This window comes from Ascaphus truei, chromosome 9 (genome assembly GCF_040206685.1).
Source record: "Ascaphus truei isolate aAscTru1 chromosome 9, aAscTru1.hap1, whole genome shotgun sequence".
Lineage (NCBI taxonomy): Eukaryota > Metazoa > Chordata > Amphibia > Anura > Ascaphidae > Ascaphus > Ascaphus truei.
Genome location: NC_134491.1, coordinates 63187554 through 63259642, shown reverse-complemented (window position 1 = coordinate 63259642; position 72089 = coordinate 63187554). Strand labels below are relative to the sequence as shown.

The following is a 72089-nucleotide window of genomic DNA, read 5'->3' as shown; positions in this document are numbered from 1 at the left end:
CACATTGCGCATGCGTGGGGACTTTGAAATATTACGCGGTTGTTAGCCGTTCCGACTGCGCATGCGTGGGGACTTAGAAATTATTACATACAAGTCCAAACGTGTAGCGCATGCGTGAAGACTTAGAAATTCTGCGCGATTCCTAGCCATAGGTATAGCGCATGCGCGGGGACTTAAAAATTCTTTGCGGTTATTAGCCGTTCGGACTGCGCATGCGTGGGGACTTTGAAATTCTGCGCGATTTCTAGCAGATGGTATGGCGCATGCGCGGGGACTTAGGGAATATTATAGTGTCTGCCCAACCATAGTGCGCATGCATGAGGACTCAGAAATTCTACAATATAGCAACAAGGTAGAGACATAGAATCCGCAGAGGTGGGCTAATGAAACCAAACAGCCACACTCCTGCTGATGGCACCTGGATAGGAGTGTTATGAAGCAAATATATCGGGTACTAGCTATAGGAAGAGGATAGGGGTATGTAGGACCTATGTTACACATTTTATATAAGATATTTATACAAATAAAATTGTTAGCAAACCCCCATGAGTATATTGTTCTACACAATGTGTCAACTTACAATGCAGTGATAGATAAGTCAATTAAACAATTCGAAACGCGTAAATGTATACATGCAAAGAATTTATTATCTACGCTCGTTATATACAGCACATATACACATACACAAACACTAAACCCACTGCTGGGTTTAGAACTTTAGTATTATAGTCACTAATCTAAATAATAATAATTCTATAGTCTATTTAATATTTCAATACCAGATGCTGGAAACTGTCATAGTGGACAATGAAAACGACATAGCTGGTTGTCAGGGAGACCAGTGAAGTATATATTCACAATGTACAGGGACACAAAGATACATATGTCCGTCCCAATGAACCCTTAATCAAATAAAGGGCGTAAAGGTAAACCCCTCATTAAGACCATTGGGGCTCCTGGTTTTTAACTTGTAAATCCATTCTGCTTCGATACGAAGCAAGGATTGGTCAGTGTTGCCGCCTCTCATGGGACATTTCAGCTGGTAGATGTCCATGAATTTAATTACGCTGGTATCGCCGTTATGACAACTTACAATGCAGTGGATATTGAATCTGTCGGCCACTCACTTGTGAATATTTATATATACTTTTCACCATCTGGTCTCACCTGTTGCTCCAGAGGGGTTAAAACCCTGACTCACAGCATCCTCTGTCCTCTATATCCCAATAATATTGAGTGGTCAACTGGGATAGTATGACTCTATAATTGAGGCAACGGATACTTGATAACGTTGATTTAATACATTTTTAAATTCACATTACACATTACTTTGGTAATATATGTTTTATGTAAATTTATTAAAAGTTAATTTTTACACTTTGTTGGTGTGCATTTAAGTGAATTCTTTTAGGGGGCATATCCATTTTGTGTTTCCCCTTCTCCCTTTTTTTGAATCACTTTTCAGTTCACAGTTTGCACCCACCATTTGATTACCTATTTATATACCCAATCACTTCATTCAATTAGTATGGTCCTGTGATCACTCCCTATCTCCCTTGTTATTCATGGACTGATTCAAAAGGACTGGTTGGACTTTTTACTTCTTTTTTCACATTTTTTTGCACATATACACATTTCATTTATTTTTGTGAGATTTATTGTGTTATGTATTTTTGTTAATACAGTATTGATTGTGTATCGTAGATATAGATATATTTCCCATATTTAACAGAGTTTAGTTCACCATTAGAGTTTAGTCACCATAAGGGTTTATTATAATCAATACTTTGTCACTACTATATTTGTTCTCTTTCATATATTCATATATATATGTAAAAGTAGAGCAATTCTGCGGCAAAATAACGGCACCTTTATATATCAAACAAAAAAGTCCCTTTTAGAAATCTTGTGCAGTTTTTTAGTCCCAGAATTTCTCTACTTGTGCCTTGAAACATAGACCTTTTATTATCAAGGCAATTTTGGTGCAGAAAAAGGGGCATTGTCCTTTTGACTCCATAGGGCACATGTAACTATGTAAAACTGGAGCAATCCTGGGGCAAAAAAAAATCTGTATAATATGTATCAAAGAAAAAAAAATTCATTTAAATCAATTGAATTTTTTAGATACATATGTTGCAACATTTTTGCCCCATTTTTGCACTACTTTTGCCTTGATAAAAAAAGAAAAACATGTATCAAAGCATTTTTGTCCAGTTTTTCCCTATGTGCTCTGTTTGCAACTTCTGGAATATCAGGAGGAGTTAGGGAGGAGTTACAGATTAAAATGAGATATATCACATTCTGCACCTCTGTGCCCATTCATTCCCCCTTTTATCTGCCCCCAAAAGCCTCCATATCTGACGTGGCATAAGTCTAACATTCTGCATCCAATTTAAGAAACTGTTCTTACATACTTTATACGGCAGTTCTGCTCTCTATATTGATACATACTGTACTGTAGACCCCCAAAAGTTATATTGTAACAATTCTAACCCAGAATTTACAATGGTTGAAAACATATCAAATGACTGACAGCATTCACTTTATTGCAATTATAATATACTTGGTAACTGTTTTTCACTTAAATACTATTTTTTTTCCTGCAAAACAAATGTTTTTGTAAAGCAGATTCACATTAAAATAAGGTATTTGAATTTGTACAAATTCAAATCTGTTCCATAAAAGTTTCCTCTTGGAAATAGGTTTCCTCTTCTCTGGGGCAAAATAATGGGATCCAGAACAATGTAAATCAGAACACGTGATTCATTTGTTATCAGAGTTTGTGAGGATTATCAGGCAGCACTTATACTGTTAGGTTTGCGGATATTTCCTGAAACCCTAATTATAAAAGTGTTTTTTACCATTACTGTACAGTACATAGACAATATTCAGACAGACAAAGCAATTAACAGAATCAATAAGTGCAGACATGACAAGAGGGTTAGCCTAATCGTAAGAACACAGTGTATGAAACGGGTGACCTTGGCCAAGTCTTCTTGGACCCTAAAATTAGAAAGAAAACTCTTAGGGGTATTCATTCATTTGTAAAATACAGAGATGTAAAAACTGAACAATCCGTTGGATGTATGTTACTCACCAGCACTGAAAACAAGTTCCTGAGGTCCTGTACTTTTCATAGGGTCCTGGGAAGACAGTAATATGAATATGATCCTGTGCTTTTATATGCATTTAGCACCGCCCCTCGCTAACTATGATCCAATTAGGCTGCTGCACAATGTTAAAGCCTAACATAACATCCAGCTGGGTCTGTGTCTATGACTGAATAAGAATGGTTATCTGCACACTCCTCTCTTGAGATCACTTTTGTTGCATAGAAAACATTGCACATATAATCTTGATGGATTGCTTGGTGCATATATCTGTGTGTGTGTATGTATGTATATATATATATATATATATTTTTTTTATATATATATAGTTACATAGTAGATGAGGTTGAAAAAGACATAGGTCCATCAAGTTCAACCTATGCTAAATTTAGACAACAGATACTTTATCCTATATCTATACTTACTTATTACAAAAATATAAATGTTCCCAGCACACAAAAGACAGTAAGAGGAATAGTGAGCAAAATGTAATTTAATGAAAAACACAAGGTGAGTAAGAAACCACAGTGTACAATAAATGGGAAGGGAGAGGAAAGGGATGGGGTGAGGTAAACATAAAAGTACAGAGGAAAGGGGGGCAGCAACATTTCGGGGTGTGGAAAACCTTCTTCAGGCCCATTCCCAATAGATACTAGGTACTGGTACTTCCCTATTCCCTGTACAAATCTCCCAATAAAGCACCAACACTTGTGCAATGATCTATGTACGTATTCACCCAAGGGGTTAACTAGCTCAGTCCAGAGGAAACACCAAAGCAATAGGCAATGGTAAATGGATGTAACCTCCCAAGGGATTAGCAGGGACAGTCCAGGGGGAATCCATGGGCACACAAAAAATCCAGCAACAGTCCAGCAGGCTACAGTGATTTATTTATTTTGCCAGAAACTGCTATTCACTAAGCATATCATACTATAAAAACTTGGAATAGTTTGGCGCCAGCTAAAAGCTGGTGTTAAAGATATTGTAAGATGCATACAAGCATTTTCATTTAGTTTTACTGCACTGGATTGTTACCGGAGGCCGGCGTGGAACCTCCGGGGGTTCCTGCAGGTCCCCAAATCTCCAGAGGCACCCTGCGGCTCCCCGAGGATCACCACATCTTCGGGGGGCCCTGCAGGTCTCCGTGGGTCCCACATCTCCGTTGGTCCCCGCAGGTTTCCGGGGAGTCCCTGTTGGCCTCCGGTATCAATCCAGATAAATAAAAAGAAAATTGCAGCAAGTTTCATTACCTTAATGGCTAACCGCTAAGGTAAAGAAGGGTTATATAGCAGGCACTGCATAGTTATTCAACCATCCCCCTCAGCTCCAACACATACAGTACAGTAATGGGGAAAATTACCATTATCCGTTATTGATAAAAGGGCATTTGCCTATTAAAAATAAAACCAGCCAACATAAAGTAAATAGAAGTTGCCCTAACACCTGCTAGGATGAAGGCCATCCTCATCCCTGTCCTCATCTTCCACCCCATCCTTGTCCTCCATTGGCAGGAACATACAATAGAAAACAAACTAATGGCCACTAACCCCTTAATAAACTTAGCGGTTAGTAACTGCTATAGTAAATTAAGTGGTTAACCTCCTCCCTTATTACCACCCTGGAGGCCTAACCATCCTCCCCGGGGCAACTACCACCACCCCCACTACCCATTGATTGGAACAGTGTTAAACCATTGCCATAATATGGCCATGGTTTGCCACTGTGGCAATAAATGGGCAAGCTAAATAAAAAAACAGCCACTAAATAAAACACATTACATTTTTTTTTTTTTTTTACAAATGCCAATAAACCAATTGATTGGCACAGTGGTACCCCATGCCCCTTTAATATGGACATGCTTTGCCACTATGGCAGGCAAAAAAATCAACAAAAATCCAAAAAAAAAAAAAATTAAAACCAAGAACCACAATACATGCTTAACCCTTAAAGGGGCATAGATAAACACATTAGCAGTCAATGGGCAACCTAAGGAAAAAAAAGTCAATAAAAATACCAACAATGAGAGAGAGATTATATTGGCTAGATGTTACATGTCTACACTAGCTATTGGCGTGGCTTAGATTAGAGCCTCAATGCTCAGCATATCACAAACATTGGTTTGTGTAGTGAGTTGGCTGCAGGTTTATTTGATAGAAATGCAGTGAAAAGAATACTGATTTTGTATCTAGGTCTTGCTAATATGTATCTATATGGGAGGCAAAAGGAAGTGCACCCGCTCGACCTAATATGACCAAGAGGGCTATCTTTCTCTCCAACAGCCAGCTTCAATAGATTTTATTGGGTCAAGGACACACACCTTTTCGCCCGTAAACTCCTCTTGCACAAGTTTTTCATCAACAGACTTAGGATGGACATGAGAGATACCGTCATGTCACCTACTGACTGTGAAGAACTGATGCATTTACAAGACACCATTGACCTCCTGGAGGAAAATGAACGTGACCCAGGTACAGCAACTTTTACTGATCTTAGGCCCCTCTCCACCTTTTCTCCTTCCAAGTCTTTGTCAATCGGGTTACACAGGACTTTGAGCTCTTTTCACAAACCGTAACACAGTCCAACTTGTCTAATATTGAATTGAAAGCCCTTTCAGACCTACAAAGCAATCAGGACATTGTGATTAAACCCTCTGACAAAGGGGGGAATGTCGTCACCCTTAACCGGGATGACTACGTCACTGAAAATCTGAGATTGCTGTCAGATAATTCATGCTATAGGGTTCTCTCCTCAGACCCTACGTCCATATGCCGTGCTAAACGCCTCAATATTCTATGGAACGGTCTACAGTCAAAGGTTATAACTAAGCGGGAATTTGACTTTATCTTGGGGAAGACACCATGAATAGCTACATTTTATAGCCTCCCCAAGGTTCATAAAACACAAATACCCCCTCCATGTCGACCAATTGTGTTAGGCCTGGGGAATTTGATGGAGAACGCAAGTAAGTACGTTGATAAGATTTTAAGGCCATTTGTAGAGTCTCCCCTCGTATCTCAGAGATACCACAGACATGCTAAGGAGGTTGGAGGATCACTCAATTGATCACGACACATTTTTGGTAGGTCTAGATGTAGAGGCCCTCTATACTTGTATTCCACATGATAGAGGGCTCTCTGCCACTGCACACTTTCTACGAGGATGAGGGACTGACCTGTTTGTTCACAATGATTTTGTAATACAACTGCTGGACTACGTCCTGATACATAATTACTTCCTATTTGACGGCCGTCAATGCCCCCAGATCCAAGGTACAGCGATGCATATGCTAACCTGTACCTTAGCTGGTGGGAAGAGACGGTCGTCTTCAGTGAAGATCTGCAGGACTATACTCAATGGATTGATCTCTGGTGCCGCTATATAGATGACATATTTATTCTGTGGTGCAGCACCAGAGAGTCACTCATCCAGTTCATCAGTATCCTTAACAATAATGGACTTAATCTACCGTTCACGACTGACATCCAGACTGATAGATTAACCTTTTGGGACATCGCCATCATTAAGGGTAACAATGGCAACATTACTACCACATTACATCACAAAGAAACTGCCACTAATAGCCTCCTATTGGCAGACACAAAAATCCTCCACACTTGGTTAGGAATATCCCTGTGGGACAATTTCTACGCATTCGGCGAAATTGTTCGTCTAATTTTGATTTTGAGGAACAGGCTAAAATAATGACGAGCCGCTTTCTCCAACGGGGATATACTAAAGGATGCATTAGAAAAGCCTATCTAAGAGCCAAGCGATCCACACATGCAGCTCTTCTACATGGGACCAACCGGAAAACCCCAGCCAACAAATTGGTTCGATTCGTGGGCACATTCAATAACAAATGGAATAGTGCCAATATGATTCTTAAACGTCATTGGCATCTAATCCTTGAAGACTCTGATCTCAAGCCAGTTTTGAAATCCTATCCGACACTGGTTAGTCGTAGGGCTCAGAATATAAAGGATCGGCTGGTACACAGCCATCTGAGCAGTGTGGCCAACAAAACCTGGTTGCCACAACGCCCTATGGGTATCTATAAGTGTGGTACATGCAAGGCATGTGAGTTCATAACCCCTACAAAAACATTCTCTAACTGGAACATCTCCCGCCAATATACAATCATACATTTACTGAATTGTAAGACCTTTGGAGTTGTATATCTGGCCACGTGCGGATGCGGCAAAAAGTATGTGGGTAAAACTAGACGCGAGTTCAGGCTACGTGTCCTTGAACATATTGGTTCTATACGTAACCATTTAGAGACCCCACTTGCACGTCACTTCAATAAAGCACATAATGGTAACATCAGCAATCTCCGCTTATGTTATTTATTTATTTATTTATAAAATATTTTACCAGGAAGTAATACATTGAGAGTTACCTCTCGTTTTCAAGTATGTCCTGGGCACAGAGTAAAACAAATAATACATAGTTACAAATACAGTTACATAAATGAACAAGGTATACATTTATATACAAGACATTGCATGCACAGTTAAAGAAAATATATATTATGAGCGTATGAAACAGTTACAGACCAGATTAAAGTGTGAGACAGCCTTAGATTTGAAAGAACTTAAGCTGGTGGTGGATATGAGAGTCTCTGGTAGGTTGTTCCAGTTTTGGGGTGCACGGAAGGAGAAGGAGTAACGTCCGGTTACTTTGTTGAGTCTTGGGACCATGAATAGTCTTTTGGAGTCTGATCTCAGGTGATAGGTACTGCATGTGGTAGGGGTGAGGAGCTTGTTCAGGTAGCTGGGTATGTGGCATCGATCATGTGATCATTGGGTCCAGAAGAGGAGACTGGGATCACATTTGACTCCAAAAGGAGAGCCGTTGGATCTATGATCTCCACAGTTCAACTCCAAACGGCTTGAACTAAGGTTTTCTATTTACCCCCTTTTTGTGAGATTTCTCACAAGTGGTAGTACTGTGTCAGGCTTTGTTTTTTTTAATGCATTGGTTAATGATGTCTTGCACTTGGTTTAGTGGCAATATATACCTATTAGTAACCATTCTATTTTAATCACATCACAGGCTAATGGGGGCTGTGCTCCCCACCTTTTACTACAACATTGGTATCTCTACTGACTTCATTCACTTTGAACATTCCCTTTCTTACCTTATGGGGCTTTAATTCCTCTTTTGTTCCTCCCAGCAGAGCTCTATAAATACTGGCCACTGGGGGGAGTGAAGATCTATCCCTTTCTGGATGAAGCTAATGCGAAACGTACGTCAGAGGGCGTCATGATGTCACGCACTGAGACTTTCACCACGGATGCCAGCAGCTCTCAGCAGACCTGATCGCAATACCGACAGAGCCTCCTCAAGCTGCGCACTCACTATGCCTGCCATACCAGGATCGTGTCCCCATAAGGCATGCTCAGATATGTTTTCTGAGGGTCTTCTCTCCCTCTTTTCTGTCCTCTCCCCACCCCTCTCCCCCGTGTGCCGTAGGGGTATGTTATTGAGGGCCAGATTGGGGGAGTACACGATCCTGCTGCACTGTTCCCCCCACAGGGTCAGTATATATTGGTGTGTAGGGATTTCCCATTTTTATCTCCTGTCCCTGTGTGTAGCTACTGACGCTCAGAGTCAGTTTATGTGGGGTTCTCCTAATTGGCTTATTTAGCTACACATCCAAGGGTTTTGACCACTTACCTGAGTGGCAAATACTGCAAGCATGCACTTGTGTGTTATTTAGTCAGTGTATGGGCTTACAATTACCTTACACTGTTGTTCATCACACCACATTGTTGCCCGCATTTGTTATTACTTTTACAGTATGGCAACAGGGAAAAATGGGGAGGGGAGAAGGGACCCTCGCTACTGCCTAGACACAGGTGCTACAATCAGGGGAAATAAATGAACTAATAAACTGAAGAAAAGAACCCCTATTCTGAGAGCACACAACTGGCTGGTGGAACTGATACTGTTATCCCAGGAACAGGATATTAAGGTAAGTACGTAAAACTAATTGTAATGGTGAGTCTATTAATACCAACTTTATTTACGTCATTTACCAGCCATGTTACATTAGGCATTAGGCATTGGGAATCTATGCTTCTAGCTTCTCAATGTGCTGACGTTATAGTCTCATTTTGAACTACATTTGGCAATCAACCAATCAGAGGCCCCCTACGGGGCATCAGCACTTATACATTTTCACTTCACTTCACTCACCACATTTACTGGTACCATTTTATTTTAATAGTATTTCCTTAATAAAGTATTTTAATAAACACTATTTACATTTCTACTTGGTCCAGACCCTCTCCTTTGTACTGCAAATTTAGTAGGGTACTCTCTCTCCCTCAGATCTTGAGTGCATTATATACTGTAGGGCCTTATCTGTATGTTTAGTGTCTTTGCTTCATACAGTGATTACTATATATCTAATAATTACACCATGTTCTTGTATAGCGCTGCTAGTTTTATGTAGCGCTTTATAGAGACATTTTTCAGGCACAGATCCCTGCCCTGTGGAGCTTATATTTTATTTTTTTGGTTCCTGAGGCACAGGGAGATAAGGTGACTTTGCCAAGGTCACAAGGAGCCGACGCCAGGAATTGAACCAGGTTCAAACTCAATGCTAGTTAGTGTCTTTACTCACTGAGCCACTCATTCTTCACTCATATCTGTGGACAGAATAGCAATATTATTGGAGTTTGTTAGTGCTGTATAGTTACCTCATTATAGGTAGTCCTCAGTGCAGAGATAGTATGGCATTTAAATAGTCCTTTTTAGATATGGGAAAGATAGAATTGATTTGTCACTACTTAAAGTGCTGTTTAACACAGGGTTCTTTAAATTTTCAGAATGTTCTCAGATTGGGTTAGGTAGAATACGTACAGTGTCCTTTATTCATTAAGGTGGACATAATTGTTTTGTCCAGATATGATTTGTAGGATATGGTACTTTTATGCCAAATTGTGTCAGGTAGCAGTATACTGGTTATAGTGAACCAGGTTTCAGTTTAGTCTACTGACCTGCCTGTAGGAACTAGATAACAGCAGGATGGCAGGTCCCAGCTCTTCCCCCATCGGCTGCCCCATGTGGCAGGTTCGTAGTGTTTTAACCCTTGTGTAATAGTCGTGTTGTTGGATGAATTCCCCCCAATGTTAGGTAGGTACTGGTGTCGAGTACAGGGGAAGAGCTAAGTCATTGATTGCTGCGGCTATAACAGGATGAGAATTGGGTATGGTGAGCAGAACTTCTGATGCTATTAGCATGTGGAAGCCATCACGCATGGTGAAACGTAAGTTGGGTCCGCACCGGCTGATCTCAATCTGATGGTGTTCACTCCAACGGGTCTCTGCACTACGCGTTTACAGCGGCAGTTCTCTCTTAGTATATCTAGTACTGAACTGGGTTTAGACGCAGCAATTAGTCTCCTCTAGCTACTCTCTCCTGCTATTGATACACACATTGAGCTACCTATTTGCACTGTGACTGACAGTCAGGTCCGCACTGGCTACTCCATAAGTAACAGAGACAGCCCATGGATCTTCACAGGCTGTCCTCTTCAACATACCCGGTTCTGATCCAGCTATAACCGCAGTAACCAGTAATGTAGCCTCCTCCTGCATTAGATAAATTGCACCTACCAGCCCATCTATGCGAATAATTAATCCACCCACACTATTGCTACACAGGGGGAGAAAATGCTAGGAACCCAACACCATCCTACTATTATTCAGTTCCTACAGGCAGGTCGGTACACTGACCTCACCTACTCTAGATACTCACGCTGAGCTACTCATCTGCTATTGACTGAACAGTCGGGTCTGCATTGGCTACTCTCTAAAACAATGGGGACAGCCCCACAGATATTTACAGCATGTATGCCCATCAATTAGCAGCTTCCTCACTTAACTGCCAATATCATCAGCAGATCTACTCACCATACCTGATTCATATCTGGTTATAGCCGCAGCAATCAATAACTTAGGCTGTGGCCAGGCAGGGAGCGGGCAAGTTGGCTCTCGTGCGCTGCACCCTGCTCGGCCGGGCGATTCATGACCTGCTAGGTGCGCGCGCACGGGGGGGGGGGAGGAGGGGTGTGTCAGGGGGCACACACCAATTATGTCCATCTTAATGAATAAGGGACACTGTACGTATTCTACCTAACACAATCAACTTTTTTAGGGCAGTTGAACCTTTTGATGTTGTGGGATATTATTCTAAGGGTCATTACATATTAATTTGTTTTTGAATCTTGCAAAGTGGTCTTTGTGTCCAATTGGTCAGGTTCTGGGACTTTATCTGTTAGGTAGAGTGGTACCATTAAGGGTAGGGTGGTGTTGATGCAACACGGGTGGGGGTGAGCTGACATGGGATGTACACCCCATGACGCTCAGTTGCCCTTAACTGGGGGGGAGGGAATTTAAAAAACAGAAAGGGATGTAAGGGCATCAGTGCCATTTCTGGTGTTTGGTAGGTGGGGCAAAGCACTGCATAAACCAAACCTTGCAGCACCACGTCTCCCTTCCTGGGCCATACAAATTTCCGTATATCAATCATACTAGTTTAGAGGAGTATGCTTCCTCATATTTTACAACAACTCAATCACAAAGTGTTGAATAATACAACAGACATTATTATATCAAACTTTTTCTAGATCTTGAATAGGCAATGAGATAGAAAACAACCATGATCCCATGCGATGATCCCTGGGGGAGAACGCAAGCCTCATCTTACTTAGCGGCACCATGTCTCGGGGGTGGGGCAGATCTCTCGTCACCTTTAGGCTGCATCCACGCTGCCCCTGACCATGCTTGGCGTGGTCAGCACGATCAATGTAAGTCTGTCCGGCCACGCTCACGTGTCGCACCCCCGTGAGCATGCACATACGCTTGCTTGTGCTGGGAGCTTGCCGAGACAAATTAAATTGACTTTAAGATGCGCTGAGGGGTCACATGACCTCCTCAGACAATCAGCAGTGGTTTGCATTGAAGTGGTTTGGGGCCCAAAACTGTAAAATCCTGAACGGAGCTCAGGAGCTCTGCAACCGCTCAGTTTGGCTGCTACCTCCCCCCACCGCCGCCATAACCAGGCCCCGTCAACTGTCTATTAAGAGAGAAGTAGTACAGTGGCAATGTTGCTGCCTTTCACATGGGTGGAGCTGATTTGCAATCCAGGTATCAGCTCTCCTTGGGCAAGTCACTTTATCTCCCTGTCACGGAGGCAGTTGATAATAACGTGGGTGCTGTATGGGGCAGGAACTCACTGTGCCTGCAAAATTCAGTTTACAGTCTCTATGCTATAAACTGTAAGAAGAATTTATAATTGTTTACTACATTCATAAAATGAAAACAAATATATGATGTAATTGTTTAACATGTTCTATTAAGACCATGTACAGTAGATTGTTTATCTGTCCTCATTTTTTCTTAGCCTCGTCAGTTCCAGAGGAGCCGTATAATGAGTTACTGACCCCTGTTGGGCTCAATGGGTTAAAGTTATTGTCTCACAACTTAAGGTTGCTCAGTAAAAGCTATAGTATCAGAGGTAAAGCCCTATTTTTATCTGGCCATTGTATCTCTACTCATGCTGTTACAGTATGTTAGAATTCTACAAGATATATAGAACAAAAATGTTATTTTGTAAGAAATCCTTTTATTTGACCTTTTTAATTATGTTGTCAGTTACACTTTTACTGAGTAATTGCAGTACAAATGTCAGCAGGATAGCAAACTATTTAATGTAGTAGATATAGTTGGCATGTTAGAAAAAGAATAAGCTGTAAGTAAGAAATGTTGAAATGTAAGTTGAAATGATTTAATTAGGCTTAATTAACACTTCCCACTTCCGTTATTACAGGTGTAAGAGCAACCAGACTCTTGGGTATTTAATCTAAGCAGTCACTGCCCTTGTGTCAGCAATTACACTTACAAATTACAAATTAATAGTTACTAAAACATGTGCCTAGCTTGGGCCCTTATACCTAACTAAGAGCATTTATCACTTCATCACCTACAGAGGTCGCCCGTCTAATGTTCCCTGGAGCCGCAGGTTAAAAGAAGCATTTTGTCGCAGCTCTGGGGAATGTTAAAGCTGTGGGAAGCGGAAGCAGCTCAACAATAGTGAACCGGGCCGGTAGCGACTTTCTTCCCCGCACCTGGGGCATGCCGTGGTCCATTTCTTGCGTTTATTTAATATTCTTCCATAATCCAAACCATAGGGGAAATAGGGTGCTCCACCCCAGTAAAACTTCATCCAGATATCAAAGCATCTTAGAAACTCCCCATAGTGAAGTGAACGGGAGTGGGTATCAGTGAAAATGACCTGTGAGTCACTCAAACGGACATAAGCAATATAGCATCCACTGAGAACAATCCAAATAAGAATACTCAACTATAATAGTCATGAGGAATAATTGTAAGTCTCTTACCCACTCCAACAATCACTGGGGATCCGTAGTGGCGTGCCAGCCATGAAGAGGAAATCCAATGTAACTAGAACATGAAGCAAATAGCGCACAGCCAGGGAGTCAGGTGGTAGATACAAAATAAATTCCATTTATTTCAGTGCATGACTGATAAAATCATCACTCCAAAGGGGAAGAAACACACAGCCTCCTACGCGTTTCGGACAAGTAGGTCCTTTATCAAGGAGTATGGGATGTCGAGCAGGTGGGTGCCTTATATACGGTAGAACAAGGTAAGAATCAATAATCCAGCCGCTCCATGTTACAAAAATAGGCACTCACCAGCACTCACCAGCAAAAAGAGGTTAAAAAGTATCCTTTAATAAACTACTTAAAAAAACAAAAAAACAGACAGTACCAACTACTCTCCCACGCGTTTCATGCCTACTATGGCGCTTTTTCAAGCCAAATGCTTGAAATACTTTATTACATGCCAGTAGTTGTCATGACAAAAATTTGTTTAAAGGTATACCTCGGGGTCAATTTCTGCGTATTCGCAGAAATTGCTCAAACATTGAGGATTTTGAAGCTAGCTCAGATGAGATGATCAAGAGATTTGAGGCTAGAGGATATGATCCTAATATTCTACAAGAGGCCTATCAAATTGCCAAACAAGAACCAAGAGATAACTTGATCCAGTCATGTGGTGCTTTTTCTAAAAAGAATAAAAACTGCAAAACAGAGCAAAGTAAATAACCAATCGGCACCTTTCTTTATTACCAGGTTTTGCAACCAGGCATATGATATCAAAAAGATCATTAAGAAAAACTGGCACATATTGGCAACTGACCCCCTCTTAAAAGATATAGTGATTGATGATCCAAGAATTGTTTTTCAAAGATCAGAAACTATGGGAAATTTGTTATCACCCAGTGTGCCTAAACAAACTTTGAAATCGAGTAAGGGATTTTTCCCTGATCTCACAGGTTGCTATCCCTGCCATCACTGTAAAGTGTGCAAATATCTTCTAAAGACCAAGACCTTTTCAGGGACAGATGGTAGTAGGGTGTTTCACATTTTATCGTGCATAACGTGTGTAGCCCTCTTACCCCCACCCTAAGTGAGATTGGGGTGTGTAGGTGTATCTGACTACTTCTCAGTGTGGTGCTATACCTGTTGGCTCACAGGAGGGCTGAGCTTCCGCCATGGGGAAACCTGGGACATAACTACAGTACGGACAACCACTTACAATAGGTGCAGCGCCTCCACCTGCGATGGCTCCCACCATAGGGGGAGTGTTCCCTCGCAGGACAATCCCAATAATCAATACTCACACAGATATATATAACTTGGGACTTTACTGAACATGCATGAAAATAGATCACGGCAACATCAACATCATAACAACCTGTGTCCCTCTCTAGAGGAGACATCTACTGCGTCGCGCAGGACGCTTCCCAACACTAGGTGATCCCACCCAGTGTCCCGAGAATCCCCACCCAATGTCCCGCACTCTAATAGAGAACGTGGGTGACTGCGCAGTCACTAATTAATGTGTTAGGCCTGTTGGTGCACATATATATTGAATACCTTCCGAGCACTCCGATGCTCGGGCCTGCAACACTCTTCTAAAAGGGTCAGACGTGCGATGCCTTCGTCTGATCCTATCCAGGTACTTCTCCAGGAACCCCAACGAGGGTCCCACCGCTTCACGGGAACACAACAGTCTCTCGGTAACACACCGTCTCACGGGAACAGCAACCGCCGCTATCCCTATCTATCCCTAACGTGACAGGAACCCTAACCTAGGGCCTGTCCCTGATGAACCGCAACCTGGGGTGGCTTGGGGAAAACTCCTAGGGCCTGTGGAATAATAACCTGCCCCCCTCCCCTCGCTCGTCCCAGTCCTATCTGTCTCTCACTGAACACTAACACTAACACTAGCAGCTACGCACTGCAACCTTCGGAACGCGTACAGCAACTTGCTGCACACTAGCACTATGCCTTCTTGTCAGGCCTCACAGCACTGCCAGCCGTGATCCTGACAAGACAGCACACAGACACGCACTAAGGGCAGCGTCCCTATCTGGGCCGTCCCTCAGCACTTACCCACTAACCTGGTGGGGAGTTGGGGCCTTACTTGGGATGTGGGGACCTTACTCGATGCAGGAGCTGCATATGCTCTCTGCACCCTTCCTTCCCTCACAGCTCCCCAGCTCCAACTGACAAACGTGCTGCAGTCCAAACAATGTATCCACTTTCCTTGCCTGGCCTTCCTAAGCCCGATTGGCTCCCTGGTGTCACATGGGGCATACAGAGGCTCATGGGACTCGTAGCCCCTGCTCAGAGTCTTCCCTGATAGGCTAGGGGTTCGCGGGCTTTTGTTGCACTTTCCTGCACAGGCTATCTGGGGCTGCCTCACTATTCCCTGGCCTCTCCCTACACTCGCGCGACTTCTCCCTAACTCTCGCAGCCTCCCTGCGCATGCGCGAGCTATCTGGGGCTCTCCTGAGTCTGGGCCATCCCTGCGCATGCGCAAGCTAATGCGCAATGGCGGCGTCCTCAATGGCGGCGCCCTGCTCTGCAGCCGCCGGGACCTTAGAGACGCGATCGCGGCCTTAGCAACGGCCCGATCGCGTCCCCGGCAACCGGCCGCAGGCAGGGGAAGCCGCGCTGCTCCCTGCTCCAGCCCCCACCCTTGGAAGCAGCCGTCGGGTCCTTCGGCACCCGCGATCGAGCTGCCCAAGGGGAGGGGGGTCTCAAGGAGCTGCGGGAGCTCCAGGCTACACGTGTAATGCAGATCATGTACTCTATATGCTCATGTGTGGTTGCAACAAACGTTATGTGGGTTTGACCATCAGACCCTTGAAGCAACGCATACTTGAGCATATGAGATTGATCACTAAAAAATATCAATTACACCCAGTATCTAAACATTTCGAAATTTGTCAGAATGGAAGTCTGACCAACTTCAAATGTGTCGCACTGGAATCTGTGAAACCACATTTTAGGGGGGGGAGATAGAAGCAATTTGCTTCACAGACGTGAGGCTTTTTGGATTTTTACACTAAATACTCTCATACCTAATGGGTTAAACATTGATTGGAATTTAAAAATTTTCTTATAAACTTATAAGATTTATTTAGCATTATTTATTCATTAGTGTTTATTAGAATATATTATTAATATTACCATTATCATTTACATTACCTATTGATTTTTGAGGATTCATCCTTCTTTAATATTATGATACTAGTTTTCCATCAATGTTTATCCATTGCATTATGTTCCAATTAGTTCACTCTCTGTAATTCCCACCCAGTGTGTTTTTCACAGTTTCCAGTTTTAGCTAATAATTTATCATTTATTGTTGTCTTTCTCCTTTCCATTTCTTTTCTTTTTCTTCTTCTTGTTTCTTTTCTTTTCTTTTTTTTCAATCATCTTGCTGTATTCACAACAGCATTATGTGTTTATGTTTTGCCTCAAATGATTCTTTCTTTAAATGACACCTTTGCATGTATTTCTGTGCATCTCTAGTACATCATTAATGATCTTTATTTATCACTTTATGTATATCGGTTTGTGATAAAAGATGTATTTTTGGTTCGATTTTCATGTCACAGGAGGAATTTGGTATGTTTAGCTTGCTTTTATTTGCAAGCTTAGCCCCTCATTGTGTTATTTGCTCTATTATTCAATGAGGACACCATTTATGCAAAACATAAGTTTATTTTATCAGTTTTAGCAATTGTTGCTCCTTTTGTGAGGGTTATCTCCTGCAGGATATCTGTGTCTGTTGTGGGATGTTCTGTTTCTTCTTTTTTCTTTTTCTTTCTTCTTTTCTATTTTTCTTTCTGCGTCTTCTCTGTTCTTTCTGCAAGACAAATTTAATTAATTATTTACATCAGCTGTCTTGCATGACGGGAGGGTTATAAATACCCAGGACCTCCCCCACTTTGTTACTCCTTGAAAAAGCGCCATAGTAGGTGTGAAACGCGTGGGAGAGTAGTTAGTACTGTCTGTTATTTTGTTTTTTTTAATGTAGTTTATTAAAGGATACTTTTTAACCTCTTTTTGCTGGTGAGTGCCTATTTTTGTAACATGGAGCGGCTGGATTATTGATTCCTACCTTGCTCTACTGTTGCTTGCGAGAATCTGCATTCACCACCGGGCGCCTGGAGGAGACGCTTTTGGCCGCGTCAGGGCAGCTGCTGCAAGAAAGAAGGGTGACTAAGGTGGCGTATTATCGTGAGTAGTTGGTACTCCTACGCTGGGCATAGCCAGGGCTAGTGAGACTAGTGATACATTACAATTGGCTGTCCCCACTGTTTTCCCTCCTTGTCACACGCATCAATCTGTTCTTCAAAAAAATGCAGCCCCTTTATCCCTATATCCCGGTGTCAACTCCTATCATCATTTTATTACTGGGCATCATCACAGACCTCCTGGAGCTTTAACACGTTTTTTTCTATATTGGGTGCCTTATATACCCCTAACTAAATCTAGATAATTCGTAACACTTGTGAAAAATAAAACTGACCCCTCGGTGCGCATGCGCGTGACGTCACGCGAGGCGCCACCATATCCGGCGCAATGCCGGTAGGTAGAAACTCACCTCCACGCATGCTCACTACGGAGACAGAATCAGACAACTAAAATCACAAGCCTGGGACCATGCAATAAGTTCCGTCCCACGTGACATGCCTTCAGGTCACCGATTGGCCCGTACATGCCGCCATTCCGCCAATAGAAAATAAGGCTGAAATAGTAACACGCCCACCCCTCAGCACCCTCCGGAATAGCCAAGAATGGGCGCAAATCAAGCCACAATAAACAATAGAGTCACCCCGTAGGTAAATATAATTACTGGAATCTAGGAGTGAATATTCCTATCCTACTTGATGAGCAAACAGGGTGACTCATAAAGGGTATCTGACCCCAATTGCTCCATATCCCATAGATAGAAAATAGGACAATAACAACAAAAACATCCCCTGTCAATGCATTAACACCTAAATGACAACGGAGTTAATACAAGCAGTACAACAACCACAATCATTACAAAAACATAACAATGCAATTCAACATAAAAATTAAAATATAACAAATCGTTCTGCTATATATTTATAAGTGTTCATCCTCCTGGAGTGATGAAACAATGAATCAACAGTATTGCCTTACAATGATTCTAACAGTAGTTATAATATCAGACATTTCAAATGATTAATCTTAATGTACCCAAAGCAAGTGGTATGCATGGTAAATATTGATTCAAGTCGTCAACTTATACTAACAGTATACAGTATAAAAAGTCAGGGAATAACCCCTATTGGTCAAAGATAACATTCAAATTAATAACCCATAGGATGTATATGATTTCTCAAATCAAAAAAATCAAAAAAATATACCCATTCAACGATTCAAAAAATGGCTCAGATAACACTCTATGTTGAGACCGCAGGGGGCTCTAGTTTGTAGCATAAAAATCCAATATGCCTCCCTGCGGTCCAACATATTGAGTAAGTCCCCCTTTCTCTCGCTAGCAAAAACTTTTCCAATTCCTCTCCCAGTTAATCCTTTAATCCCCCCTTTCTCACATTGTGAGAAGTGCTTAGAGACTGGATGTGAACAGTCTTGTTTTTTAATCAGTCTAACATGTTCTAATATCCTGATTTTTAAAGATCTAGTAGTCCTCCCTACATAATTAATTCCACATCTGCAAGTCAAAAGATAAATGACATACTGTGTGTCACAATTTATAAACGATTTAATTGGAAAAGAATGACTAGAGGAAGGGCTCATAAAATGAGTTGATGGTAACAGAAACTGGCATATTTTACATCCTCCACACCTAAACGAACCTTTTGTGATACATTTCTTAGTAATGGAGGATGAAGTTACATAACTCGGGGATACATAAGTGGCGATAGTATTCGCCTTACGATACACAAATCGCGGGCCTTTGCTTACATAATCCTTTAGACTCGTGTCCAATGACAGAATATCCCAATACCTTCGAATAATCTTTTGGACTTGCTGACTGCATTTATTATATTGTGTGGTCATAAGAGTACATCCTCTCCAAAGTGGCCCAGATTTCCTTTTTTACCTGTATTGTCATATTTTTTTCTTGATGACCTAATTGATTGAGGAATTCTTTTGTCTGTCATCCCATCTGTCCTAGGGTCACCCTCTTTGGGATTCAATAAGGTATCCCTATCTATAGTTAATACCTCATGAAAGGTACGAGTTAAGTTTTCAATGTTATAACCTCTCTGTTGGAATCGATGGCTCAATTCCTCAGACTGTCGGACGAAACTCTCATCAGTGGAGCAGTTCCTCCTCAGTCTGAGGAATTGGCCTTTGGGGATTCCCTTAATGACGGTGCGGGGGTGGCAGCTGCCTGCTCTCAATAGCATATTTCTAGAATTTGGCTTTCTAAATACATCCGTTTGGATATTCCTCTCAATGTCTATAAATAACCGAAGGTCCAGATAGTCAATGTGGTGCAAATTATAATTATAAGTGAATAGACGTCTATTGGATCTTTGGGAGATGGTTTATCCAAATACATAGAACAATATCTGCAGCCATTTGTGAAGGGTTTACCCTCTTTTTTGTTGGACTCGGGGGAGCTCATTAATAAATTGAGTGTTGTTAAATGGGGACCACACTCTATGTGGGTGACTTTGGACGTAATGTCATTATACTCAGTCATTAAACATGACCAGGGGGTGGCGGCTGTGAATCATTTCATTGGGGGTCCAGATAGCAATCAATTTCACACAGCTTTTATTTTAGATTCTATTAATTTTTTACTCACACACAATTATTTTTTATTTGATCACAAATTTTACTTACAGAAACAGGGCACAGCAATGGGCACGAGTTTTGCACTGGTGTATGCGAATTTATTTATGGGGTGGTGGGAGTCACAGTTTATTTTCACTAGCACAAATCCTTTCAGGCAATATATCACTTTTTATAAGAGATTTATTGACGATCTCATTAGGATTTGGGAACGGGATTTAGTCACATTACAAGCTTTCTTTGATTATATCAATCATATACTAACAATTTGAAATTCACTTATAATTATAATTTGCACCACATTGACTATCTGGACCTTCGGTTATTAATAGACATTGAGAGGAATATCCAAACGGATGTATTTAGAAAGCCAAATTCTAGAAATATACTTTTGAGAGCAGACAGCTGCCACCCCTGCATCGTCATTAAGGGTATCCCCAAAGGCCAATTCCTCAGACTGAGGAGGAACTGCTCCACTGATGAGAGTTTCATCCGGATTATGTAAGCAAAGGCCCGCGATTTTTGTATCGTAAGGCGAAGACTATCGCCACTTATGTATCCCCGAGTTATGTAACTTCATCCTCCATTACTAAGAAATGTATCACAAAAGGTTCGTTTAGGTGTGGAGGATGTAAAATATGCCAGTTTCTGTTACCATCAACTCATTTTATGAGCCCTTCCTCTAGTCATTCTTTTCCAATTAAATCGTTTATAAATTGTGACACACAGTATGTCATTTATCTTTTGACTTGCAGATGTGGAATTAATTATGTAGGGAGGACTACTAGATCTTTAAAAATCAGGATATTAGAACATGTTAGACTGATTAAAAAACAAGACTGTTCACATCCAGTCTCTAAGCACTTCTCACAATGTGAGAAAGGGGGGATTAAAGGATTAACTGGGAGAGGAATTGGAAAAGTTTTTGCTAGCGAGAGAAAGGGGGACTTACTCAATATGTTGGACCGCAGGGAGGCATATTGGATTTTTATGCTACAAACTAGAGCCCCCTGCGGTCTCAACATGGAGTGTTATCTGAGCCATTTTTTGAATCGTTGAATGGGTATATTTTTTTAATTTTTTTTATTTGAGAAATCATATACATCCTATGGGTTATTAATTTGAATGTTATCTTTGCCCAATAGGGGTTATTCCCTGACTTTCTATACTGTATACTGTTAGTATAAGTTGACGACTTGCATACCAGTTGCTTTGGGTACATTAAGATTATTCATTTAAAATGTCTGATATTATAACTACTGTTAGAAATCATTGTAAGGCAATACTGTTGATTCATTGTTTCATCACTCCAGGAGGATGAACACTTATAAATATATAGCAGAACGATTTGTTATATTTTAATTTTTATGTTGAATTGCATTGTTATGTTTTTGTAATGATTGTGGTTGTTGTACTGCTTGTATTAACTCCGTTGTCATTTAGGTGTTAATGCATTGACAGGGGATGTTTTTGTTGTTATTGTCATATTTGCTATCTATGGGATATGGAGTAATTGGGGTCAGATACCCTTTATGAGTCACCCTGTTTGCTCATCAAGTAGGATAGGAATATTCACTCCTAGATTCCAGTAATTATATTTACCTACGGGGTGACTCTATTGTTTATTGTGACTTGATTTGCGCCCATTCATGGCTATTCCGGAGGGTGCCGAGGGGTGGGCGTGTTACTATTTCAGCCTTATTTTCTATTGGCGGAATGGCGGCACGCACGGGCCAATCAGTGACCTGAAGGCATGTCACGTGGGACGGAACTTATTGCATGGTCACAGGCTTGTGATTTTAGTTGTCTGATTCTGTCTCCATAGTGAGCATGCGAAAACGAGCGGAGGGGCGTTTCTACCTACCGGCATTGCGCCGGATATGGTGACGTCCCGCACATGCGCACCGAGGGGTCAGTTTGATTTTTCACAAGTGTTACGATTTATCTAGATTTAGTTAGGGGTATATAAGGCACCCACCTGCTCGACATCCCATACTCCTTGATAAAGGACCTACTCGTCCGAAAGGCGTAGGAGGCTGTGTGTTTCTTCCCCTTTGGAGTGATGATTTTATCAGTCATGCACTGAAATAAATGGAATTTATTTTTTATCTACCACCTGATTCCCTGGCTGTGCGCTATTTGCTTCGTGTTCTATTTATTCCAAACCAGAATGAATAAATGAAACACTAAATATTTGTAAAACAAAACACCCTCACATGTCGGCCTCTGCCTATGCTAGAGCAGCAGCCAGCAGTGAATTATTTGTCGTGGTCCCTATTTCCTATAGTGTTAAGTTGACTTTACTAAAAGGTCCACCAAGATGGGGTGGGCAGCTTAGCAAGGTATTGAATAGGGGCCAGTGTTTGATATCCTTTTAAATAGTTAATACAACCTGAAGTTTATTTAACATACAGAAATCTTGAAAATAATGAAATCTAAAATACCTACAGTAATTGCTATGGATGCTCGCCACAAACAGGACGGAACAACGAGGCTGAGGTGGAGATATTAATCCACCGACCTGGAGCTGCGATGCAGTGTTCGGATGTGGGACTTGTCGTCAGGGTAGGAGAGAGCAGAAGAATAAGCCAACGTCGAAGAGTGGAGAGGTGCGGATCGTAGAGGTCACTAGCCGAGTCGAGGGTTGAAGAAAGCAGTGGAGTCAAGGCAAGGCAAGGCAGAAGTGTTTGTGACCAGCATATGTCACGTGAGACTATGCTCAGCTAACTTTTTGGTGAAAGAGGCTTAGCATAGATAGCAGGGTGAACTAATCAGGCACAGAGCTGCACCAGAAAGAGAAACAGGACTGAAACCAATCAGGCGACCGAAGTTTGATGGGGATGGAGCCTGTGACTGATCTTCACAGTTATGTCCCCCATCTTCAGGAGCATCAGTCAGGCGCTCCCGGGACAGCTTCAGCAGATTCTTTCAGTGAAAGGCTCGGACCAGACAGGGAGCATGGAGTTGCTCATGGGGAACCCAGGGCCATTCCTCCAGACTGAAACCTCTCCAATGGATGAGCTATTCGAGTCCTCCTTTGGACCTCCTGGAGTTCAAGATAGTTTGCACCTCAAACTCCTGCTGTCCATCCATCAGGACAGGCTGAGGAGGGCACACGGGAGTAGAGGAAAATGGATCATATACAAAATGTTTCAAGAGTGAGACGTGGAATACTGGGATGGGATGTTCATGTTCACTGGTAAGGAATGCTTCAGGATTGACCCTCTCGATGATGGTAAATGGGCCGAGGAACTTTGGGGGAAAGCTTAGCAATAGCGGCCTTCAGATTGATGTTCTATATAGGTAACCAGACCATGTTCTGGGTTTTATAAAGGGGAAGCTCGTCAATGCCTTTCAGCTTGCCTCTTCTGGGCAGAAACAGCTCTCACATGGTTTTCTTGAATCTTCACCTAGAGCTCCTGTAGCTATTTGATCTGGTCATCCATGGCTGGGACCCCGGACATAGCTCTGGAGGAAGTGAATACTAAGGTTGAAACCCGTAGTTGCAGATGACGGGTGACTCCTGGGATGATTCGTTCCTCAGGTTTTTGTGCGAAAAGTCTGCTCATGGCAACAGATATGCCTAGTCGTCCTGGGTCTCGGAGACGTAGCATCGGATGAATTGCTACAAAGACTGATTAGTTTGCTCCGTCTGTCCATTAGACTGGGATGGTATGCCAACGAAAAGTGTACAGTGATTCCGAGTCATTGACAAAAGGCCCACCAAAACTTGGATATAAATTGAGAGCAACAATCGAACACAATGACCTGTGGAGCCCCAATGGAGATGGAAAAAGTCTCTGATGAAGATTTCAGACAGAGTAGTAGCATTGGGAAGTCCCTACAGCGAGATGAAGTGTGCCTGCTTATAGAAGTAATCCATCACTAAGATCGTGGTCATGGCTCTGGATGGGGGTAACTCCATGATGAAATCCATGCAGATGTGAGTTTGAGGACGTTCCGGGATAGGAAGAGGCTGAAGAAGACCCACAGGATGATTTCTAGAAGTCTTGGTCTGGGTGACCACAGAAGATGCTGCCACAAAGTTCTTCGTGTCTTTATAAATCTCGGGCCACCAAAATGTCAGTTCCAGGAGTTGATTAGTCCTCCTCTCTCCTGGATGCCCAGTGCTCGAGTTATAGCCCCATTCCACAACCTTTTGTAGGTAGTGCGACGAAACAGAGGTGATTCTCAAGGACGTCGATGACCTCTGGGATCTGGGACTATTCCATATAATATCTTCAAGGCATTGATGGTGACCGCTGAGATGATGCGAGAAGGATGGGCTCTTCGCGAGCCCCAGCAAAGTCGTCGGGAGAGGGTGTCCTCTTTTATGTTCTTGGAGCCAGGTTCTCCTGAATATACTCCTTCATGGAGCGGGTCTCCGAAAGGGTATCAGTTCAAACTGAATGGAAAACTGATTTAAGAAACCCTGACAACTGAGTGGATCCCTGCCATACCGGTGTGATGGTGAGGGGGTAACCAGGTTCTAAATAAAGTTTACGCCCAATTTTGGTTGCCCCTGGTCCGTATATAAGGGTTCAAGAGAGTTAGCTCTTTGACCCAGTAACAATGTATGCTTTACATGTACGTTGCGTTAATAAAGTATTTTATGTGTTTTTATCTTTCCCGGCATGCCAGCGAGCAGGAATTGCTAGGGCATGAGTTTCAGGGGGGATTTTGCAGAGGAATTATTGTCAGAATGTGCCTAGGTAGTTGGGGTCTGGAGTTGTCGGTTCCGCTAAAAATGTACCCGGGAATCATGCCTGATTCTCGGATACATGTAGGCACATTGTCCTGGCAATATTTCCCCTTGAAAACTCTTGCGCGACTCACCGCTAGGGTTCCCTGCTTCAGCATAGCCCAGAAAGGTAAATGGGGCACAGGGATGAAAATTGTTCCTGTAACTGTGGGGATCCCTAGGTAATACTCAGGTAGCCCAGAACCTGTATTGGTTCATGAGTGCTCCAAACATAGATAAGGTTGTGAGGGGACTCAGAGTCCAGTCTAAGTCCTATAGACAGTGTGTGGGGAATACAGTCTGGTAGAATTAAAAGTATACTATTCTATTCCCCATATCCAGGGCTTAGGGACGTATTAAAGTCTATTTTATTAATACATGATATGTACAGTTGTGTTCTGTAATGAGCTGGGACTTTCAAAACCGATGTTCAGACAGGCTACCAGGGCTACCAGGTTGGTGCCAGTTAGTCTGCTGGACATCGGAGTTCAAAGTAACCAGAGGATGCCAGCTGTGTGAAAGCCATTTGGGTGACAGGGAAGGGCTCAAGTACTCACGTCCTGGGAACAATGGCAGTCGTCTGAGCTGCCATTTGTTCTGCCAGACTTGGGGGAGCTTGAGCCAGCGGGTGGCATGAAATAGCCAGGGACATAGGTAGCAAACTTGCACATGTCCCTTGGCTATTTCAGATTTCCTGCAGACCCAGCTTTTCATACCGGCTTCACTCTGATTGGTACTGAGAAAGTTCCCACGCTCTGATTGGCTTAAGTATTTTGTGAATGAAACTCCGTGTCCTACACTGCCAACTTTGTACTTTAGGTATATTGTCTTATTCCATAGCGTAGTGGCATTGAAGGAGTACAACATATTTTTGTGCTGAAGTGTGTCATATCTCTGAAACTTTAAAGCAGCAGTTCAAGCTGCCGTTTTTAATTATTATTATTTTCCCCTTCAATATGAGCATCAATACAATCCACACAATGATAAGTAATTTGCACAGTTGCCGATTGATCCGTTCTCCTGTGACCGATCAGCGAACATTCGGCTTGGGGGTTCACTAAAATGGTTGTCAGTGCAGCAGAAGAGGGCAGAAAATGCAAAGTTCTGTGAGGAAATTGATGTGACCAGGCTGTCACATGATACATGTGCGATTGTGCACTGCTAGAGAGATGGCAGGGCTCAAAAAGTGGTGTGCCAGAGCCTGTTTCAGAAGAGGAAGGGGATGTGACTTTGTAAATGGTTGCTATAGAAATAAAAAATGCTTGTTACATTATAGTACATAAAAAATGTCATTCAGAGTTGTTTAAAATAGTGCTACAAGTATTTTCTCATAGAACAGAACTGAATTTATTTAAAAAAACACACATAAGATATTGCTTGGTCTGCAGCTTTAAGCTCTTTATTGCAAAAGGGCTTTTTGCTCTGGTAGGAATGGGGGCAGGTGGGTTATAAATGTGGTCATGTGTACATTTAATACAGGTCCATTAAGACAAAATAACACGTACTATAGCCTACCATATTTTCATGATCAACAATGCTACAAAATGTTATTTTATATAATAACATTAACAACATAAAACGATATTAGGAAAGATTTACTATGACTTTTCGCTGGCTTTTTATTACCATCACAAAACTAAATGCTGGTTTTATGATGAGTGTAAAAGACTACGCTGCTTATGCTACAATCTTAATGATGTCTCACCACAATTTCCTGTAGTTACAAAACTTCATAAATTGAGAGCTTTAGGGCATTGCAAAATTGGCAGCTATTTTGCAATAACAACTGGTTTCATGATAATTACCATCCATAGGATGTATCTAACAGGTATCAGAATAAATTAGTTACACACAAGGAAAATGACCCCTGAACGAAGTCAAATGTGTATCTCGCACAACATCACAGAGGAGAGTAGATGGATAACCTGTGTGATGACTGGAAATGCAATAAATGATAATAGGGTGGTGCTGACTGGGAATATATACCGTGAGCACTAGAGAGCACCCTACACTTAAATTAAAAGTACTATTTATTAATGAATTAATTAAAATATATTTTTTGCAGCAAAATAGACAATGAACCAAATGATTAAAACAAATTAAAAATGAGGGAGGTGTCTGTGTGCTTATTGTCAAAGACGTCAGTGTATATAATGAAATAGCTATTAATTACTATTTATGTCCACGGTTATATGATTATACTAACCGTGGTAGTAGCTATTAAATACAATTCTAGGTCGTCCAACAACTATTCCTAAGTAGATGAGTGTTGGTTTGTTAAGAGGGTATAATGGACTGTGTATCAATGGCTTTGCTTGAAAAATGGAGTACTGTGAATACAGTCACTATATACACATACACAGTGATACCAGACCACCAGGCTCAGAAATAGCTGAGCCTATAGGCCTGTCCTGGTGAACAGCTATAACATATGATAGCCAAATGCTCTTTAAAAAAGAATGAACATAGCCCTCTCAGACCACACTCTGTGGGTGCAACACTCAAAATATAAACTAATTAGGAGATAGTCAGAGGGTTGTGCTTCCCATGACGAAGGCTCCGAAACGCTCTGACAGTGAGGAAAGCACTAGACCTCTCCGACTAACCTTGTAGTAGCGCCTGGGCTGCCCAACATATGTTTCACCATTGTGGCTTCATCGGGGGCAGTTCCAAAGTGTTTCTGGTGAGTATTTATGTGTATTTGCTGCTCTATTGGCCAATTAGTGTCAGGCTCCAATGAGTCCTCTAGAGTTATGTCATAACCACACGTCAAAGTAGGTTACATGATCTTAATCCACCCTGATTGGCTGTTATAGGTCATCTGACACTCTATTACAATGCTAATAGGTCCATGATTAGGGTATAGTTATAATGGTGGCAAATGCTGGACTCTGATTGGTCATTCCCGATCACCTGACCATCAGGCTGCCTCAGTGATAGGTCCGCATGTATCTGCAGTACATTGCAAGTCTCTGAATGAGTAACTATAGTTACTGGGGATGCCGAACACCCATTGGTTGTCCGTCGCGTGACGTCATCACCGCGCGTCATTGTTGATGTAAGGGTGAGTGTGTAGTGCATAAACAGAGTCACCTGACTGCCTATGAGCTCCGTTATTGGTGGATACCCTTGAAAAATTGTTTTTGTATTGTTTACATTCTTAGGCTGTCAGAAAATGTATGTTGGTGATTAGAATAAAGGATGTTTGAATTGTTAGTAATTTTTTGTTACTGCATCCCGTTTTGGGGTATAATAGTACTCATTATTGCACAAGCTATACTAATGGTCAGTATATCACAGAGGATCCCTATGAGTGTTGTTCAAAAGCATAGGGTGTTTATTATCTTAATATATAAAATCGAAAGGTTAGTGCTAGCTGCGGTGAATCTGATTGGTCCTCAGCCTCTGGCCAATCAGATTGGTGGCTCTGACGTCACCCAACTGCCACTGTCTTCCCCCTCGGCGCCACACACACACACACACACACACACACACACACACACACACACACACACACACACACACACACACACACACACACACACACACACACACACACACACACACACACACACACACACACACACACTCTCTCTCTCTCTCTCTCTCTCTCTCTCTCTCTCTCTCTCTCTCTCTCTCTCTCTCTCTCTCTCTCTCACTCTCTCACTCTCTCTGTCCTCTCTCCCCCATCACACTCACCCTCACGTGCGCCGCAATGACGTCTTTGACAATAAGCACACAGACACCTCCCTCATTTATAATTTGTTTTAATAATTTGGCTCATTGTATATTTTGCTGCAATAAATATATTTTAATTAATTCATTAATAAATAGTACTTTTAATTTAAGTGTAGGGTGCTCTCTAGTGCGACACTATAGGGAGCTTTCTTTCTTTTCTTTGTTCATCAGACTAAATTAGCAACAAATTAATTTTGTATCACCTTTGTATAGACCCTTAAATCATTTACGAGGGGAAAAAGGGAAAAATCCTTTGTGTGTTCGCCGATCGGGATTTGTGAAGTTGCTTCTAATGCCCTGGCCTCTGCGTTCGCGTGCAGTGCATCAGGTAGCGCTCCTAGCAACATCAAGGTATTTGCATGGTGAAAAAGCGGCGTTTTTAGAGCGTCACAGTTTTGTCCTGCTGCAGCAATTAAAAAACACACATAGTAAATTGTTAATTAATTTAACGTTCACACCTGATTTTCCCTCACTTTTTCTGGCTGCCACCTCAGAGACGCCAGTAGTGGTACAATATTCTCCAATTAATTAGCTTAGCTCAAAATAATTATGGCAACAATTAAAGGTAATTATTGCATTTATTTATTGAAACATAACACAAGCTGTGCGCTTGTCTCTCATTTATGTTACAAAGAAGCATATGTGTGAATGCTAAAACGGCAACTAAACAAATAGCCATAATTGTTCGTTAACACTGGTCTAAGTGCACTGCCAAGAATAAGTGAATGGATTGGTTTAACCCTTTGAGTGCTCCAGAGCGTAGTCACTACAACATGGGGACTGGCACTCCCAGGGGCCCTGTGATGTAGTGCCACATCATGCCCAAAGAGCTTTGTTTTTTAGATCTTAAATCACATCTTGTGTTCCAATGGACAACAGGGGACGATCTGCCCAGTATTGAAAATGGAGGAGGACTGTGTTCTGTTCCCAGAAAATGGCTGCGAGGTCAAATAACCGCTGTTGACCGCACTGTGCCGGAGGGGCTGTTGCAGCCCCTCCGGCATTCAAAGGATTAAGATTCTAAATAGAAATACTGTATGAAATAGCTGTTGATGGCCACAGCTGCCTACTGTATGTAGAACACTGCCCAAGAATACCTCAGGCCCCGCTGTTCTTAATACTAGTCTCGTCCTCTCCTACCTTGCCATTTCTATAATGAGGTGTGCTAAGTAAGAGCATTAATTAAACCATTTTCAAAGATCACATAATTATCTCCTGGTAATTGTATTCTAATTAAGCAGCCTGCTTGTGTGGTTTACTCCAGGGTTTAATTACACATTTCCAAAGAAAGCTTGGGAGTTCTGTGATGCAATGGCTGTGTTTTTATCACACAGATATAGATCTCTCTAACATGCCTCTACTTGCTGGAAGGCTACAAAATTAATTGGTTGTTTTGAGTAGCAATAAAAGTTTCGGTGTCTGCTAATTTGTGTTAGGTCTTGCTCCTTAAAAGAGGAGTTAAATAATTTGGCATAACACGGTTTGTTCCTTGTTGGTCATTTCATCATATGCTTGTAAAGGCAAACAAGTGATTCAGCTGCAATCTTCTGAAAATGTATTTAACATCAAAGCAAGGTTTTGGCATTTTCAAAACCATTACTCCAATACAAAAGCACAAATGTTATGTTGATCAATTATTGTGATATATATATTTGTTCCTACATCATTGCTGGAGTTAAGTGTTTGATCACATTTCAAAGCAAATCTTAATGTGCCTGATATTTTAAACCATGCCCTAATACTGGTACAGTATATTAATAAAAAAATAACAATACAGTACAACAATGTTACACGAGATGTCTTTGTATTTTCTTACACACCACTTATTTTGTAAGATGTTTGGAATAGAGTCTTGTCTTTTATATCTATTTCTCCTCTTTTTTTTGCCATGTTTAGTAAACATTGATATTATACTGTATGATATAAGACAACCTCTGAATCAGGAAATATGGGCCTACAGTACTTATATGTTATTTGCTGTCTATGGGATGTGCTACATACTGTGCACAGTTGGTACTACTTGCCTCTTGCACCACTGCAGAAGTAAATATCTCTGGAAGCAGAGGATCCCTTGAGCTAAAATGAACGCAGTTCATCTCTGAAGAGCCTTGCTTCAATTCTGTAATATTTGTATTTATCTTTTTAAATGGGAAATTTTGCTGCTTGAAGTAAATATAAATTAGAAAGTTAATTGTAAATTTGAAAGTAATTGGCATGATGATTAAATTGTACGTTTGCACCCAACTTCCCAACATATGTATTTGGGGTGTGGGATTTTTTAAGTGAAACTTTGCTGGCACCTGCACCAACTGAAATTTCTATTGGCACAAATCTCCTTCATAGAGACGGAAGTGTCGGTGGAAGTGACATCATTGTGTTTTGTAGCCTGCTGGGAGTTGTAGTTCGGGGGCCGGACACATGTTCTTCCACGCATGTGCAGGAGTTGTGCAGGAGTTGCTGTCGGCATGTGCAATAGGGGTAGACAATGCACATGCATAGGACAGTTCATCAACATGCGCAGTAGCAGCCGTACGCAGGAGCAGCCATGACTGCAGACATGCGCATGAATGGCCATCACTGTGTGCATTTGCAGGAATGCCCGTCAGGAGCACACGTCCCCGTGTGCATGCGCACGATTGACCATCGCCACGCACATACGCTCCTCGCGCATGCGCAGAAGTCTTTGGGACATTCAGCACATGTGCGCTGATTAAAAAACAGGCATGGCCGTGCACATGCACAAACGTAATCACGTGCATACTGCAAACTCATGCGCGGAGATGCCCTCCACATACAGAGCATGTACAGAGGAACCCACCACAGCCATCAACATGGCCAGCCAGGCACATAACCTGTCATCCAGCCCCATAACCTGCCAGCCACACATCCTGCCAGGCAGCCACCACACACACAGCCACACAGCCAGCCAGCCACCAACCACACACCTAGCCACACACAAAGCACCACACATACACAGCCACACACACACACAGACGAGTTATCTTCAAATTAAGGAAACACACAGCTGATTATATGTTCAGTTTTTTTGTACAGTAGGGCCCCACTCATTTGGCAGGTTCAGTTCCAGGCCCCCGCCGAAAAGCAGAAATCACTGAAAAGTGGAACATGCAGTAGCTTTTTTTGTGCAAAGCACACAAATACTATGTCCACTAGAAATTTTCCGTCTCTCCTCTCTCCTACGTTGTCCCAGAATGTAGCATTCTGTGCATGCGTGGATTTGGCGGCCCCCTTCTGAGCATGCGTGGAAACATGACTACAGTCACGAAACTACCGCCATATTGGCGGATTGCCAGGAAGCAGGGTCGTACTGTACATGTTTAAGTGGAAATATGTATTAAGCAGATTTATCTTATAATTAAGAGGATGTATAATGTATTCTTTATCAAGAATAAAGAATATGGCATGACTTCTGAACCTTGCTATTTCACAGTCCTATATATAAACAAGATTTAAAAAAATGTCTATGTGCTGAGCAAGCACGTTGGTACTTCAACTTCTTTGGTGGCTATTCACAAGGCAGTAATAAGTGGTTTAATCACGCTATAATAGCTTTTTAACACCCATTAACAGCCAGAGGCAAACAAATCGTCCTATAGGGCAAAAAAGGTAAACTCATTTGTTTGGTCAGTATTATCTATTCAGAAAGCAGTGATAAGTTTATCTGCCTATAAAATCTCTGAATATTTTAGCACCAGCTAAACGCTGGTACTAAAAATATTGAGAGATGCATCAAAGCATTTTTTCTGAACATTATTGATACTAGAGGTCAGAGGGGGTCTCTGGGGCCCCATGGATATCCGGTGGTCCTCAGGTTGTCCCCCCAGTGTGAGGGGGTCCTCAGATGGTCCCCGTGGGTGTCCGAGGATCCTCAGGTAGTCTCCATGGGTGTCAGGGGATCCTCAGGTGGTCCCTGTGGGTGTCCGGGGTGCAGAACAAAAATGTGCAATGCATTCAAATAAATCCCCCCAACCCAATACATACAGTACAGCAATGGGCAACATTGCTATTATCCAGATATGTGCATTTGCCCATTTAAAAATAAAACATCAGCTAGCATAAAGTAAATAAAACTTGCACTTATCCCTGCCATGATGAATGCTGTCCTCATCCTCATCACCATCCGTGGGCAGCAACAGTACAATAAAGAAACACAACCAAATGGCCACTAACCCCTCAATCACCTTAGCGGTGAGTATCTGCTACAGTCAATAAGGGGTTAACCCACCCTCCCGGGTTAACCCACCCTCCCCTGCTACCCACGTATATATTTGGGGGTGTTTTTTTATATGTATTTGGGGGTTCATATAAATTTGGGGGGTGTTTATATTTTTATACTGTATGTATTTGGGGGATGTTTTTTTATATGGATTTGAGGGTGGGGCTTTTTTAATATGTATTTGGAGGGTGGATTTTTTTTATACTGTATGTATTTGGGGGTGTTTTTATATGTATTTGGGGGTTGATTTTTATATGTATCTGGGGGTGGGGAGGTTTATATGTATTTTGGGGGTGTATTGTATATGTATTTGGGGGTGGGGTAATTTTATATGTATTTGGGGGGTATTTTGTTATATTTATATGGGAGTAAGGGGTTTATATGTATTTGGGGGTGGGGCTCTTTTTATAAGTAGTTGGGGTGGGGATTTTTTAATACTGTACTGTATGTATTTGGGGGTGTTTTTATATGTATTTGGGGGTTGATTTTTATATGTATCTGGGGGTGGGGAGGTTTATATGTATTTTGGGGGTGTATTGTATATGTATTTGGGGGTGAGGTGATTTTATATGTATTTTGGGGGTATTTTGTTATATTTATATGGGAGTAAGGAGTTTATATGTATTTGGGGGTGGGGCTCTTTTTATAAGTAGTTGGGGGTGGGGATTTTTTAATACTGTACTGTATGTATTTGGGGATGTTTTTTTAATGTATTTGAGGGGTGAGGTTTCTTTTATGTATTGGGGGGAGGTTATATTATTTGGGAATGGGGTGGATTTTGTATTTGGAGGTGTTTTTTTAATATTTATTTGAGGGTGGGGCTTTTTTAATAGGTATTTGGTGGGGTGGGGATTTTTTTATACTGCTTGTATTTGGGGGTGTTTTTTTATATCTATTTGGGGGTGTTTTTTTTTTATATGTATTTGTTTTTTTATATGTATTTGGGGGTCTTATATGTATTTTAGGGTTGTTTTTTTTATATGTAATTAGGGGTGGGGGAGGTTTATATGTATTTGGGCGGTGTTATTTTTATATGTAGTTGGAGATGGGGGTGGTTTTATATGTATTTGGAGGGGTTTATATATTTTTGGGGTGGAGCTTTTTTATATGTAGTTGGGGTGGTTTTTTTTTAATACTGTACTGTATGTATTTGTTGTGTTTTTTTATACAGTATGCATTTGGGGTGGATTTTTTAAATGTATTTGGTGATGGGGGAGTTTTTGTATATATTTGGGGAGTGTTTTTTTATATTTATTTGTGGGTGGGGGTTATATGTATTTGGGGTAGGGCTTTTTTATATGTACAGTATTTGGGGGTGGAGACTTTTTTTACTGTATGTATTTGGGGGTCTGTTTTTTTATATGTATTATGTATACTGTATGTATTATGGGGGTGTTTTTTCCAATGTGTATTAGGGAGGTGTGGGAGTTTATATTATTCAGGGGGTGTTTTTTTATATGTATTTGGGGGTGGATTTATATGTATTTGGGGAGTGTTTTTTTATATTTATTTGAGGGTGGGGCTTTTTTATATGTATTTTAGTTTTTTTTAAATATGTATTTGGAGTGTTTTTATATGTATTTGGGGTGTTTTTATATGTATTTGGGGTTGTTTTATATGTGTTTGGGGGTGGGGAGATTTATAAGTATTTGGGGAAGGGTTTTTATATGTATTTGGAGATGGGGGTGGTTTTATATTATTTGGGGGTGTTTATTGATATTTATTTGGGGTTAAGGGGTTTATATGTATTTGGGGGTGGGGATTTTTTATACTGTACTGTATGTATTTGGGGGTGTTTTTTTTAATGTATTTGGGGTGGGGGAGGTTTATATGTATTTGGGGGTGTTTTTTCATATTTATTTGGGAGGTGTTTTTTAATATTTATTTGAGGCTGGGGCTTTTTATATGTATTTGGGGGTGTTTTTTTTTTAGGTATTTGGGGGTCGGGTTAAATGTATTTGGGGTAGGGCTCTTTTATATGTACAGTATTTGGGGTGGAGATATATTTTACTGTATGTATTTGGGCGTCTGTTTTTTATATGTATTATGTATACTGTATGTATTATGGGGGTGTTTTTTTTCGAATGTGTATTAGGGAGGTGTGGGATTTTATATTATTCAGGGGGTGTTTTTTATATGTATTTGGGGATGGATTAATATATATTTGGGGAGTGTTTTTTTATATTTATTTGAGGGTGGGGCTTTTTTATATGTATTTTAGTTTTTTTTAAATATGTATTTGGGGTGTTTTTATATGTATTTGAGGGTGTTTTATATGTGTTTGGGGGTGGGGGAGATTTATATGTATTTGGGGGAGGTTTTTTATATTTATTTGGGGATGGGGATGGTTTTATATGTATTTTGGGGTGTTTATTTATATTTATTTGGGGTTAAGGGGTTTATATGTATTTGGGGGTGGGGATTTTTTTATACTGTACTGTATGTTTTTGGGGGTGTTTTTTTTAATGTTTTTTGGGGGTGGAGGAGGTTTATTTGTGTTTGTTTTTCTTCATATGTATTTTGGGAGGAGGGTTATATTTATTTGGGGTTAAGGGGTTTATATGTATTTGGGGGGTGGGATTTTTTTTACTGTATGTATTTGGGGTAGTTTATTTTATATGTATTATGGGGGTGTTTATTTCCAAATATGAATTTGGGGCATGTGGGGAGTTTATATTATTCAAGGGGTGTTTTTTATATGTATTTGGGTGATTTTTTTATATGTATTTTTGGTGTGGGCAGGGGGGTTTATATGTATTTGGGTGTGTGTGTTTTTATATGTATTGGGGTGGATTTATATGTATTTGGGGAGTGTTTTTTAATATTTATTTGCGGGTGGGGCTTTTTTATATGTATTTTAGTTTTTTTTAAATATGTATTTGGGGTGTTTTTATATGTATTTGGGGGTGTTTTATATGTGTTTGGGGGTGGGGGAGATTTATATGTATTATTAAATGTATTTAGGGACTGTGTCTGTAAAATTCCTATGTGCATCTTATAGTGCACTACAGTATACTGTAATTGTGAAGTGCTTTAAGTCCCATATGGAGAAAAGCTTTATATGAAATTAAGTTATTAAGTTATTATTATAGGTAACATTGGAGGCATGACAGCCTCTGATTGAATGGATGCAGAATTCTTAGCTGGCAACACATTGGACAATATATGAATTACCAGCTCTAGGGATAGGCGGAATAGTCCAAATCCGTTTCCCGGCATTCCACAGATTGTTTTAGCCAAATCCCCCTGTGCAATCTATATAAACGATATTACACAGATTTGGTCTAATAAGATGAAAATGTATAACATCCTGATAGTACCAAGAATATTTGTCCACAAATACTGTAATAATAGTGTTTACTTTTCGAACCGCAGTTATAACTGTGTAATCCTTAGAGCAGAGGAGGTGACACCCATTAGAGTGAGGTAGCATATATTCTGTTCATCTTTTATTTAATTTCACCTGGCCTTAAAAGTCATAGCCCTCAGTACATATTACTTTGTGCTTGAAGTTCTTTCAAGGTTACAATAAACAAAATAGATATCAATGAGAGGTATACTTTGTAGTCTGTGTGCACTGCTATCAGCTTGTTTTGCTCACACTGCTAGAGCTGCTGGATAAAAAAGCAGTGGTTGTGGGTTCTAGCTTTGTTGGGTCTGACACCAATCTAGTTACTAGGTTAGGGCCTCAGGCTTCTCAACTCTATATAGTTGGGTTGCAAACCCTTTTAGGAAGTGTGGGATGAGATTTATGCATATCCATTAACATGTCTCCCAGCAAGTTACCTCAGGCTTGCTCTTTTTCAGGACCCATGCATGTCTCCCTAATTTATTTGAAGGGATGTTTCAGGGGATATATATATATATATATATATATATATATATATATATATATATATACACACACACACACACTTACAGTAGTTAAATTATGGTGGGTAAAAAAAGTGACAAAAACCCTCCACAGCAAAGCATATACAGTAGCAAATGGAAATATTATTGTATGCTCATTTGCATGTCTTAGACAGGTCTGCAACCCCGCCTCTCACCATTATCACCATTATCACTCAGCACACAGCATTTCCACTGGGAAATGACATGCAAATGGCAACACAGTGCCAACTTTTGCTTCAAAACCATTCCACATGGGTCCCCTATAGGCTTAAGCTTGCTGCATGGTCACAGCTTTGAGCACAGCCATGGTTAAGATGCATAGCCAGTAAACCCACCCGCAGACTGTTTCGACCTTAATTGGTCTCTTCAGTGTGGGGTTGGTTATACTGGCTATTCAAAAAATGAAGCAAGGGATAGGTCTTACCATACAAGTTATGGTGGGTAAAAAAAGTGACAAAAACCCTCCACAGCAAAGCATATAGCAAAAGGAAATATTACTGTATGTTAATTTGCATGTCTTAGACCACGTCCATAGAAGGACAAGCCACGCTGAGCCGTGCGGACGCTCCGCGCTGAGCCCCGGCATCCTCAATGAGAAGCTGCATCAACATCACGGCGCCGTGACGTTGACGTCGATGCGTCGCGGGCGATTGGCCCAGCGACGTCACTGCCCCGCCTCCCTCAGACTCCCCCGCCTCCCGATCGTGCCTGTTGGCGTCAGCGCAGTTCAGCACTGCTCCCATCTCTATAGACGCAGCCTTAGACAGATCTGCAACCCCACCTTTCACCATTACAACTAGCACAGAGCACTTTCACTGCAGCATATGTATACATAAGCGCAGATTATACTGTGGGTACGGAGAAACATATAGTGTTACCAGGTGTGTGGTGCGTTACCTGTTGGCTCACAGGAGGGCTGAGCTTCCGCCACGGGGAACCTGGGGCAACTATGATATTTTGAGTAACCACTTACTCGGTGCAGCGCCTCCACCTGCGATGGCTCCCACCAGAGTGGGAGTAGTTCCTCGCAGGACAAATACAATAACCATATACACGATATGCGAGATAACCAAATACCTTTTACTTTGGAACATAAGAACACATATATTATCACACTGAATATAACAGGTGTCCCTCCCCAGAGGCAACACTGATTACGGCGTCACGCAGAACCTTTCCCCAACACCAGGTGATCCCACCCAGTGTCCAGTAGTTCCCACCCAATGTCCCGCACTCTTTGAGATGATGTGGGTGACTGCGCAGTCACTATTAAATTAAGGGCCCGTTGGTGCACTTGTTGACATAAAGTACCTGCCCGAGCACTCCCGTGCTCAGATCTCCAACTGGCTTCGCAAAGGATCCGGCGACCGAAGAACAACGGAACCACCTCCAGGACGATCCCACCCGGAGGACTGCTGCAGCCGCAACGATGAACTGCGCCCACCTCAATGCACGGAGGGCAGCGCCCGCTGAGTCCCTAACTGACTCCTATAACTACAAGGACAATACTGTACTATAGGCCGTCCCTACAGCACAGCAACCTTGATGGCTTAGGCGGAAACTCCTAGGGGCCTACAGGGGTTAATAACCTGCCCCACTCCCCTAACTCTTCCCAGTCCTAACTATTACTTAACTGATCCCAGCGCCTGCAGCAACAAGCTGTGACCCACTGGATGCGTGCAGCCAACGTGCTGCACAACACTGTGTCTGCCTGTCAGACCTCACGGCACTGACAGCCGTGACCCTGACAAGACAGCACACACTCACTAAGGACGCGAAATGTATCCTTTCTGGTCCAGTGCAATCCTGCAGCCCTATTGGCTCCTATGAGGCACAGAGAATATGGAATTACCCAGTATACCGAGGCTGCTAACAGGTAGTGCACACACTTTATGGCAACTTGATTGAAGAGAGACCCAGCAATGATTAATGAAACAATAAGCCTCCGGTATTGAAAACAGGGAGTTGGGTAATAGTAAGCCGGATAGAGGTACAGGGGGACACCTCCCTAAGGGGCGCCCCCAAGTAAATCACAGCCCGGCACTAACCGCCTCAATAATCTCCCTGAAATACCGCGTGGAGGTTAGGAGTACTCACGAAAAAGCCGTCCCTGTTGGTGCAGGGAATTCTGCAGCGGCTTCCTCCTCTGGTGTAGCTGGCGTCAGCGTGCTCCGCCGGAAATGATGACACAGGAAGAAGGGGGTAAGATGGTCCGTGGTTCACAGCAACTTCAGCAGCCAACGCATGGATGTCTAAAAAAACTTTATTGATCGCTAGCAGCAAACATCAGGCAACCACTCTAACATGTTTCGTCCAGGCTATGGACTTTTTCAAAGAGTCTCTTTGAAAAAGTCCATAGCCTGGACGAAACATGTTAGAGTGGTTGCCTGATGTTTGCTGCTAGCGATCAATAAAGTTTTTTTAGACATCCATGCGTTGGCTGCTGAAGTTGCTGTGAACCACGGACCATCTTACCCCCTTCTTCCTATGAGGCACATGACGTGCTTGGCCCTTAGCCTCATGGGAGTTGTAGTCCCGTAGAGGCTGCAATTACATTGGGGCCGCGTGCGCGCCTTCCCTGCGCCTGCGCGAATCCCCAATGGCCGCCGCAACCTCTCCTGTACTGCCCCTACCTTCGCGTAACTTCTCCCTAGCTCTCGAGGCCTCCCTGCACATGCGCGAGCTATCTGGGGCTCTCCTGATTCTGGGCCATCCCTGCGCATGCGCAAGCTAATGCGCAATGGCGGCGCCCTCCCCGCCCTCCGAGAGCGCCGGGATCCCTGTAACGTACGCGTCCCCGGCAACCCCCGAGCTGGGACCTGACCGCCCTCACCTCTGCGATCGCTGGGCGGAGCGAGAGAGAGAGAGAGAGAGAGCGAGAGAGACAGAGACAGAGACATCATCCGGTTCCTGAACCACCAATACATATTGCTATATCAACGGACACACCAGAGGTGGCACCAAGCGGACGTTTTGGCGTGGACCCTCTGCAGCTCTCAGGCGATTGAGTATATCTCATACATGCTTTAAATTTTACTCTGTTTGTGAGTAAAACATTTTTATTGTACAGTCCTATAAAAACTTTTTATATTTTATTGCACTAGGAGTGCGCCTGTTTTTCTATTGTTTTTTTGCATATATATAAATATATATATATATAAACTGTGTATATATATATATATATATATATATATATATATGTAGAGGTATCAGTACCGAGTTAGCCGAGCTTCAATAATCAAAAAATAAATAGATGATACCGTTCTGTGGCTAACGAAATGCTTTTATTTGTGCGAGCTTTCGAGATACACTGATCTCTTCTTCCGGCGATGTTACAATGAATGAAGCAAGGATAACTTAAAAACAGTGTCTCTTGGAATGTTATCTGTGCTTCTCCTTCCCCCGGTGTGGATGTGTTTTATGGCTAGAGGTGTCAAAGGGTAACTGAAAGCAAGTGAAGAAAGATTGTGTATGTGTATCAGTGTGAATAAAAATGAATGGAGAGCCCACAGTATAAACAGTGCTCTACACAAGGTGTGTGTGGAGTGAGAGGGATATAAATGGTGTGGGTGGGTGTGGAAATGTGAGAGTTTGTAGCACAACATATATATATATATATACACAACTGGAGACATTTATTACATTTTAAAGTCTTTGGGGGTTATGCACAAAGCAGTGATAAGGTTTTTAAGTGAGATAAATGCCTTTATTTCTCGATATTGCATGCAGCGCGATTCACAAAGCAGTGATAACACTGCAGTATCGCGCTTAAAAGGCTTTTCATCATCAAAACACAATCATTGCTAAAAAAAATGCCCCATAAATTGCGCCAAAAAGCATTTATCTCACTTAAAAACACTTAACACTGCTTTGTGCATAACCTCCTTTGTCTCTCTCATATAGCAAATATCTTGTGAGCGCATTCACATGTTTCAGACAGGTCTGAAACCCTGTTTTCAGCATTATCGCTTAGGATACAGTGCTTTCGCTGCAGCAAGGGATTCTGGGAAATGACTTGCAAATGAGCACACAGTGTCACATTTTGCTTCAATTCCATTTTGACATGGATCCCTAAATTGGACTTTTTTTTTTTTTTAGATTATTCCACGGATCAAAATTTGCCCATCTCTGCTTAGCTTACAAAAAAGCCCATGCTGTCAGTTAGTCAGAGCTGGTTCGGTTTAACTCTCTGATGCAAACTTAAACAGATATATTTTATAGCTTAACAGTTGTGTACAGATACAGTAACTTTACAGTTTATTGTGGACACCAATACATTTACAGTACATTCAGGGCATACCAATATATTACAGAGAAAGGACAACCATGTAAGCACATCAACTGATCGAGTCCATTGATATGGTAATACATTCATAGAATGTAGGAGTAAATGAATGTGACTCAAGTATTTCAGTGTGCTGTGCTCCAGATGCTTCACTAAAAACAGTGTTGGTGTGCTAGCTCAAGATTGATTACATTTACATATGCTATTCAAATAAGTATGGTGTCAAACGATTGCACACAAATATTGACAAAAATAGAAAAATAAACCTCATTGACAATGCACTAATGAAAGATTTTTCATTTATATTCAATGTTTCAAAAAGTGTCAATAAATCTCACAATGGCAAAATCAGCCCACATACAAATACACACAATAGAATCACTGATACTGTGTCAACCATCCACTAATTACCTTGACTCCTATATCCCTTGACCCGGAAAGAAATATATACCGTACAGGTGATCAGTACAGGATGAACTAAGGTGCAAGTATAGACAGAATAAATCATAGCAGCAAAACAATATAAAGAGTTACAAACCAAAAGGGAACAATATTGCCTTCATAAGTAAATAGCAGAGTACTGTATCTACATTATATACTTTAGATATACTGTTATGCCTAAAAAACTGTATACAATGTTTCTAGCTGGTCTATTAAAGTCACATATAAGCGCTGAGTACACTTTTGGCGCTATATAAATAAAGACATACAATACAATACATATAAGCACTTATTCTTATCATATAACCATGATCATAGGTTTGGTAGCAGATAGAGGAATGAACCTCAATGTTCGGCGCTACTAGCCCAATAGACACGCGTGCATCACGCAGAGGCGTCGGTATTAACCCTATCCATTAGAGGTTTCTCTTTTTAATTAGGTTATGTTTCAATACCACCACTAAACCTAGATTTGTCTTTCAGAGATCACAAACTATAGGCAACATCGTAGCCCCCAGTGTAATTCAAAAGAATATATCCACTACAAAAAAAGAATTTTTTCCAAGTCTAAAAGGATGCTTTGCATGTGGACGCTGTAAAATTTGCAAATATGTCACAAAATCTACTATCTTTACTAACATAGACAATACGAGATCTTACAATATCCCAATGTTCATAAATTGCAGAACAGAGTTTGTGATCTATATGCTGATTTGTGGTTGCCATAAAAAATACATAGGTTTAACAACGCGCATGTTTAAACTGAGAATACTCGAGCATATGCGATTAATACTTAAAAAAGATGAAATACACCCCGTATCTAAACATTTTAATATCTGTCAAGATGGTACCTTAACAAACTTTAGATGTATAGCAATTGAACAAATACCCATACATTACAGGGGCGGTGATAGAATCAATACACTTTACCGCAGAGAGGCCCACTGGATTTTCACTCTTGATACACTAATCCCTAAAGGATTGAATACAGAGTGGGACCTCAAATATTTTCTATAATATGTTCATGACCTCAGATAAACCATATTATGTTTATTTATGTTCACATCTGTTCTTCTGTACAGCGTTTGTCTATTGTATTTATTAATATCTCTAGGCAATTCTGTTGCAAGTTCTTATAACTACATGATTAGTTGTCTTTAGACAGTAAGCTTATTTCATGATTGCTATGATTGCTCTTTGTTATTTGACATTTACAATTAACTTATCCCTTGTCACGATACCTTTCCTCTTTCCACTCATTAACCCCCTCATTTCCTTCCTTTTTGTTAAAATGGAATATACCATATCTCATTATTATGTTATAGGATTGCACTATAAGGATAATATTCATACCTAAGATTATTTCTTCATAATGTTTATTTATGATTATGTGTTGATATATTTATAATTGATATGTTGCCTTGAATATTTATCACTCATCATGGTGCATCCCCAGACATATAAGTTTAACCAATCAACTTAATACCAATCCTTTCCAGCTGTGTGTTAATAGAACAGGAGGGGCTATATATACCAGATACTTACTCAGTCCCCATTATCCCCCTTGAGAAAGGGCACTAAGGTGCCTGAAACGCGTAGGCTTGGTATGTATTAGTTTTTTTTGCGTATCCCCATTTTCATTTTATGTAGTCTTTATTAAACTTTTTTAGCCCTTCACTTGGTGAGCTTTTGGTGCATTTTTTGGACTTCCGTGAATCAACTTTCCAATCCTTACTTCGTATGTTTCAATAAAGTTTTTTGTTATTTTTTCATTGGACTCCCGTTCCCCACTTTTTTGCTGCGCTCTCAGTTTTTTTATTCTATGATCATAGGTTTAGTCACCACCATATGGGAGAAGAATCAGCAGGGAAAAAACAAAAAGGTAGAATATCACCATCTCTAGGGATCAACATTGTCCAGTGAAAGCTGCATGGCAAGTGAAGAATCATCTTCAAATGAAGTCTGTCCTAAAGTCCAATGAACATCACCAAAGACCAGAGTGGGACAAAAATAAGTTTGCTCCTCCATGCAGTCAGTAGCACCCAATGTAGCGCGTGTTTCACACCACACCAGAGGAAACACACTGGGGTGAATCACGCGCTGATTATGTGCTACTGACTTCATAGAGGAGCAAACGTATATTCATCCCACTCTAGTCCTTGATGATCCATCTGATGTTCATCGGACGTAAGAAGAATGGACTGCACTAGAAGATGGCTATGCACTTGTCATGCAGTTTTTACTGGGTTGTGTCCATCCCTAAAAATGGTGACATTCTACTGTTTTGTTGTTCCCTGCTGATTATCCTCCCATAGGGTGGTAATCCCATATTCATGATTATATGATGAGAGTAGCTAGGTATTCTTTTTGGCTACTAATCTGCACTCCCTAACACATAAGCCCTGGTACCAGTGCAGGCAGTATTAGGCCCAATCCGGGGTTTCCCCTGCAGTAAGCAGCTTCCTTGTGTGACAGGTGGGGCAGGACTAAATCCTCTGTTCTGTCCAATCCTGGGCTCAGACCTTAGACCCTCTTCCTGGGTACTTAAGGGGCTGCACCACTACATTTAGTCAGTGTTCTCTCCCCTGAGAGTGAGTTCCATTAAGCATGTGTACAGGGCTCTGACCACCTTCCATCCCCTCCCTTAGGGGAGTGGAGTGGGACTATACCTCCAACTCCAACAGGGAGTAGGGGAAGAGCTAGGTTAGACTTTTGGGCCCTTGCCTGGGGTTGATTCCAGGAGGGACAATAGAGTTGAATCAGTTAAAAGCTGTATTCATTGCTGTAGGAAGAATAAAATGTTCCTGTTTATAATATACTCCTGTCTGAGTCTGCAATCAATCAGGGGGAGTATCAAAGGGTTCTCCTGCAGGGATTGCCTCCAGCACTCCTGGAGCTTGCAAGAGATGGAAAATTGCGAGAGAACCAGGTATCACCCCAAAAGCCTGTCCTGTCTTCCCCAACACCATCGTGGAACCTCATGGCTTCTGTGAACCAGTAGGTACCCAGCACATGACACCCTGTAATAGCGTAATGTCCCAGAGGGTTGGGGGAAACCTGTTTCAAGAATAAGTGCTTATGTGGCTTTAATACAGGCTTAACCAGCTAGACACACTGTGTGCAGTTACTTAAGCATTATATCGACAATATATTGCTAAGGTACTCTGTTATTTACTTATGGAGGAAACATTGTCCCCTTTTTGGTTTACAACCTTAATATTGTTGTGATGCTATGATTTATTCTGTTGTCTATACTTGCACTTTATTCCATCCTGTATTGATCACCTGTATATATTTATTTCAGGGTCAGGGGATATTTTAATCAGGGTAATACATGGATGATTGACACAGTAGCAGTGATTTTATTATGTGTATTTGTATGTGGGCTGATTTTGCCATTTTGAGATTTATTGACACTTTGAATATAAATAAAAGGTCATTCATGAGTGCACTCTGAGGTTTATTGAGATTATTCCTCTATAAAATATTTATTTTTCAAATTTGAACAGGATGGAAAGGAGACCTTGGCAAACATGAATGGGAATGAGAAGTTTCTCACAGATGGAAGTGGTAGATTCCAATGCATGCGGCACAAATTACAATGTCCTGAGCAGACATTTGAAGCTGAGCAGGGATCATAAATGAGATGTAAGGAGGGGAGGCGCAGTGTAAGATGAGTTAGAGCATGGCGCGCCCCCCTTTAACTTTAATGCGGCATCATTTGACGCCGCCTTCCTATAGCGACGCATGGCCCGAAGCCAGCTCAATTCAGGTAAGTGAGTTACAGAGGCCTCACGCTGAAGAGTACAGAGGCCTCGCGCCGCGCCCCCCAAAAAAATCTCACGCCCCCCCAGTTTGCGCACTCCTGTTTAGAGGAGTAAAGCACCTCTACTAGAAAAGCTGCACACGCTGTGAACGGAGACACCGATTGCTACCCAAAAGTTTAACTGAAGGGGTTTGCGCTGTTGCAACAATATTTGCAATACGGTGGACACTAAATTCAGAACAATCTACATTTTGCATATTTTTATAGATGTATAGCTTTTTCGTGTAATATATTATGTTGACCTACAGTATTGCTTAACAATAGAGGAGACCTTTCTTGGTGAAGCATCAGTGACCATTTTTTGCCATGTTATTTTTGAATACTAGTAGGTACTGTAGCTAGTACTGTATATATGGATGGAGACTTTGGTGTCTCCCTTATGTGATAGGATATTTAGTGAATGTTTTATACTGTGATCAATAAAATATACATTTATTCATAAGTACTCTCATATTGGTGGTGGTCTTTTCTTCTTTCCTTTTCTTCTTTACACTTTTTGAAGTGCCTTCACATTGTTTTATTCTACCCGCCACTCATGCATACCGAAGTCTGTATATGTATTAGTTACAGCGAACAAATAATTTCCAAATATACTTGTCTCTTCCTCATCACATCTATCTGCTTATACAGTTCACCTGCTGCTTTTTTTCTGATTCTTCCTGGTCAGTCTGTATTAAGCGTTGCCTTGTAAGTACAAATGTCCCCTTCCACTGCAGTTTGGGGTTGGTAGCGATGATGACTACAGGACTCAATGCTGAGAAAGAGCAAGCTAATCCTATGCGGGCATCATTTAGATTTGCACTAACATTGGACAGCGTCAGGGTATAGACCCACATGGAGTTATCAAGGCTAAAAAACATCACATACTGGGCTACTAGCAAGATAACAGCTCTGGAAGCTTTGTACTCAACTAATTTGACTTTGTCTCTGTCTGATCTTCGCAGGCCTTTTATGTTTTTCATATGTCGTAGTAACACATACACAATGTAACTACTTGTCAGAATCATCAGACCCACAAACAGGAAATCCCTGACTGTGTAAATTGTCCCATTGACAATGTAGGAGATATATGTCAAAAAGTCGGTATTGCAGTACACCAAGTGCAGCGTATATGGGGAGGTTGTCGAATTCTTCTTGGCATGGGCATAGAGGGGGAAGCTAGAACACAGACAGGAGTTGATACTTAAGAGTATTATTATGGCGATGACTAATAGATTCTGGGTCACCCTTTGCTTCAGATAAATCCACAGACTAGTGGCTGGGGCGAGTCGGATGCACTGGTGACAGCTATGCAAACTGGTGAGACAAATAGACATAGCCCTACTCACTCTGAAGGTGAAGAGGAAAAGTTTGCATTTATCGTCATCCAGTAGATTTTTCACTCCTATTGCATTTAGAGCTTGGGGGATAACCCGGGAGAGAACCACAAGAAGATTCACTGAGGCCAAGGCCATCAGAATGACATTGGTGGGTAGTAGTTTCTTCTCTTTTGCCCTGGCATAGGCGAGTTTCAGAAGAATTAAGATGTTGCCAGGTATCCCCATCACAGCCAAAAAGAAAAAGAAAATGGCTTTTAAGAGAAGATGAATATCCATGATGGTCAGATTCTTAGGCACCTGCAATGAAAAACATTGTATCTTGTAATTTGCAGAGGAAGTAAAACCTGTTTGTCAAAAAGGAGATTTTTGGTTAGATTAGCAATAGCAATTTTAGCGCAAAACTAGAGCAAAGAGAAATATTTTCAAACTACTGTACATCTTTTTTTCACAGCACTTGCCCTGTGTGCATCATGCTACAGTTTGGAGTGGAACAATAGGAGGCGTTACATGGTTCACATATTATTATAAGGGAATGCATCAATTTCTGCATCTACAATGTTCCATATTTCCCCTTTATTTGTGGGAAATAATCTACTGTGTCTGAAGTGGCAAAAACCTCCTAGCTTTATAATCTGTGTCGGATGTAAGAAAGTTGACTAACAAATAAAGCACACTTTTCATTGCATTGATACAGTGCATCTCACTCTTTGGCCTTCACCTCGGTCACAGATCTTTTTTACCTGCTTTTGGAGATTAAAGACATTGCACTATTTCTCACATAACTCACAGAATCAAATACCGCTGCTACGAGTCTCCGAAACATCAAACTTTCTAAGACACTGCAGAAAGTTGCATACTGTATGAACAGAACTTCAAAATTCAATTCTTGCTGTTAAATTGATGCCACGGGAGCCATTCTGAACATCTGCCTGTCAGCATCCATGCATTTTGCTCTACTTATATCAAAGACAAATGTTGCCTCTAAAAAGTAGTACAGACGTATGTAGACTACAGTGGGATCATGGGCTGTGATTTTTTCCGTTCACCTGTACCTGCCATTGTATAGTGACATCTTTAGGGTTTCCTGTCATTGCATGATACATGCCTGTTAACTCTATCCTGGGTACTAAAGGACCTGACATTAAATAGAATCCTTTCCCTTGGCTCCTTTGCTCAAGACTGGAGATCATCGTATATAATTCTTACCTCTATATTCTGTGTCCCACGATGTGGTTGGACTGTTAGTTGTCGAATTCTCCTTGTATTTATAATGATTATTTCCCTGATGTCATCCCACAAGGGGTTAATTAAACCTTAGCAATTAATAAAGTCTTCATCCTAACAAGATGCTTGTCATCCCCCTGCCTTTTGTATCATATGTAAATCCCATGGATATCAATTCGTTTGTATCCTTCACATTAATTATTAACAGTGCAAACATACTAAGAAACACAGGGGCGATAACTCTCAAAGGAACACAAAATGGACACAATTTGTATTATTATTATTACTTCCATAGTAGCGAGTGCAGCATCCAAGGGACTGTTCTTGACTCCTCTGGGGTTGCCTTTATTGTTTTTTTTTATGGTACTGTAGGTGGTAATTTTGGGTCACATTTACTATAGTTAACTCAACTAAAATGTGCTATTTTATGGTCTTTTTTTTATACGGATGGAAGTGAAAGCACATAGATTGGTGCATCCCATAGAAACATGTTAACCCTTTTATTATTTTGGGGTTCTACATAGGACGCAGCATGTTGTTGGCTTCTCTATTGTTAAAGCCACCATCTGGAATTTGTAAACACCAAAGCTTGATGTATTTTCCCAGTAAGTATATGAAGAAGCTTCATAATCAACAACTGCATACAAATTATGGGATTTCTAAGTCTTCACTGGTTGAAACCTTAGTTATAGCCCATGTGTTCTGCAACACAGCACAGGTATTTGTTTTTGGCGAGGGTGAGGAGGTGTTAATTAGCAATTCACCATACATACCTTTTTGGCTTGTACATTCCTTCCCCTCTATCCTCCACAGCACTGAGATAAAGTCTACCACTCCCTAGAAATCAAATGTATTTATCTCTGTTTAACACACTCTCATTGGTTTAGTGATACTTTTGTCTTAAAGCTCTATTTCTGATCCCCAAAAAAGCAGAGGACACATCTCCTAAGTGATGGAGACCCAGGGTGGTCTTTCCACAGATCTCATTTTATCATCACAAAGTTGTCCAATGTCCAGCAAATAGGAATACAAAGCCAGGGCTGGGACATTATCATACCACAACCTGGAGTCAGTTGGTAGCATATAGCAGTGAATATCTCTGGAAAGTTATATAAATTAGTTCTAGTGTTAATGAGGCAAATAAAGCTTTCATGGACAATATGCAATCCAAAGTCAGGATGGTTCTAAGGATGGGCTTAAATCCTGCATTATATTATGTATTTGTTTTATCTGTTTATATGGGACATACAGATGTAACAGGGATTATTGCACCCACTGGCACGTGCCAGCATATGCATCGATGCATCTAATGCACTTGCAATGGTGACTGGTCCCGCTGGTTGTGTGTTCTGCTGCAATGCACCAGCATGGAGCAATAACGATTTCTAGATCTGTATGTGGGCTACAGACGCAAGCTGGTGGTTTTACATCCACTTTCCCACGCCAGCAATTGCAATAATGTGTTAGCTCCACCCCCTTCTCACATGCAGCTAATGGAAAGACAATGGTGTCTGCTTCCGCTGACACATTATGTGTCTCGCTACAACGTGCCAGCTGCTACATCTGTATGTATAAAGCTCTTGTGTAGTGAATCATGACGCACAGCTGCCAAAAAATTATTTTGCTTGCATGTACGCCAAATAGGGGAAACATGTTTCTAATATTTCATGAAGATCATTAGTAGGAGAGTGTGAATTAAAGTGGAAAATACAGTACATTAAAGGAATGACTGACCTGATGCTGAATTTTTTAACATCTGATATATGTTCGTACAGTATCTCAATTCCTCCCCCAATTGTATGCTGGCACTGATTTGATTTTTGCTAATATTCCTTACCTTAGTCAAACATTTTTCAAGATGCCAGTTAAAAAAGGCCCCAAATTTGTTAGTTTAAATACTTTCTGTGGAAAAAATAACTGATGCTTTCTTTAGGGTGACCAGATTTAAAAAAAAAAAAATTGTGATACATTAAAAAATTATTTATACAACAAATTACATCACTTAAAAGTAAATATTATAATTATATTTGTCTAATAGCATCCCCATTTATACGGTATTATTTATTCTCTCTCTCCCTTCCCTCCATTCTATCTCTACCTTACCTTCCCCCAATTCTCTCTCTCCCATCTCCCTATTCTCACTCTCACATCCCATTCCCCCATTCTCTCCCCCACTCCCCACAATCTGCCCCTCCCCTTTCCCCCAATCTCTCTCTCCCTTCCTCCCACATTCGCTCTTGCCCTCCCCACATTCTCTCCCATCCCCCTTATCCCCATTCTCTCTCTCCCATTCCCCCATTATCTTTCTCCCTCCCCCATTTTCTCTCTCCCCCATTCTCTCTCTCCCCCTATTCTCTCTCTCCTCCTTCCTCCCCCATTTTCATTTCCCCTTATTCCCCCCATTCTATCTCCCCATTTTCTCTCTCCCCCTTCACCTTCCATTCTCTCTCTCCCCCATTCCCCTTTTCTTTCTCTCCCTCCCCCCCTCCATTCCCTCTCTCCCCCATTCTCTCACCCCCATTCTCTATCCTCCCCATTCTATCTCCTCCCTTCCCTCCCCATTCTCTTTCTCCCTTCCTTCCAGATTCTCGCTCTTCCTTCCCTTTACCCCCATTCTTTCTCTCCCTCCCATTCTCGCTCTCTACCCCTCATTCTCTCTTCCCCTTGCCATTTTTCTGACTCCTATTTTCCTCTCCCCCTTATCCCCATCGCCCCCCTACCCTTATCCACGCATTCTCTCTTCCTTCTCCCCCTCCCCTGGGGCTAGCTGGTGGATTTTTACTTGGGGGTGGGGGAGGGAGGGGGGGGGGACACAAGTGCATCCTATCAGCCCTGTTATTGGGGAGCCAGTGGCCACCACACATACCCACTGCATACAAGTGTAGCCAACATTATTGCACCCATTATCACACAGTAATAAATGAAATAACGTCAGTTGTATCGTATGTAGGTACCATAAACACAAGCACACATCTAATACGTCAACCACATACAAATACAGAACCACACACTTTCTGTATACACATGCAAAGTGTTTCCTAGAAATACACCCTGACCCGCAGACACATTTACTAAAACTAAAAATACTCACATGCAGACACAGACTTGTCACACACACACAGATCCTGACATGCACAACACTCACACAGATCCTGACATGCACAACACTGTCACGGGAGACCAATGCTTTTAACACCAAAATACACGGATCCTTTGATTGAGCAAAGCAAGAGATAAAATAAATTGTAATTTATATACAGAATGAACATACTGTACACAGCTTGATTTACAATTACAACGCAAAATACACTTACTAGTTACGCTGTTAAGTCTGGTTATAGGATGGATCTTTCACTGCATGACAAATCTTATTACATGATGGAACTTAGATGGAACTCCTTCCCCATGGGCTGCAGGGTTTTTCATGCACTAAACAGGTCTATACTTAACCCATGCAGCCAATCTACTCCGTGGGAATAATTCCTTAACCCTATCACGGACTTGTCACTACTTTGCAAACCTGGCAGAGGGGGTTCTCAGTCTGCTCTGGGCATGTGCCAACTTTGCACCCTAGCCGCTTAGCATATGAGGCCATCCCCTCTACCTGGTGCTGCTCAGTCTGGGAAGAGCAGATATATGCCAGGGTGGCTTTGAAATTCTGCTCCTTGCTAATAAAAGGTTTAACACCTCCATATCCTGGATCGCCTTTGAAGCTGTTGCTAACAAAAGGTTTAACACTCCCATATCCTGGACTGCCTTTGAAGATTGGAGTAGCCACTCTGTATCTGGCATGTTAGATGAAAATCCCCTATATGCCTAACATGGTGGTACAATTAAAATAAGGGGACTTTAATTCATCTTTCTTGTTTCTCGGCAATATCACGGCGGCAGTGCACGGCGCTTCTTTCCTTGGCTGGAATCTCTCCTTACCTGCATTCATTGCTGAGCCAGTGCACGCCCACCCAGATTTCTTCAATCAAGTTCAGTGAGTACTGCAACGTTATCTTTTATTCATGGATCCAGCTCTAGGGTATTTTTTATCTAGATAGTCGGGAGTCAGGCGGGCTTATGGTCTTTCCTGATTAACCCATTCATTGCTGATTTACACCCCACACATAAGCTTTAATGGGATCATTTATTGGATGGATTACCGTGGATTTGACATGATAATACTTTAACAAGTGATTGCTGTTTGTTTCATTTGTCTCTGGAGCTCTACTATTTGGAGGTTTTTTCTAATCCTTCCATTTTTTCTAGACTTTAATTAATCCATTTTTTATATGTCTATAATAATTGCGTGACATGATAGTTCCTGATTTTACCCGAACAGTGTTCACACTATTCTGGTCTGTGCTGAAGCAGGGAAATGTCAGCTGCTTAACACTCCTGGAATAATAAGACATACATATACAGTTTTATCACAAAACACAGTGTTTCTGCCATGATTGGGTTGCAGAGCTGATAATCACAATTCCCCATTATGGCTCAGGGGCAACCAGCCGGGCCAAATACCTTTATTTACTGGCCTGGGTACCCGTTCACCGTCACAAACACTCACACCGACAGACATACAGCCACTGACAAGCACAGACTCGCACAACATACATGTAGCAGGGTACCCCATGGCTACTATTCTACCCAATGGGCTGGCAGTAAACTCTGGTACTATCAGGTTTCCAGTAGTTGCTATGGAGTTTTCCCCCTCACCTTTGGTACTGCCCTTGAGTGACAGCAGGGGGTGGTACATCCTGTTGTAGCTGGGACAATGGGGTGCCCGCCTTCTGGCTGTACTTAAGGGCAGGACCGCCCTAAAGTTAGTAGTTGAGTTGTTCCTTCCCCTCTGTGGAAGGCAGGTCACACAACTAGGAGCCTTAGATGGGAGCCTTCCCATTTGCTCTTCCCTCTGGGGAGAGTGAGGCAGAGACTGCCTCTGCTAGGGAGGCGAGGAAGAGCTAGGATGGCTGCGGGTGCCCTTGGCCTGTAGCGACGGCCCAGGGATCATCTTCAGTGAGAGCTGAGCTGACAGACTGTATCTGGCAGAAGACTGCCGTGTAACTGTTACTGCAGAGTGTAGTAATAAACCGGTCCTGTTTTTCAATGTACCTCCTGCCTGGTGCGTGACCTTACGGGGGGAGAAGTAATTAGTTCTACCATGGAAGTTCACCTTCAGTTCCTGGAGTCCACGGCAGATGGAGGCGCTGCACTGCTAAGGAGATATATGGGGTAGGAACCCTAGAAGCCTGTTCCTGTGTCCCCACTACCATTGGCGGACGACTCAGCCCTCCTGTTGCCAGCCGGTACATGCACCACACACCATGTAATGGCCCATATCTGTGATTGGGTGGGGGAAACACCGTTACATACACAAAGACTGACCACCATATAAACACACACAACCTTCCATACACACACTGTCCTACAGGAACCAGTTCTATGAGGGGCTGCAAGGAGGAACAGCCATGCTCACAGGCGCCCTCTATGGCTGAATCTGTAGCTGCGTGTTCCATTATTGCAGAGCAGCTTCGTTCCTGCTGATACTGGCCCCGGCCCTGATGATAACCGCCCTGCCACCTCCTCTGCCTAGAAAACCAGGACATTTTAAAGATTTTAAACGTGATTGTTGGGACATGTGCGGCAAATCAGAGGCTGTCCTGGTTAACCTGGAATGTTTGGTCACCCTAGCTTTCTGCCCTTGTTATTTTAGAAAATAATATATTCTTTAAGTAAAAAAAAAAAAATTAACCTGCTCACTAGATGGCACCAGATATCCTCAGTATAGCCAAAGACAGTCTTATTGGTTGATCTAAAAACTACAGTGGCAATTAATACAAAAAACAGAGAGTGAAGAAGAGGCAAAATATTAGCATTTTATTTAACCATCTTGTTGGTTTAATTTAGATAGCAAGCACTTGAGTAAAATTCTGCTAAAAGTTGCATATTGTGTTTTTCTGCCCTTGTCTACCAAATATGCAACGTAACTGCACAAATTATGGAAATGAAATGATTAACCATTCGATTTCTAGGTGTATACCAACAATATACAAAGTTCATAAAATATACACATTACTAAGCTTTCTTGAAGGTGGGATGCCATTACTTTTTCAGTAAATATTTCCTTGTTCTCTGGGAATTCTCACAATATATTTGTAATTAGTCATTTCTTTTCGTTATTTAGTATGCGTTCCCAGGACCGCAGGAATTTTTTTGGGGTGGGGTGTTGTACATACCAAATCAGGGACATACATAAATTAATATAATATAAAAATGTATAGATCCAGGGGGGAAGGGTGCACCAACCCCAAAAAACCCTGGTTTCAGTCTCCACAGGTGTTCCTTATCAGAAAGCTGAGGAGCAAAAGAGTTTATTTTAAGATTTTGACCCTTAACTTTTTATGGCTATCTATTGACCATCCCCAAATAAACCTACCACCTCCCCTCACCACCTCCTCCCCCCATTAGACTAATAGCCAATAGCCATACTGTATTAGCCAAAAGAGGCTAACAGGGCTTTTTACCCATTCAAAAGCAATAGAAAAAAATATTTAACGGGTGGAAATTTCACAGGAGGCCACGTCTAAAAACGTTATCCCTGGCACCTGGGTTTTGTGGTGCTAAGTGACCTATCAATCACTGTGCCAAATCCGCTTATGGCACACCCTTTCCTGCTTTACTAGTAAAACATCAAAGCAGGTCCAGGAGCTGGTGGCATCTGCGACTGGCAGGTCTTTCAGAACTGCTCAGTGTGTGGGGCGGGATGGGGACAAAAGAGAGGGGGCTGCTCTCAACATGAAACCCTCTCCTCACTACCACACCCACCTTTACCCCTGAGGCTGTTAACCCTCCTTATTACCCTGTCCCCCTCCACCTTTCCCATTCCCTCCTCCTTTCTCTTTCCCTCCTCCTTTCCCCTTCCCCCTCTTTCCTTCTTTCCCCTTCCCTCTGTAACACTTAACCCCCTTCTTCCTACCCCCTGGAACTCTTCTCCTTTCTTCCCTCTATTCTTCCCCTCCCCCCGGGACTCTTACTCATCCCCTTCCTCCCCCCGGGACTCTTATTTCCCCTTCATCTTTGCCCCTGAATCTCTTCCCCCCCCCCGTGCACCTTCTTTTCCAAGCAAACCCCCCTAACCCCCCCCCCCCCTCCTGATACTCTTATTCACTCCCTCACTCCCCTCTGCTGTGTCTCAAGCTCTGTGGATTTTAGGGTGATGTGAGCAGTGTAAGTGAGAAAATATGAAGTGAAGACATGGATAGGATTTGAAAATGAAGGTCACTTTGTTCTAGTAAATCTAAAGAAAGAGTATTTATTTTGATAATATTTTTTGTTATTTTTATCATCGCTCAAACCTAGACAGTGTGTGTCAAAGATACAAAATGTTTTGGAAAACGGCAGAAAAGGGGGGAGAGTCTGTGTGGTTTTGCCTGAATGGGTAACTAGAACTGGTCTCTGGTTGCCTGTGGCTCAGGAGTTCAGTAAATATAGGCTTCCTATACACCCTGAGAGTAGGTGTCCCTTAGGTGATATGGTTAAGAGGTTCAATTTGTCAGGATACGGAATGAATGAGTGAAAGGCTGCCACCCATGTGTTTTGGGTGATTTACAGGAAGAATATAAGTTGCACTGTGAACTGAATGCGATTCGGTCTGATGTGCAGGCGCTTAAAGACCAAGTGGATATGACTGTGGTCCAGAGTGCAGGAAGCATCAAAGAGAAATATGTGGCTTTGCCCTCAAAAATTGTGCAGGAGAGTGAGTGGGGCCCTGGGGAATATGAGTCAGAGAATTCCGATAATGGATATATGCACCGAGAATAAAGAGGATATGAATTAGATCAGACTCCTGTGTGTGAAAAAAATATACTGTTTAATGGTGCAGAACAAAATATGCCTGCACTTTCAAACTGACGTGGAGAGATTGGAAATTAGATTGGGAGAGATTTCCAATAAATATAAACAAAAAAAGTTACAGGGATGCTGACAAGGCCCCTCTTGGTGTGGGAGGATGGGACAGTTTGGATTCTGTTGTCTGTTGAGGAAACTATACCAGGAATAGAAGTGTTAATTGGATAAAGTGTAGCTGCAGTAAGGGGGATGTTTACATTTGGATTCCCACACAAAGTTTTTTTATATGAGACCCATGAAAGCTATTGCTAGGAAAGTTGGAGCCTGCCATGCTGTGATTGACTTAGAAAACACCCTCAGTGCCAATTCACAGGACCAATCCGCCTTTACCTGGGAAGGTCATCAATACACCTTCCAAGTGGTCCTTCAAGGATATCTGCATTCAACCACCATAAGTCATGCAATGGTGGCTAGGGACCTGGCTTCTCTAACACTGTCCGCTCAAGTGTTTCATTATAGCGATGATGTGATCCTGACAGGGACTATGGAACAGGTGGGAGCAGTCCTCAAGACTGTAATGACCCATATGACTGACAGAGGCTGGACTATAAACAGCAAGAAGGTACAGGGCCCTGGACCAGAGGTACAGTTTTTGGGTATGGTTTGGTGCGTGCCCACTCGACAGATCCCCTCCAAATCATTGAAATCCATAACTGCAACACCAAAAAAGAAGTCATGATTCTCGTGGGGGGCAGATCAACAGAGTGCCTTCCAAGCAGATAAGGAGGCGATTCCACAACATCAATGGTTAGGTCCTCCGAAGCCAGGAATTTTTTTTCAAGTTGAAGGTTACCTGCACTGACAATGCTATGTTCTCTGGATTATATCAGGAAACCAGTAAAAGTAACCAGAAGCAACAAACACCAGTGGAATTCTGGTCAAAACAACTCACCCTGGCCCAACAACGATGTACCACACTGGAAAAGATGTTGTTTGCGACCTGCACGGCCATTCAAGCGGTGGAACAAATCACTGGACAGGAAAAAAGTCACAGTAAAAACTGAATTCCCATAGAAACATGGCTACGAGATCAGGGTCTGATTCCATCCATGTTGCACAACGGGCTGCCATGCTGAAGTGGAAATGATCCCTACAGGAGAGGTATGGAATCCAACCCCGGTAGCTGAGAAAGCTATCTCTGTAACAAGTGGTCCAGGCTTATGGAATTCTCGATAAGACCCAATCAGATCAGAGAACACACTGGACTGGATCCTTGTGAAAGCACTCACAGCATCGCACACCCTCAGAGGGTGGGAAAAGGGTCTCGGGAAAACTACCCCATATGCTAGGATGAAGGGGGGCACCGAGAGAACACCACATCCCCACCCAGCAGGGATGCACAAACTTTTCAGTCTGCGCCCCTTGCCTGCTCTCCCCACATGCTCGCACCCAACCCTTACCTTGTCTCTAGCATCAAATAATGACGCAGCGTCATGTGACATCATGTTGCCATGGCAACACAAGGTCACATGACCCTGACGCATCATTTGATGCCGTGTTGTCATGGTATTCACATCCTGTGAAGCCGTCGGAGACAAGGTAAGGGAAGTCACAGTGGCCTCATCCGGTCCCCCCGGTACTTTATTTAAATGTTTTAGGGAAGAGCGTGGGGCCTCTGTATATGCCACACCTTCCTCTTCCCTCCCCCCCTGAAAATCTCTTCAGTTTGCTCACCCCTGTGGAACAGGTTGAAACACTCACCAGGTATTAGGACCCCATACCCCTAGAATTACTCATGACGCAACAACGACTTTCCTCAGGGAATACATTATATGACATCGAAATACAGGGACCACTGCCCTCTGACGCCCTCATGGTGTTCAATTCGATATAGAACTGAAGATGGGTGTGGACGACAGGGGAGGTAATGGTAGTGACTGTCACTCATCCGTGGCAAATACAGTTGACTGGGACAGATATAGAACGACATATTGAAGCAGGCACTGTGCTTGGTATTGTCAATATAGTGATACCAGTGTCCATTGGTATACAGGTGAAATCAAGGGACCCCGAGTTGCAGCAGGGACTAAGGTTTGGGGTTTAGATTTATCTGAGACAAAGAAGAGAAGACGGGGGGGAGGTTAGTGCAGCAGGACAAGGAAGTAGCCATTTAGTGCTCACAGATGGGAAAATAGGTCTGTGTATCAACCCTTGTACAATTAATATCTGTTGCTTAATGCTTCCTTCCTTTGAGATATAGGGATGGGGAATAGAGTGGAAATATGTCCGCATCTGCCTAAAACAGTCAAGTAAGTGTAATTCTACACAGTGATGCAATGTAGGGCTAATACCCTTAGGGACAGGTCATGGATTTGTATACCTGATCCCTATTTCCAGACTATTTTTTAAAATACTTAATAAAAGGGTTTTAATTACCATTAATACAACACATTTTCCCACGAGTGCATTCCGTAGGACACTTTCTTTCCTTTGTTGCTTCCTTCCTTTGTTACAAATTGTGGTTCCAGGAGCAGCTTTGTGGGTGACCAGCACCTTTGTGAGAACATGCAAGCAACTAACCAAAAAGATTGCTGGATCTGTGGAGACATTTCGGTAAGCGACGAAAATGGATACCTGTTCATACCAATCAATACCAGTCAACAATTTTGGACTAATGTTACTGTGATCTATGTCACTAGACACCTAGCATTGATAAATAGACCCAGCAAGGGGGCTTTATGCTTTAATAATAAAGAAATTGCTACTGTACAAGGTTTACCAGATCAGGCCTTTATTTGTGGGATAGGCCAAATGAACCCTCAAAGACAACAGGTGGAATATAAGGAATGAAGTCTATTCTGTCTCTTATGGTTCATGCTTGCAAATATTTAGTCAACATTTTTTGTTCATTAACTTTTCAGTAACATTCTAGGCCCCAGGGCATGTAATGGGTTAATGGTTGTCTCTTAGAAAAAATGCTTACTATGCTATAATGGTAAATATGGTAGCTTGTTTTGTATGTCAAACAGTTTATATCTTCTTTGTGCTTCTGCTCGGAAGATGCTTCCTTTTTTACAGTGACTGTGTAAGTCCAGGGCTGGCACTCAAAGAGGGTAATGTTTTAGTGAATGTCTTGCTGACTCACAGCCCCTGGTTGTCTGAGATGAGGGTATTTAAGCTTTGTCTTGGGAGTAAGGGGGCAGAACCTCACCAATGAACAAGTCTAATGGTTAAGCCATGCCGTGTGTCCAGCAATACATGATTGCAGAGTACATAACTCTAATTGCCATGCACCTGTGCAGGGTGTCGTGGTTCCCCAGGGAAAAAATGTGTGTGTGGTATCCTGACTGCTTGAAAAATAGATGTTCCAGGACACTATGGATTTGTCAAAAAAGAAGAATTTATTCAATCATTAAACACAACGTTTCAACCAACTGTGTGGTCTTTCTCAAGTGAAGATAGAATACCCATAATCACAAAGTATCCACTATAAGCAGTCCCAAACACAGGTGAAATTACTTAAAATCTTGTCCGGTTCTCCCACGTGTGCCTCCCTCAATCTCTTCCGGATTCCGGCATGTGTGCGCGCACACCTGGCTCCCTGCTCCATTCCGGATGATGTCATCACGTTTCGTTCTTGTTCCTGGATCCCGATTGCCCCATCCTTCTCGTGATACTTCCACTGGTGCATCCATCGCTGCGGAGAGTGGAGATCCTGACATCCCATCCACAAGTGTCCATGTAGTGATCCTTCTTCGCGCATGCGCAGTTATGTCTGCAGATATGCTCATCCTCCAGCTTCACATTGAAGATCATGGAGGAGGGATACGTGAGTATGGGTATGATGTTCAATAAACAAGTGCTAACCCACCACATATAAAAACAAAACCCAAACCCCCACAATAAAGTATGTGGAAGGAGAGGGGAGGAAAGATATAACGAGGCTAAATGCCAAAATTATCTATGTCAATAAAATCAGTTTTGCAAAATAAATGTGACAAATGAGGAGAAGATCAGCAGCAGCAGCATCCAGTGAACATATAGAATTGAGACAAACACATATGCCCGCATTATCTGATGTTTTGAAAACTATTGAGGGACATAAAAACATTAAGCCCCCTAGGGAAGACAGTGTCAAGCGTAAACGTCCAGAATGCTTCTCTTTGTAAGAGAGCAGTGTCCTTATCTAACCCTGAGAAGGTCTTTTGTATTTGATCAAGTCCAATTAATTTAAGGGAGGACACCGTGTGTTTAAAATAAGTGCAGTGAGAAATCAATGCAGTCTCCACTTTCTTAGCATTTCATTTTTGATAAATCGCGTTTTTAACATCCTGCTGGTTTTGCCAACGTATACTAGCCCACAAGGGCATTTGACGGTATTTATGACATTGGTTGTGGTACATGTTATCCTATTGTTGATTTTATATTTTTTCCCACTTCTAGGATGACAAAATTTGACCTCAGTATTAAGACTGTTACACACGGAGCATCCATAACATTTATAACAACCTGGTTTAGGTTTGAGAAAGTGTGGTGCGTTGTAATATTTATTATCATCTGCACAGGTCAAAATGTCCCTAATATTTTGTCCTCTTTGATATGCAAATCTAGGTTTTTCTGTACATATAGTACTCAATGATTCATCAATCTGTAAAAGCCTCCAATACTTATTAATACTATTCTTAATAAACCTACTGGTAGTTGTGTATTTGCTTACAATATTTATCCTTTCTGAACTGTCCCTTTGTGAGTTTCCTATTAGGTCTCTCTGAAAGGCTTTATCAATGGTCGATTTTTTATGTCCACGCATCAAGAATCTTGTTTTGATCTCATTCAATGTCTCATCCAATTTTACGGGTCTATCGCTATCCACCACCCATGTCGCCCTTATTCTTTGTGAATAGGGCAGCATATTTTTTTAATGATATTGGATGAAAACTTGATGCCCATAATGTTGAATTCCTATCTGTTGGTTTACGATACAGATCAGTGTGTAAAGTATGCCCATCAAAAGCGACCAAACCGTCCAAAAAGGAAATTTGTGAGTCACTCCAACTTTTGGTGAAGTGCACTGGCGAAGGGATTTGTTCAAGGTAATTAAAAAAAATCAATAAGCTCATTCTCGCTACCTTCCCATATGATGAACAGGTCATCGATATACCGACAATAATACAGTATTTTCTGATAGTACACGGAGATGTAAATGTACCCCCTGCCAGGGGGATTGTGGAGACTCTTATGTATCATAGGTAACAAATACTGTATAGCACAGGACGTCAAGGGTTACTCATTGTCAAGAAATCTAATTCTGACTCGGAGATCTACGAGTTTCCAAGCCCAGTGAAAGAATGTTACTTATCTCTTGCTGATAAGTGTTTGTGGGGTCATGATGTAGCAAAGTACTGCACCGACACACTTTATTCGAGCAAATACCCAGTATGTACCTGGCAGATACCTGGAATGCGCCGCTCCTCACCTCTGACAAGCCCCGTTGTGTTTGCCTTCCCAGCCTGGGTTCATGCCTGGCTGACGGGCGGCTGATCTGTTAAATGATAATGATTAGAATTTAATAGGCTGCAATGCTTCGCGTGTCTACCAGATGGCATAAATTCATGAATTGTAATGCAGTATATATATATATACTGTGCAGTATTGCAGCCAGCGGGAATAAAATTCTTCAATCCCTGCTTGGAAAATACCTCAATGCACTCGGGCAGAAAACAGTCACAAACCTCAATACACCCGGGTATACCCGAATTCGTGGGACTAGCCGAGCTCGAATAAAGTGTGTCACCAGTGTATAACAGTCTGTGTCCCCCAACTGTCTTAGTGCTTCCAGTCTATGTCATAGTTCTGCATAACCAATGCACCCCCTTTATCAGCTTTCTTGATAATTATTTTAGAGTTTCTCTTTAATGGTGTGCACCATTATATTCTTTATGCATTGTAAGTATACTGACTGCTAACACTGTCCTCAGTTAAGTATTTCAATAAACAATATTTGACTGACAATTTATATTGGTGTGCTCGTGGGTGATATCGACAATCCGAACAAGCATTCTATCAGTGCATTTTGAATAAGTATTTCCTGTCAGTACATTTGGTGAAGTCGGCAGGTTAAGCAACTCCTGTCAACCCAACAGTTATCAGCGTCTACCTCATAATACTTGGATCCTCTCCCTTGTTCCATTTGTGGTATCTTAATATATGCTAGGCCTTCCTTTAGTTCTAATTTAGTCCATTGATCATCTTCAACTATTCCCATATCTACCACTCTAGCTATAGCATAGTCTTGTTCAGATAATGAAATTAGACTTTAAAAATAACATTCCTCCATATTCCTTTGGTCTCTGAACATGCTAGATCCCATCCACGCTACTTTCCATCATTTGTGATGCTGTCTAGCTATGAAGTTATCTGTGGATGTTCTGTGGCTAACTCCTATGGGCAATGACCTGATTGTAGGGTCTGGAGCATTATCTTTGCATTTCTACACATTTCCTGTTGTACTGTAACTTAACACACATTATATTTACTTCTGTTTTATTCCTAAACATAATTGTTGTTATATATAGATTATATTAGAGTTTGAATATAACTCGTTATTAATATGGATCAAGTAGAATTTTCAGTATCAGTAAAATATATTCTTTATTTCTTTCTTTCTCTGGGATGTCCACTCCTGGGAAGATTGGCTACTCTCTTGAATGTTTTCCACTTTTGAATAATCTTTCTCACTGTAGAATGATGGACTTTAAATTGTTTGGAAATGCCTTATAACCCTTCCCAGATTGATGGGCAGCAACAATTGCTTCTCTAAGATCTTTGCTGATGTCTTTCCTCCTTGGCATTGTGTTAACACACACCTGAATGCTCCAGACCAGCAAACTGCTAAAACTTCAGCTTTAATAGTGGTGGTCACACTAACTGATGATCAATTAATCAAGGGCATTTGATTAGCAGCACCTGTGCCTGCTACTTAGCATTTTAATTCCTATGGAAGCAGTAAGGGTGTACTTAGTTTTTCACACATGGCTTCTCCATTTTGGCTTTATTTTTGTTAAATAAATCATGACACAGTGTAATATATCATGTGTTGTTGTTCATCTGAGGTTGTATTTATCTAATTTTTAGACCTGCTAAGGAACAGATGATTGTTATTATGTCCTGATATGTAAAACCATTGAATTCAAAGAGGGTGTACTTTCTTTTTCACATGACTATATATATATATATATATATATATATATATATATATATATATATATATATATATTGTATGTGTATAAATGATGCAAGGATGGTGTGTGTGTGTGTATATATAAAAAGACAACCACTGCTTCCCAAGCAAGAAAGCAAGAAACAGCACTCAAAAGGTAAATCAAACAACTGTATTAGTGAAATACACAAGTAACACTTAGAACCAACGTTTCGGTCCAGAAAGGACCTTCCTCAGGGGCGTGCTAGTGGACAATGGCACCCAGAAGACCTTTATACCCATAGTGCACCAAGTGAAATCAATTAGATGGAGCCAATTGATCAATCAAGGAGATTCAAAGCATCAAGCAACATCACAGGTGCGTGGTGGCCATCTTGATTGGCAGAGGTGAGTCAACATGTTAAAAGATACAGTCCTTGTGCGCATGCTCATGTGAGGAGGGCGTCCGTCTCTAGTAGGGAATGATGGCATCCTCCGTTGCCAGGCAGTGCGAGTTAAGCGTTGAGTTGCCACGGAAGCCAATTGTGTAAACATTGCGCATGCGCGTAACCCTATGCAGTCAGTCGGGACCCACCGTCTCAGCACCATTAGCGCGAGTGCCCGTAAATACATGAATCTCCCTGTAAACACAAACAAGTTGGGGAATACCTGTGAGAGAGGGGGGAGAGAAGAGAGGGTTGCAAGTCCATTCAGCAAAGTGCTGTGAAGCAGTTAAATAAAGGTATATAGCATAATGGAGCAATACTGCACCCCAAGCACATGATGAATGACCCCCCAATAAACACGTTATCCAAATATAATAAGCACATAATCAGAAAGAGTCCAAATAGAGATCAGCAGAATAAGATCACAGAAAGCAACCAAGCTTAAAGTCTTCGTTAAGACCTCGAGGGGCCAAGGTGTGAAGTCCTCATTTCCAGTTGGAGTAACAATTTGCCTCTATCACCACCCCGAGGATGGACGTGCGCTTGCATTATGGGCATGCATCTAAGCGTAGCTAAACCATGTTTGAAATGTTTGAAATGTCTTGCTACCGGCATATATATATGTATGTATGACCACAGGGGTTTTTTTTTGTGACAGTACTGTCTGGTACTCAGTACCGACACCTTTGTTTCCCTTGTTGCAGGTTATTTCCCTGCTTGCTGAGGCGGAAGGGCCGTCACTGCGCACCTAACCACCCCTCTTTTTCTGCTCACCCTCTGCAAAAGCGTCAATTATGGGGTTGTCCACAGCACTCCAGAGTATTAAACATTTTTGTTTACCTCAAGCCCTTAAAATACAAAGAATAAAACAACCGTACAATGTTTTGGGTCAATAGCAACTCGGCAACATAAAGGCGCCAGGGACAAAATATTTAACTATGGGCACCTGGGAATATGCATCCCTGCATGTATGAAAGAGGGTGTCCTTGTGGTGCTAATTAACAGGTGAAAAAAGGGGGTCAGAGGGAAGGATAGGGAAGGTAAGAAAAGGGATAGTAATATCTAGGTGGGAAATCTAGAAAAAATAAAGTTTTATTTGCAGAAAAATATGAAGGCCTCTTGTAATTAATGATTTGAACAGTATTTCAAAAACACATGTACAATTTATTAAAAATATAAGATTCAAATAAAAATTGAAACATCCACAATTAGAATCTCTGTTGTTGTGCCGAAGACAATAAGATAGAGTTAAAGCAGCAGTTCAGTCAATATCCTGCATGTGTGTTTTTTTTTAATAAATCTGTTCTGTAGTAAGAAAAAATACTTTTAGAATTTTCTGTTTTAAAAAAAACAACTTTGAAAGACCAATTTTCTTGTATTCTATTATAACACGCATGCTTGTTCCTATAGCAGCGATTTACATTCCCCATATTTAAAGATGTCGCCAAACTTTGCCAATCAATAGACGGAGAACGAATTGACCGGCAGCTATGCAGTTTTTTAGGTAAGTAGAGATTGCCCACATGAAACTATTGAAGTAAAAAAAAAAACTAAAAAAAAACGGGAGCCTGAACTGCAGCTTTAATGTCTCTTAACTAGTTCTACATTGTTGTAAAGAAGAGAAAAAGTTTATAGCATTGCATTGTCTAAGAGATTCACTTCTGGTTGAGAAATAAAGTCTTCTTGAATATTTGCTTTAATTTGTAAAATTGTGTGCACACAAAGTATTTCAATGTATATACAGTAGCATGTAATCGTTGTGTCAATTCACACAGTTTTTACCTAGCCAGGGTGCTGGGATGTTAGGGAAGAACTCCTTTTTCCCCATTTACTTCTAATTTTAAATGTGGAACTAGAGAGATTGTGGTTATGTGGTGTTACCTTGTTCCTGCATTGTTAACACCTGCTGGATGGGCAGCCTTCAATAATATGCTATAATGTATAAATTTAAACTAGTTCTGTACATGTAATCTGGGGCACATGAGTGTAAGGCCAGAAAAGAGTGTGAACCAAGTAAATTATGCATGTTAGTGTGGAGTCAGCAGGGGGATTTAACACCTCTGGCAATTAAAGGTTTTAAGGTGGGAGTGGTAATATTTATTACAGTGAGTTGGTCTTGAATGGAACATTGTGAATAGGATGCAGGAGGAAGGGTTTGGAAAACTTTCAATCAGATATGTTCAAATTTGCTGTTTTTCCATTTGCACATTTTTCTGGTGGGAGAAATTTCTATCAAATGTTTGGTTAATTGCATAAAATGAAAATGAGAGCACATGATTGATGGGACCTACACATTGGCCATGTAACACCCAGGGATTTTCTTGCATTCCTCCCCCCACCCCCACACCCCCTCAAGACCCAGCATACAGTTTTTTGCTGAGTTCACAAATGTTTGTGATAAGTTTACACTTCTCTAATTTCAAACAGCATTAACAGTATTTCACTATTTTTGAATGCAGGTTAATTATACTTAAACTACTAAAAGTCAAGTATATGCATGGCGGTGTGAAATTGAATATAAGCAGCCGATTATCATATCACCACAAAAAGTCTCAAATTTGGTTTTAAATGTATGCGTAAACTTATTCAGACAAGAGTGTTCTGTCTGCAGAACTATACATGACATTTTTTAACTACTGAACCCACTTTTATGCCGAAGTATTCTATACAACTGGGTTTTAAAAACCATAAACAATAAATGTTGACTTTCAAACATACACATACATGTTCATTTCTTATCACAGCTATTTGCTGATGCAATTCACTTGAATGCTGCTTCCTGAATCTCCCTGGTGATTCCAGGGTAACAGTCTCCTTCTTTGTAAAATGTTTGCCCTCTGTTGTAATTTGGGGTTGGTAGCGATGATGACTATAGGACTCAGAGCAGAGTAAGAGCAAGATAGCACTACTCTGGCATCATTCATGCTAGGACTCGCATTAGACAGGGTCAGGGTGTAGATCCACATGCAGTTATCCATCCCAAATAACAGTGCATACGTGACAACCAACAAGATGACAGCTCTAGAAGCCTTGTACTCAACTGATTTTCCTTTGTCTCTGTCTGAGCTCCGTATGCCTTTTATGGATTTCTCATGACAGAGCAACACATACACAATGTAAGTACTCGCCAGAGTCATGAGCCCCACAAAAAGAAAGTCTCGTAAGGCAAAGAATGCTCCATTAACAATATAATTGATGTAGGTCAAATAGTCTGTATCACAGTACACCAAGTGCAATGTATATGGTGAAGTGGAATTCTTCTTGGCATGGACATACATGATGCTGGTGCGATACATTATAAGATTGATGCACATGATGGGTATAATGATGACCAACACATTCTGGGTCACCTTTTGTTTAAGATAAGACCACATCCCAGTGGTTGGAGCGATGAGGATACACTGGTGACAGCTAAGCAAACTGGTGACACAAATGGACATGGCCCTACTCACTCTGTAGGTGTAAATGACGAGTTTGCACTTTGAGTCATCCAGTAAATCCTCCAATCCTATGGCGTTCAGGGACTGGGGGATGACACGGGAGAGGACAACAAGAAGATTTACTAAAGCCAGGACCATCAGGAGGATGTTAGTTGGTAGGAGCTTCTTCTCTGCTATTCTGATATAGGTAAATTTCAACAAAATATATGTATTGCTAGGAATCCCGATGATCACCAAAAGGATGAAACCCAGGGCTTTAAAAAGAAGACGAATCTCCATGATGCTTTTTAATTTCAGACACCTGCAAGCACATTTCAAAGAGAACATTTATAAGTGACTGAAAGAGTTTTACAGGAGTTTGATAAAAGGTTTACTGTACTTCAGTCTCTCTGGATCTTCCAGCAATTTTATACGTATGTGTGAGGATATTACTGCTTTCGGTGAGCTCATTGCTCTACAGTAATATCGTACATTTGTAAGTCTGCACCATATAACCCACTCCTTCTCCTTCCCCTCCCTTCACCTTCTGCAATCTCTTCCAAAACTTTTCATCCACTCACACACATCACATCTCCTTCCCATGACTACGCCATCCTCCAATTCCCTCAGCAACCCCTTTCAAAACACCCTGGCAGCAAACTGTCGCAGCAGCCAAAGTGCACACATCAAACAGTATGCTGTTTGTGCACTGCACAAGCAAGCTGAATACACTGCAGCCCCATATTCAGTAATGATTTCTGCCACATCTTAACTTTGGAATACCATGACTACGCTCTCACTAACACTTTGTATCTAGCCCTAGCTTCACAGTATTACCCATAAACCCTCTTGTCTAACTTTCTATTATCTACTATCATCTCTCTAATTCTTCAGCTATCAACTCATCTGCTTCTCACATCACGCCCCCCCCCCCCCCATACCCCCAAGCAAAATTACAACATACTCTCTCTTCCTCTCCTACTACCCCTACTCTGTTGCAACATGTCCTGCAATCCTGGCCCTACTCACATTCCAATCTGTTCACATCCCACACCATGTCCCAAAGTTTCCTGGTGTTGGCTCCTTGTGACCTTGGGCAAGTCACTTTATCTCCCTGTGCCTCAGGCACCAAAAAAACATAGATTGTGAGCTCCATGGGGCAGGGACCTGTGCCTGCAAAATGTCTCTGTAAAGCACTATGTAAAAAAAGCTAGTAGCGCTATACAAGAACATGCTATTATTTCTTAAAACACATAGCTAATGACTCCAACCTTATCCCCATTACACCTTTCCTTCCCTTTTCCTGTGCCCTATGGAATGCACAATTGGTCTACAACAAACTCATTGCAATACATGACTTGTTCATTTCCAACTCTCTCAACCTCCTAGCCATTACAGAATCAATATCTCAACCCCTCAGACACCACCTCTACTGCTGCATCCTCCTATGGTGGTCTCTCCCTCAGCCACACCCCCAGACCGGGGAATAGACAGGGTGGAAGAGTTGGCATACTACTTTCACCACGCTGCACATTTCATGACCTACCCCAATTTCCCTCACTTTCTTTCTCATCTTTGAAGTTCACACTGCCCATGTCTTTCCCCTATGTCTCACTGTCATCTATCATCCCCGTGGACCATATCACAATTTCTAGTACCCAAAATCTAGTAACCACTCTATACAACAGCATACTCTCAGTCAACCTTTGACAAAACTTCTCTTGCCACTGCATGTTGCCCCGACAATCGAAGCCTAAACTATGGCACACACCTTTCACCCACTATCTCCAAAAGTGCTCACATACTGTGGAACTAGAGGAAGTCACTCCCTTGCCAAGCAAACATACTTTTCTTATCTCATATAAATGTTGTCCTCCAACCCTCAACCCCAATTTGCCACCTTAAATCCTTCTATCTATCTATCTATCTATCTATCTATCTATCTATCTATCTATCTATCTATCTATCTATCTATCTATCTATCTATCTATCTATCTAGTGGTGCCATACCTATATACCAATGGGGACCATATAGTATCCACACACACACATTTAGTTATGCCACAGCCTCTTACATTCCCACACACTTGATATACCGGTACACTCTCACTCCACACACACACCTTTATAAAGTGCTGTATACACTGTGTGCTCTTTACCAATTTATATTACATACAGACATACACACACACACACACACACACACTCTTACATCAACAACATCAACAACAAGGACCATTTACTGTAAAACTTCAAGTCATAAAACTCATACTCATACTGCACAGGGGGAAGGGATAAACTTCAGTCACAGATCGCATTCCAGTATGCACTGTTCTAAAGTTAAAACCCTTTTTTTGGGGGCGGGGGGGCGGTTCTATATTGATATTACCTCTTCAGTCAGCCTCCCCTGTTCAATGCTGTATTGTTAAATGGTATGGAGTTGTATCTGTATTTATAATCATTTTATTCTGACATCATACAACAGGGAATTAATTAAGACTGAACAATTAATAAGGTATCTACTGTAGCAAACTTAATTGGATTGCTAGGCTATGAGTTTCAGACTGGGATTTTGCGGGGAAAGTCTTAGATTGTGCATAGATAGTCGGGGTCCAGAGTTTCTGGGCGCCCCAATAATGTACCCAGGAGTCAGGTCAGGCAACCAGGATACATGTAGGCACAAGGCTCTGGTCAAAAGCCTGCTCTGGAAACACTTTTGCAACTCATCACTAGGACTCCCTGCTTCAGCACAGACCAGAAAGGCAAGCAGGGCATAGGGGTGTAAGGTATCCCCAGAAAGTTACATGGGTCCCCCCAGTAACAGGGGGATCCCCAATTCAATGCCCGGCTAAACAGAACCAGTGTAGAGGTTCTGGGGGTACTCCGACCATATATGAGTTTGCAAGGGTTTTTATGAAACCTACTTTAAGTCTGGTTTTCAAACGTATTGAGATACAGCCCTGGGAATGAACCTAAGATTTTTTTCATTCTACCTTGGGACTTAGAAAAAATATGGGAAAATATATGTTGTTTCATAATGTTTTAATAGTACAGGTGCTTGTGTACGGTATTATGAGCTGGGGACTTCCAGTGCAGGGTTCCGAGAGACCATGTGGCTACCAACCTTGGTGCCACCGAGTCTGATCAGGACATTTGGGCAGCAGAGTTAGCATCAAGTACTCAAGTCCTTGGATGAATGTGAGTCATCGGACTAACGACTAGGCTACAGACTTTGAAGAGCATACCTCCGTGGGTGGCTTCTGACTGACAGGTGGCAGAGGTGCCAGACTGGTGCATGCCCTAGTCAGAATCCAAATCCGTGCTTGCCCAGCTTGGATAGACTGGCAACGCTCTGATAGGCTGGTAGGATTCTTCTCATGCTCGGATTGACTGGAGTATTTCATGAATGAACTCTGAAATACTATAAGAAACCCTCAGCCAATCAGGACATGAAATTCTCACAGATTCTAAGCGCCAAGACAACGCGGCAAATTCAAAATCACCAAAAGATGCTCTTGGAGGAATAGCAGCGAGCCTGCTTCAGAAATTTCAAGGCGAGAAATGTTCTAAGTGCCACTTTTCGGGGCCAAGGTCTGAAAATATAATATAGCGGTCATGGTTGGGATTTCAAGCCGAAAAGAGTACCAGGACATTTGATACTATCTCCCGGTCAAAGGATTTTGGAAGTTCCGGAGCAGATACAGCGGTGGCGTCAGGAACTTCATGCCGATTAGAGTTCCAGGACATTCGGGACAAGTCCCGGTCAACCTAAGGAATTTGTTTTCTGTTCTTTTTTCCTAGGAAAGGTTAGTTTTTTTTAGCCCAGACCCCCCAGTAAGTGTGTTTTCTTAATTATTTTGTAATCCATTGTGTGTCTGTTTCTATGGAATAAATGACAATTTGTTTTACTATCTTGTTTTGCTCAGTGAATGATCCCATTAAAAAGGTGTAAATGCCTCCTGTGACATTATGATTCACCAAAATAAACGATTTTAAGTCATATTAAAACTGAGTATTAAGTCAGCAACCACATACATACTTTGCAGGCCACCGTGGTAGTGAGAAAGTTAAAAGTGATGGGTAATGAAAGTGTTGTGAGAATTGCTACTGCCTGCATGAAAACTTTTATTTTCCATACTTTCTGCGCATGATAACTACTGTACATATTTTTCCGAAAATTAATTCTGAGTTACTCTAAGTGCACGCCAACTGACAACTTTTGAATTAATCACCATGTCTTCAGAAATCCAAGATGTGGTGAGATTTTTATATCTATCTACTTTATGTATCTGTATAATTCAATATGCCATATTCCTCCTCCTCTAAGCTTCATTTACTAGAATGAAACTGAAATATTTTTCGCCACGGGGAAGGTGTTTCTCCAGCATATTGAATAGGGGCTTTGGCTGTTCTAAGCAGAAACACCATATTATGTTTGAATTTTATTTATATTACACTAGCTGATATACCTAGCGTTGCCCGGGATGTAATTTTCCCGCTCCCCCTCTGTCTCCGCACCCCCCTCTCTCTCTGATCCCCCTGTCTGTCTCCGCTCCCCCCTCTCTCTCTCTCTCTCTCTCTCTCTCCCCATTCACCTCTCTCTCTCCCCACTCCCTCTCTGCCCCCTCTCTCTTTCACCCCTGTTCACAGCATTCCGGTCCCCCCCTGCACATGAATGTGGCCCCCCCCTCCGTTCACAGCTCTGGTCCCCCCCGATCACAACTCGGTCCCTATTCTGAAGGCCAGGATCATGTGTAGGATGATTAGCCTAGATAGGTTCAACTCAGCCCTCTTTTCAAAGCACAACAAGTCCTGTATCTTTTCTTCACTTTATTTGGGGAAAGCAGCATAAAAGACAGGCACTTGTGAAAAGATGTACAGTAGATGTTTTAGATAATGTCTCTCTGTGGGTGCTTTGTAGTTAAGGACAGGTGAAAAGGGTAATCCTGCCACTAGAGCAGTTACAGAGGGTACTCACTCAGCCAGTGATGATGATGGAAAGGAAGTCCTAATGTATGCTGGGTAGCAAGATAGCCTGGGGACAGACCATCTGTGGGCAGAGCAGAGGGGGAGAAAGCAGACTAGCCCATTTGGGAGAAAGGCTGGGGTTGCTATAGCAACTCACTGAAATGTCTAAGGAAACCACAACATGTAGCAATAATGTTGCATCTCTGA

General features: G+C 41.7%; 2 protein-coding genes across 2 annotated transcripts; both read right to left on the bottom strand.

Annotated features, from left to right (window-relative positions):
* Window positions 1-46083: 46083 nt before the first annotated feature.
* On the bottom strand, window positions 46084-47064 carry LOC142503282 (olfactory receptor class A-like protein 1). Its single transcript, XM_075615444.1, has one exon. It carries the CDS (start codon window positions 47062-47064, stop codon window positions 46084-46086), a length of 981 nt encoding a protein of 326 aa, XP_075471559.1.
* A 19175-nt stretch (window positions 47065-66239) lies between these two features.
* LOC142503281 (olfactory receptor class A-like protein 1) lies at window positions 66240-67214 on the bottom strand. The gene has a single exon (XM_075615443.1). It carries the CDS (start codon window positions 67212-67214, stop codon window positions 66240-66242), a length of 975 nt encoding a protein of 324 aa, XP_075471558.1.
* Between the last annotated feature and the right edge of the window lie 4875 nt (window positions 67215-72089).

Coding starts and splice junctions, on each gene's coding strand:
- LOC142503282 (XM_075615444.1), bottom strand. CDS start 47,064: ATGGATATTCATCTTCTCTTAAAAGCCATTTTCTTTTTCTTTTTGGCT.
- LOC142503281 (XM_075615443.1), bottom strand. CDS start 67,214: ATGGAGATTCGTCTTCTTTTTAAAGCCCTGGGTTTCATCCTTTTGGTG.